This window comes from Salvia splendens, chromosome 6 (assembly GCF_004379255.2).
Source record: "Salvia splendens isolate huo1 chromosome 6, SspV2, whole genome shotgun sequence".
Taxonomy (NCBI): Eukaryota; Viridiplantae; Streptophyta; class Magnoliopsida; order Lamiales; family Lamiaceae; genus Salvia; species Salvia splendens.
In genome coordinates, this window is record NC_056037.1 from 2,734,788 (window position 1) to 2,795,735 (window position 60,948).

At 38.2% G+C, this 60,948-nt stretch overlaps 9 protein-coding genes across 14 annotated transcripts in view; 3 read left to right on the forward strand and 6 right to left on the reverse strand.

Moving 5' to 3' along the window:
* LOC121806551 overlaps positions 1–759 on the reverse strand; it is a 4,120-nt gene extending 3,361 nt beyond the window's left edge. The window contains exon 1 of the mRNA XM_042206640.1: positions 608–759. The gene's annotated coding sequence lies outside the window, so the exon portion shown is untranslated. The remainder of the gene's footprint in view (positions 1–607) is intronic.
* Positions 760–4,895: 4,136 nt separating this feature from the next.
* On the forward strand, positions 4,896–9,794 carry LOC121808592 (somatic embryogenesis receptor kinase 2-like). The gene is made up of 11 exons (XM_042209157.1): positions 4,896–5,343; positions 5,979–6,111; positions 6,254–6,325; positions 7,254–7,397; positions 7,543–7,614; positions 7,704–7,775; positions 7,859–7,971; positions 8,079–8,210; positions 8,290–8,631; positions 8,730–9,124; positions 9,220–9,794. The coding sequence occupies exons 1-11, from the start codon at positions 5,244–5,246 to the stop codon at positions 9,535–9,537; spliced, it is 1,893 nt and encodes a 630-aa protein (XP_042065091.1). The 5' UTR covers positions 4,896–5,243; the 3' UTR covers positions 9,538–9,794.
* A 1,971-nt stretch (positions 9,795–11,765) lies between these two features.
* Positions 11,766–12,825, reverse strand: LOC121806825 (heavy metal-associated isoprenylated plant protein 24-like). Its single transcript, XM_042206978.1, has 2 exons — positions 12,419–12,825; positions 11,766–12,151 (listed from the first exon to the last, which is right to left on the reverse strand). The coding sequence occupies exons 1-2, from the start codon at positions 12,570–12,572 to the stop codon at positions 11,856–11,858; spliced, it is 450 nt and encodes a 149-aa protein (XP_042062912.1). The 5' UTR covers positions 12,573–12,825; the 3' UTR covers positions 11,766–11,855.
* Positions 12,826–21,440: 8,615 nt separating this feature from the next.
* LOC121807718 lies at positions 21,441–21,981 on the reverse strand. Its single transcript, XM_042208001.1, has one exon. The coding sequence runs from the start codon at positions 21,955–21,957 to the stop codon at positions 21,451–21,453; it is 507 nt and encodes a 168-aa protein (XP_042063935.1). The 5' UTR covers positions 21,958–21,981; the 3' UTR covers positions 21,441–21,450.
* A 15,803-nt stretch (positions 21,982–37,784) lies between these two features.
* LOC121809568 (membrane-anchored ubiquitin-fold protein 6-like) lies at positions 37,785–39,782 on the forward strand. 4 transcript variants are annotated; one of them, XM_042210277.1, is made up of 3 exons: positions 37,789–38,443; positions 39,272–39,442; positions 39,596–39,782. In XM_042210277.1, the coding sequence occupies exons 1-3, from the start codon at positions 38,314–38,316 to the stop codon at positions 39,649–39,651; spliced, it is 357 nt and encodes a 118-aa protein (XP_042066211.1). In that variant the 5' UTR covers positions 37,789–38,313; the 3' UTR covers positions 39,652–39,782. The 4 variants fall into 4 exon arrangements, with proteins under 4 accessions (XP_042066210.1, XP_042066211.1, XP_042066209.1 ...); XM_042210275.1 differs by having other exon boundaries at positions 38,307–38,443; positions 39,160–39,442; XM_042210276.1 differs by lacking the exon at positions 39,596–39,782 and having other exon boundaries at positions 37,785–38,443; positions 39,272–39,567.
* Positions 39,783–42,152: 2,370 nt separating this feature from the next.
* Positions 42,153–44,759, forward strand: LOC121809518 (dnaJ homolog subfamily C member 1-like). 3 transcript variants are annotated; one of them, XM_042210199.1, is made up of 5 exons: positions 42,153–42,638; positions 42,770–42,844; positions 43,368–43,507; positions 44,127–44,240; positions 44,334–44,759. In XM_042210199.1, the coding sequence occupies exons 1-5, from the start codon at positions 42,359–42,361 to the stop codon at positions 44,535–44,537; spliced, it is 813 nt and encodes a 270-aa protein (XP_042066133.1). In that variant the 5' UTR covers positions 42,153–42,358; the 3' UTR covers positions 44,538–44,759. The 3 variants fall into 3 exon arrangements, with proteins under 3 accessions (XP_042066133.1, XP_042066135.1, XP_042066132.1); XM_042210201.1 differs by having other exon boundaries at positions 44,127–44,264; positions 44,344–44,510; XM_042210198.1 differs by having other exon boundaries at positions 42,155–42,638; positions 44,127–44,264.
* Positions 44,760–44,878: 119 nt separating this feature from the next.
* Positions 44,879–45,509, reverse strand: LOC121809519 (protein EPIDERMAL PATTERNING FACTOR 2-like). Its single transcript, XM_042210202.1, has 2 exons — positions 45,383–45,509; positions 44,879–45,295 (listed from the first exon to the last, which is right to left on the reverse strand). Exons 1-2 carry the CDS (start codon positions 45,468–45,470, stop codon positions 45,060–45,062), a joined length of 324 nt encoding a protein of 107 aa, XP_042066136.1. The 5' UTR covers positions 45,471–45,509; the 3' UTR covers positions 44,879–45,059.
* Positions 45,510–46,529: 1,020 nt separating this feature from the next.
* Positions 46,530–47,553, reverse strand: LOC121806222 (ATP synthase delta chain, chloroplastic-like). Its single transcript, XM_042206190.1, has one exon. The coding sequence runs from the start codon at positions 47,428–47,430 to the stop codon at positions 46,693–46,695; it is 738 nt and encodes a 245-aa protein (XP_042062124.1). The 5' UTR covers positions 47,431–47,553; the 3' UTR covers positions 46,530–46,692.
* A 12,156-nt stretch (positions 47,554–59,709) lies between these two features.
* LOC121806830 (FCS-Like Zinc finger 5-like) lies at positions 59,710–60,738 on the reverse strand. The gene is made up of 2 exons (XM_042206986.1): positions 60,210–60,738; positions 59,710–60,037 (listed from the first exon to the last, which is right to left on the reverse strand). Exons 1-2 carry the CDS (start codon positions 60,491–60,493, stop codon positions 59,884–59,886), a joined length of 438 nt encoding a protein of 145 aa, XP_042062920.1. The 5' UTR covers positions 60,494–60,738; the 3' UTR covers positions 59,710–59,883.
* Between the last annotated feature and the right edge of the window lie 210 nt (positions 60,739–60,948).

The following is a 60,948-nucleotide window of genomic DNA, read 5'->3' on the forward strand; positions in this document are numbered from 1 at the left end:
AGCAGTATCAAGCACAAAGCTTTCAGCAGCAACTACTACATCTGGTAGCTATTTTACACACTGTACCGTTTTGAAGCTGCTAATCGATCAACTAATAACAAATCTATCTCATAAGTTTGCAATGCTTTCACATCATACAATATGTTACTTGACTCCACTCCTCATCCACTTTGCTTTTACCAGACTATTGACTTATCATAATCAGTTTCATCACGAAACAGCAATTAAGATAGTAGTAAAAATCAAATATTTCTCACAAGCTGTAAAATCAAAACACACACACATGAATTTTCAGAAATTTAAGCTTCGAAAAGTAAACACACACAATTGCCCTAAAATGATAAATAGTTGGAATAATCTTGTATACAAAAGTTCGAATATATACCCTCGATTTCAAACGGATCTGCTAAAAAACTAACAATCGCAACTAACAAATAAGTAAAAGAGTATTCTCAATTAGAAACAATACTAACTAAAAGACTGAAATTTGTGCACACAAAGGAAAAAAGGGACACGCCCACTACGAGATGAACTATGAACAATTAAAAACAGCATAATAAAAATCAGAACTTGGAAATGCAACAAAATGGGGTAAATTCAAACAGACCTGAGAATTGGCAAGCCATTGATCTGGGGGAATGGGTTTCTGAAATGGAATTACTAGCTGATAAATTTGATTTTAACCCTTTTTTATGGTTGGGAATGTCAGTGTGAGTGAATAGAATCAGTGAGAATTCAATGTATGGTCCTACAAAATTGATTGTCTATTTCTCTTCCCGTTTTAAATCAAAGATGTTGTGATACTTTTTGAATGGATTAATAATTTATTCGGAGTATTATGAAAATAAGATTTCTCAATCTAAATAATGCAATCGTTTATTTGAAGGAAGTCCAAATATAATAACCACAGTTGGGTAAATCAAATCATCATTAACTCATGTGATTCAAAACCTATATTAAAGGAGATAAATAGCAACTATGTTAAATTTGTCTACATACAAGTCATAGCGGTTCAAAAAAGATCATATCTTTATATGTATGGGGTGTGTTGGATAGGACGGCGTATTTATGGATGCGCGGCAAAAGTGTGAGAATCGACGACATGTGTTGTACGCCTCTCAACCAAGTAGAAACGGCCACGTGATAGTGAGCATTGACCTATGAACAATTAATGTTGAAAACAAAATGGATTCAATGAGTCATAGAAATCAGCGATAACCAGAGGCAAAAGCAAGTTTTGCGAGCCGACTTAGGCGTCGAATAAGTTTTCATTGATTGTAATTATTTTTATTTGCCTAGATCACGTTGTTTCTAGAATTATATTTTTGATTGGATAATATATGCAAATCTAGATAGATTGTATAACAAATTTAAGTTGGCCATCTATGAGGAAGGTCCCCTAGTTTTATGTACCTATAAATTTGATCAAGATAATACTCCTACTTTGGATGAAATAGTAGTTAAAAGATTATCCAATAAATTTGAGTAACAAAAAAAACTAGGACAAGATACGACAAACAAGTATTTGTCCGTTCCGTAATGGTGTTTTCCTCTGTATTAGTAAACGGAATATTGACTAGGATACGTTTTCAATTTGGACACCCCGTCACTTTCCACGCTTCCTATTTTAATTAGGATATCACATTGCATTATCAACATGTGACGTTCCATACACTTTTTTCAGATATACATTTTTGTCTTAACATTGTTTCCCCACATATTTTCTTTACATTTCTTACCTATTTATTAATACTAGTAGTATAATTTTGTTGCACCAATTTTAAGTGAATTTTCGACATTCATTTCAAGTAAATGGAACATTATATAACTAAGTCGATAATTGGTGTGCTAGTTTTCTTTCTTGTCAATGACAACTAGGAGAATCACACATACAATAAGTTTCAGAAATCACTAATCAAAAGATAAATATGAGTCATGACATTATTTTACATTTGAATGATTTGTAAATAATACTCCTATTTATAAAAATTACAAATGAGTAATATATTCTCGATTCGAGCAAGAAAAAAATGAGTAAATTTTGGAATTTGAGATAATTAAGAGATTGGTGAAAAGCATATTTTTAAACAGTGCATGTGACAACAATTGAAGTAAAACCGCTCATCTAAACAGAGCTTTTAGAGAAAGTACAATTTGACTATATGATCTATATCAATAGTTCAATATCTTAAATAACTATTTATGCGAAATAAGATATTTATTGCCTTAAAACGCATGGATGCCTTCAATAGTTCAATATCTTAAACAACTATTTATATTTATTTATTCCCTTATCGGAACAAGAGAGAAGGATAGGAACTACCCATGTAAAATATAGTGACTAAAATCTAAAATTTAATTTATTCAAAATAATTGATTATTTAGTTGAAAAGCACACTCTATTTTTACTCACTATTTACTTTCGATGTGATACTTTCTACGCTAATAAATATTAAATTGATCATTTAGCACTACTCATGGGACTCATCATATAATTCATAAAATTTTAGTTATGTATCTAATAAAATTGATTGGAATTGAAAACGAAAATTCATCTCTCAAAAATTCATTTCTATATACTCCTTTCTAGCTCCCGTGACTTGAACTTTCTCAGTAGGCAGGTGGCATAAACTTTAAATAATGTGTAGACAAATAATTGGGTGGAAAAGTTTATACCAATAAAGAGGTAACATTACTAGTTTTGACTGATTATATCGAGTTCTATATACTACTCCTAGTATATTTCGATATGTCTTACTACATCTTCAATTTAGTCATTCGGTACATAACATAAAATACGAAATTGAATATCTAAAATAGTAATGTAAATTAATTTAAGTGACAAAATTTAGGTACCACAAAAAATCGAATTCTTTCTACATTTAGTATAATGTTAATTAATAATCAGATAAATATGATGCATGATAGTTTAATATGTTATCTTTGTAGTAATTGATTTGTGGTTCTAGGATTCCAATCTATCTTTTCAATTATTATGATGAAGCATGCCGGAATGACTTTACTGCCCATATGAGTAATAATTAGACGTTAATTTCAAACTTTATTCGCCAATAGAAGCTTGAAAACAATTGTAGTATAGTCAAAGATGACATTATTACTCCTAAATATAAACATACATATATAAAAGAGAGGTAAATTATAAAAAAATTATAAATTCTGTTAAATTCTGGTCCATAAATTAAAATTTTAGTCGAACATTATGAAGTTTGGATAGAAATTACCCAATCACAAAAAAAAATCCAGTCATCTACATGTTATTTATTGTTGATATTTTTCAGTTCAAGACATCATTTTCCTTATGAGTAGACAACATCTATCTCACTAACAAACATCGAGCGGCGGTCGTACCATAAGAATTGCAAGTGCCCTTCACAAAGAGCGCGGCCACTGCAGCCACGCCTCTCGCCACAACTCGATCTTCTATCCGATCCGAAGGACGTGGAGCGAGGGCTGCTTGGCGCTGATGAATCTCTCTTCTCCGATCACCGGCGCCGCCTCTCCGTGCCACAATTCGCCCTCCTTCGTTGCCGCCGCGGCGCAAGGAGATATGACGAGGACGCAGACGCATTTGGTCCTGTACAAGGAGGAGGACGAAGAGGAAGAGGTCAATTATGTTTTTTTAAAAAATTTTTTTATCCTTTTGTTCTTATTAACATTGATTCGTGGCATATTTTGGGGAAATTCTTTCAATTGTCAGAGACTAAGAAATTATATATTTTCATATTTTTAGAAGAAAAAAAACCTTCTGCATAATTTATTGAACTCGCAAATTATAGTCTTCTAATTTTGAATTAGGCAAATTTTATTTTCTGAAATTCAGTAAATTATTACTAATAAATTTAATATTAAACGTTCGTTGAATATTAAGGAATAAAATTCACGGGCTCGTCATATTCTATTTGTTCACTACCCATAATTTTGAATCTTATGACAGTTGGTAAAAAACAACATTAAATACTAAACATTAACAATATCAAATAATTAATTTAATAGAATAATATAACTACTCCATTAATTATGAATGGAATAAGAATAAAGTATATTACCTTAGAAAAACACTATTTCACTATTTTAAATTTTAAATTTTACGTGTAGATTTTTTTAATTGGGTAAACACTAATTAATTAAACAGTTACGACTTACAAATCCAAATCATATGGAGTATTGTTTTATTTTAATTTTCGTTGCTATTATTAAGTGATATGTCAAGAATCATGACTAACAAGAAAGTGGTGAAATTTTAAGAAATAATATTTGAATAATTATGCACTCCATAAAGAAGGCTGCCTTTATTTCGACAAGTGTAACATATATATTGAATTATACAGATATTATTAACTAATTAATAAAAATTAGCAGCATATATTGTGAAATTTTTGAAATGTATTTGTTAAATCACGAATAGAGTATGGTATGCGTGGCGTGTATATGTGGTGTCTCTGTACACAGACCGCCACTGACGCACATCCATCATAACTGACGGCTGATGCACAGACGTCAAATCGCGTCAGGTTGCATGCCGCCACTGCAGAACTCCATGTGATATGCCCATAATGCCCTTTTAGGGCTGAAGGGCCTTTTAGTCTGAAAAAATATGATATGTGATTATGTTAAAGCCCAGAAAGTTATGACTATATTTTTTTTAATCAGAGATCTAGAGTGAAACAAATGGAAACGTTAAAGTTTGACATTTTTTGTAGTTCAAATAGAGAAAAATCAGTAAATAGTAGGGTGACAGACAACAGTAAATCGCAGTTAATAGCTTGAAGCCTTTTTGATGTTTGGTCGACGGGCAGCTCGGGCAGGTCCCCACCTTTCGGGCAGCTGTTGAAATTACTGGTCACAGGTCATAAGCTCGCACACACGCCCAAAAAGAAAATAATGATAGTTTATCATCCCACTCTCACTCCCTAGAGAGAGAAAGAGAGAAAGGGAAAGGAGAGATAGAGATACAGGGAGAGGGGCAACTCCAGAAGTTTTTGAATAGAATGTTTAGAGAGCCAATTAGTTGCAACGGAAGATATACACTAGAGAAGTATTCCAAATTAGTCCAGCATCGATTTCTCCTTTATTGCTCTTGTTGTGTTTTGTGATTATTGATCTCTAAGCAATGTTGGGCTAAATTAGGGATATTGTCATCTGGGATCTTTTTTTTTTCTTCTTTGGATCTGAGGCATTATTATCTCATGAGCTGGTGAAGCTGTCACATTTATCATAAAAAAATGTGTTCTTTGTTTGAGGGAGTGATGGAGAGAGCAAGGAGGGTGTTCTTGGTGATGCTGCTGCTGCCTCATTTGAAGTGCATTTATGCTAATATGGAAGGTTTGTGTTTTTCAAACCTCAATTTTCTGATGTTGATTTGTGATTTGTTCTTTTTCAAATTGATTTTGTGATTTTTTTTGTTTTGATCCTTGGATGGTGTGTTCAGATTTTGACTTTTGTGTTTGTCTGCTTCATAAAGTTTGAATCTTTATGTGGTTGGTGGTTGTGGCGCTCTTAAATGTGGAGTGTTTTGTTTTGTATAGTTGGCTACCTTTAGGTATAAGCAGGCTTTTTAGAATAGTTTTTAGGAATTATTGTTCTTCTACTATTTTCATCATGGTTCTTTCTGTGTGCAATTGTCTCTTTCTGTTAGCTTGATATGAGCAGTAGTAATTGATATTGTTTTGAAGCTGACATTTAGATTCCACAGATATGCATATTGATGACTGATATTTTAATCAAATTCTTGGTTAAGTTAGCAGTAAGGAATTTGGACTTTTCTTGATATTAGTGAGGCATTCTCATTATAGCATTGCTTATCAAGGAATTCGATCATTCGTGGGAAATATGCACATATTTTCGCTGAGCTTTATATCTTAACTTAGTTAAATTCTGATTACTCCTTGTTGTAACGTGATTTGGTCCGATGTCTTTGAGAACTGATGGGGATTAGTTAAAAAAATGTTACTATACAGGTGATGCTTTGCATAGTCTTAGAACAAACTTGGAGGATCCTAACAATGTGCTACAAAGCTGGGACCCCACGCTCGTCAACCCTTGCACATGGTTCCATGTTACCTGCAACAACGATAACAGTGTAATAAGAGTGTAAGATTACGGTTCATTGTTTATCTCCTCATTTTCAGTCATTTCCAGTGCCAGTTTTAGTTCCTTAGATAGGAATAGGATCACATTTAGTTTTTTAATTGAACTTCTACTCTAACGCTCTTTAATCAATTTCTGGTGTCAGTGATCTCGGGAATGCTGCTTTATCTGGTCAATTGGTTACACAGCTTGGCTTGTTGAAGAATCTGCAGTATCTGTATGCCTATTTTTTATTATTCGCAGAAATTTACAGAACTGAATTCGAGGACTAGTTTACTGTGATTAGTTATGCATGAAACTCAGAAAATATATCACGGACTAATCTAGTGAGTAGTGAAATGCATTACTGTTTCTTGAAGTAATTTTGGTGTTAAAGGTTTTTCGTTTTGTTACAATATCTATATTTTGATTTCCTATGATGACTTCTACATGTGTGACTGCAATAAATTTATGTGACTTTTATTTGACCATCCAATTTATTCCCCATGGATGCTAAGACCTTCTTAGAGAAGTGAACTAGGTAGAATCACAATAAAACTTTCGTTGACAAAAGTAAAGGGTTTTCTTCCCCTTGAAATTCATTGGCATCCAGAATATGTATTTATTTGAAGTATTCCTTAACTTGTTTCCTTATTCAGGAACAAGGGCGGATTTGAACCTTGATATAGCATTTAGGGGTACTCTTAGATGTAGAAAATAGTGAAATAAGTATAGCTCCACAAGGCATCCTAGTTGAAGTTGATCAGATTGTCCGGAAATTTGAACCATTAAAAGCCTGTTTGGGTTTCAATGATTAAAAGTCAACAAGTGGAAGATGAATAATCCTGTTTCGGTTAAAATGCTCGAAAACATGGTCGTTGGCTGTTTTGTAGATCTGATACTAGGTAATGTTGGCCTATATTAAATATCTTCAATTTTATAATATTTCTTTTTCAGCATCGCTGCCAGAATGAACTTATCAATCATAGATATGCAACATGTATCAGCACATGCTCACGTCTTGCAAAACTGCTGTATGAATATGTAGACATATGCAAGCTAATAGTAAAACAATTGCCAAAATGGTTTTCTTTTTTTTGTCATTTCGTTTTGCCTCATGTTTAAATGGCATGCTATGACTTTTTTTTCCCTTTTTGTGGTGCTAGGGAGTTGTACAGTAACAACATAACTGGGCCGATACCAAGCGATCTTGGAAATCTTACTAATTTGGTGAGCTTGGATCTGTACTTGAACAGTTTCACTGGTCCCATTCCAGCCACGTTGGGCAAGCTGTCAAAATTACGATTCCTGTGCGTTAAGTTATCCTGGACTAGAAGAATTGTGATTTGATGCCATGTATTCTTTGAAACAAATAAGTTTCTGGACTAGTATGATGGCTTCTACAGATAAAAAAAATTCTTATTGTCAACTGGTTTTGTGTTTTGGTAAGGGTAGGCGGTTGAATAATAACAGCTTGACGGGTCCCATCCCCATGCAACTGACCAATATCTCGTCGCTTCAAGTTCTGTGAGTATCCAAGTTTGATTGTTTTAACGTGCAGACTATTTTTAGGAGTGCCGTAACAACAATTGTTTCGTTTTTTTGTTCTTATGCAGGGATCTATCAAACAATCGTCTCTCAGGGGCAGTTCCAGATAATGGTTCCTTTTCTTTGTTTACACCCATAAGGTACTTAGATATATGTAATGGCACAAACTCCTATCAAAACCTCATCCGTATTCATTTAAATCTAATGTAGTTACTCTTCACAGTTTTGCAAATAACGTTGATCTCTGCGGCCCAGTTACTGGACGACCATGCCCTGGATCTCCCCCATTCTCTCCGCCCCCTCCGTTTGTTCCACCATCCCCAATTTCTTATCCAGGTTGTTCCCAGTTTGATTTTTGAATATCTTGACTGGAAAATGTGTCAAAAATTTAATGGAAAATTAGGCTGTAATATTGTTATTTCTAATTCTGTATGTAACTGCAGGAGGGAATACTGCAATGGGAGCCATTGCTGGAGGAGTTGCTGCAGGTGCGGCTCTCCTATTTGCTGCCCCTGCCATTGCCTTTGCATGGTGGCGTCGGAGAAAGCCAAAGGAGTACTTCTTTGATGTTCCAGGTATTTATTTCAACGACCTAGTTTGCTTCACGTCAGAGTTTGTTTAGCTCCTGAATGAATTGCTTACTCAACTTTGCAGCTGAGGAGGATCCCGAAGTCCATCTTGGACAGCTTAAACGATTCTCTCTACGAGAGTTGCAAGTTGCAACCGATAGTTTCAGCAACAAAAACATTTTGGGAAGAGGTGGCTTTGGCAAGGTATATAAAGGACGACTGGCAGACGGCACACTTGTTGCCGTCAAGCGGCTTAAAGAGGAGCGAACGCCCGGTGGAGAACTCCAATTCCAAACAGAGGTCGAGATGATTAGTATGGCAGTGCACCGTAATCTTCTTAGATTGCGTGGGTTTTGCATGACCCCTACTGAGCGTTTGCTCGTTTATCCGTATATGGCTAATGGAAGCGTCGCATCTTGCTTAAGAGGTGATGCTTTTCAAGAATGTAGGGTTTAGCCTCTTTTTTCAAATGAATTTACATATCGACCAATGAATACATGACTAAACGAAGTGCTTAAATTGCAGAACGGCCACCAAATGAGCCACCACTCGTTTGGTCCGCAAGGAAGTGCATTGCTCTGGGATCTGCAAGAGGATTGTCTTACTTGCACGATCACTGCGACCCCAAGATTATTCATCGCGATGTCAAGGCTGCGAATATATTACTAGATGAAGAGTTTGAGGCAGTTGTCGGAGATTTTGGTTTGGCGAAACTCATGGATTACAAAGATACACACGTGACAACCGCTGTTCGTGGAACTATAGGACACATAGCTCCCGAGTACCTCTCCACTGGAAAATCCTCAGAGAAAACCGATGTTTTTGGATACGGAATCATGCTTCTTGAGCTGATCACGGGGCAGAGGGCATTTGATCTCGCTCGCCTTGCAAATGACGATGATGTCATGCTGCTCGATTGGGTATATATATATATCTATACATCATCCCTCCCTCTCTCTCTCGTTCTTTCCGTGGCGTTAAATGTGATGGTTTTGGCGTTGTGGTTCGTTTGCAGGTGAAAGGGCTTCTAAAAGAGAAGAAAGTCGAAATGCTGGTCGATCCCGATTTGCAGAAGAACTACGTGGAAGCAGAGGTGGAGCAGCTAATACAGGTGGCTCTGCTGTGCACCCAGAGTTCACCGATGGAGCGGCCCAAGATGTCGGATGTGGTGAGAATGCTGGAAGGCGATGGGCTGGCTGAGAAGTGGGACGAGTGGCAGAAGGTGGAAGTGCTCCGGCAGGAGCTGGACCTTGCGCCTCCTCACTCGACCTCCGATTGGATCCTCGATTCGACCGAGAATTTGCATGCCGTTGAGTTATCAGGTCCAAGATGACCATCATCCAAACAAACTGCTATCAGGCTTGTTTTTTTGTACTATAATTTTATTAGGAATATTGAAAAAGAAAAGAAAAAGAGTTGACAGATTAGGAGTTGTGGTGAGAACATATTGTGAACTGTATTCTTTGTATTTGTGCATAGAACTATGTAGTGCCCAACTATCTCATCTTGGTGTTTCACAATTTTTTTTGACATTGCATTTTACATTGTGCTAAAACTCTTTCCACTAGAGTTAACTTTCTAATCTTGAAATATCTGTTACATTACGCTTGAAATTTGCAAATAATTTTATAGTTGCATTGATAGTTAAAAGCTTCCACTTTTTTTAGTGCATAAGAAAACATATTGGAGTCAAAAAATTACCTATAAACATGCAATGCAAAATTAATATGAATGATTATATGCCATAAAATATAATCTTTTACTAATTGACAGACCCAATTTGAAGTATAGATCAATGTGAAATTTTAGTACTATTAATTTATTTAAATAAATAAAGTTTTGAGTTGTATAATGTCAAAAACTAGGCCCATTTCCTAAGTTTAGCCCATTTATATACTATGTTTTTTAATAGGGCAAACTGCCTTAAAAGTCACAAACTTTTTTCCATTTTCCGGGTTTTCTCACGAACTAAAAAATTGGCATATAATGTCATGAACTTTACCGGGTTATTAGAATTTCCCATTTGACCCGACCCTAGAGTTTTCCGGTCGAAATCTTGCGCACGCGGCAAGCCTGAAATCTGACGTGAAAAACACCGGAAATTCATTTGCCCTAAAAGTCACAACCTTTTCCTATTTTTCGGTTTTTCCCACGAACTTTTCCCATTCTCCCGTCGCGATTTCTTCTCACGGGAATTCTGTCGTAATCCAATTTCAGTTTTTTCCATTTCAAACAATCGATTTTTGGTCAATTTTGATTGAATGTGCGATTTTTTGATTTGTTCGAAATTAGTCAATTTTCTGGTTTGAATGTATGGTTTCAATCTCAATTTTGTTTTTTTTAGAATAATCACTCTAGCTCCCAAATGTCGACCAATTCAACGTATCTTTCAACAAATTAAACGACCTCATTCCAAAAGGCCTTGTAGGAAAATCAAAGGAATAACTTCTCGACACTTCTCTTTGTGGGAAGCCTCTTGACACCATGTGCCCCAAAACTCTGGCTATTGCCACGAGTGGCGGCGGCGAAGGGAAGAAGAAGCACTCTAGCGGCGCCATTGGGGGAAATGCAATTAGATCTGTTTTAGGGCGGTTTGTCTTGCTGTTACTACTCCCTCCGTCCCAAGATAAACGACTCGTATTCATTTTTGGGATGTCCCACTATAAGTGAGTCATTTTTCCCTTTTTAGCAAAAAATTCTCTCTCTTACTTTATTCTCCACCTATTTTATTCTCTCTTCACTCCTCTACTTTTCTCTACCTCATACTTTACTCTCTCCACTTTAACTATTTAAATATGAATTCCTTAAATCTCGTGCCAAAAAGAAGTGCTTCACTTATCTTGGGACGGAGGGAGTATTATTTATCCTGTGTAGGAAGCAGAGCAGGAAGAAGTCGCGGTCAGTCGACGTGGTGGCTTTAAAAAAATAGGAAAGTGACTCCTCCGCCAGCGCGCAGAAGCCCCTCGCCGCCGCCATCGTGCTCTTTGTCGTCGGCACCGATTTGAGAGTGAAGTGAAAGGAATTTGGGGATGAATTTGGGGTAAAAAATGGAGGTGAATTAGGCTAAATTTGGGGATTTTGTGGGCTAAAATACGAGTAAGCTTAATTTTAACACATCAGTACACACTCATCACGCTCTCAGCAACCACGTTAGCTTAAAAGGACACGTCAGCAGGACAATTTTTTAGTTCGTGGGAAAAACTGGAAAATGAGAATAGTTTGTGACTTTTTGGGCAGTTTGACACGTCAGCAGCCACGTCAACTTAAAAAGACACGTCAACTTGCTTTATGGCCGGAAAACCAGTCATAGGAAAACTGCAACCGAATGTAAAGTTCATGACATTATACACCAATTTTTTAGTTCGTGGAAAAAACCAAAAAATGGAAAAAGTTTATGACTTTTAAGATAGTTTGCCCTTTTTAATATTGGATTTAACTTTAAGTCCATAAGATTTTTTTAAAAAGTTTAATAGTGGAGATATATTTGGTTGTAATTATATTTATATCGTGACATTTTTATCAAAAACAACTGTATTGTTTTTGTTGCTTATGACATTTTTATACATAAACACGAAGATGCTCATATATCACATAATTCACAATTAATACAAAAAGTAGCACTGAATTTTCATACTCTTTGGACAAAAGCTACTACATAATAAAGCAAGCATTAGGATTCTCATCACTAAACATGAGAGTATACTGCTCCTCGACCGGGTTCAAGCCGGCCACCTCCGGGTCAGTGGTCGCCCTGACGAAATTCGGGGGAGCCTTCTTGTCATAGACGCCGGCAACGTACGGATGCGCCACCATCGTGTAGGGCACATACGGCCACGGCTCCGCCTTCTTTCCGGTCGACTTAGCCGCCGCTAGAACCTTCTTAGCATCCACGTAACCGTACACCGTGGCCTTCTGCTGCTTCAGGTCCACATCCACCGATTTCGCACCTGCATGTTACACTTATATCAGTGACAGAGACAGACATTTTACAACTTATCGTCAAATTAAACTCAATTTAACAAATTGTCAAATTCCATAATAATAATGATATTGTTATAAATTATAATCTTAACATAAAATTACTATAATGCCCCTAAGAATTTAAAATTTAATGGGAGCCCTATGGCTGGCTGCCACGTGGTGCATCGGGATTGTATAGGGGAATATACACGTGACATGTAGTGACGAGAGAAGAGAGGTTCGATTGCAATTACCTTTAACGCCGGAGAGTGCTTTCTTGACTTTGAGAGCACAGCCATCGCAATCCATTCTGATCTTCACAGCTACTGTGGCTAACTGCTTCTTTTTCTTCTTCTTCTTGCTGTTTAGCAGATCAGACAAGTATTCCATGGTTCCTGAAACTCCCATCTTCAATTACTGTGTGTTTATGTGTGTGTGGAAAGGAGAGATATTTGTATATACTAAGAAGGAGTGCTGTTTAATTGAGTTTGAGTGTAAGTTAATAGGTGAGAATTGTGATGGTCACACTAGACAAAAGTGTAGAGAGATGGCTTTACTATTATTTTTGTGTAAGGATAGGTAGGGAAACTGATGTTTTTATATGTGTAAGTGTGTGTGTGTGTGTGTGTGTGTGGTGAGGGTTGCATGGATTGTGTGAAGGGAAAAATATGAGAAAGAGGCAGAATAGTGGAAAATAATGGAGTGGGGTTGAGTGCTGGAAACTTCTCAAATTATCGGATTTTTTTCAATTAGTTGCTAAGAGAGACATAACATGACTTGAGAGATTTTTTCCAATTATCAAGATTTTTATAATAATTCTTTATTTTTTGATGTGGCGTGTAACGTTCAAATTAAAAAGACGACAACCAGTAAAATACTAGTACTAAAGAAGCAGTTCATAATATAAATAATTGTGAAAATAATGAAATCAAAGTATAGATAAAAATAAATGATCTGTTCGAAATCATTATAGAAGAAAAATAGTGGAAGAAATCAAGAAATTGTTTATATGGAGCGGTAACTATATGCCTTATATGCCTTAGTACTTATTTAACTATTGTGGTTTTTCTTTATTTTTTTCGTGACTTGTTAGTGTTTCAATAACGTCATACTTTGGATTATTTGACACGGAAAGGATAAATAAAAGTAGTTTAAGAAAGGGTAATTATCTTATCATTCTTAATTGAGACAACAACCTCCTAATTTTGCTCCTTAATATTCTCGCGCCTTAAATAATTAAGTTGTCAATTTTTACGTAGTAGGGAATAATAGTAATCTCAAATATAACAACAAACATAAGATTTTTGGATACAGTTTATAAAGAAAAAATATAATCCATATATTATCAAAATGGTATACCCTGCAGGTCTTAATAACAATAGGAATAAAATTGAGCCTAAATATATATTTGTAGTCAACACTATATTTATGCATCTTAGTCTTAGCGATGCATAGATATGCAATAGTAACCTACATATATAGTAGCACTAGTCAATAAATACATTTAACAACGTTTGATCAAGGGTAGACCAAGCTTCAACTCCTTTAACAATTCCTTTTCAAACATTTTTTACTTTAATTATATGTATTCTTTTGTCGGTTTTTTACTTAATTTAACTCGCCCCAAAATCTATTTTCGATCATGCCCAACGTGCAGGCAAAAACTGTCTTTTCATGAAAATAGAACAATTATTTTTTAACTTTTTAAAGCTAAAATTTATTATCAATGAAGATGATGGAATAATTCTGATTCAATCAAACTGAAGATATACTTAATTTGATCAAGAGAATTTTTTAAGAAGATGGAATCTCTGCGTTATTCAATCAATCTGTATCCGAAAAGTTAGGATTAGTATTAATCAAACAATAAAATAAATTTGCTTCGTAGTTAAGACAAGAAGAGGAAAAAAAACGGTCACTGTTGTTGGTATTAACTACGATGCGACGGTTTTGGCGCCACGTTGTCGCGAGATCGTTAGGACACGTGGCAGTGTAAGAAATCTAGGGTTTCGAAGGTGACCATCTGCAAATAAAAAAAGTTTGAAATGGAGGAGTTGGTAGTGACTTGTGCACCTGAAATTGGCTGATGTTTACGAGTAACTTTGTCCATTTCTAACTTTGATTAAAATGGTTGATTTGGGCGGTGGGAGGATAATTTTTTATTTTATTTTATTTTATTTTATTTTATTTTATTTTATTTTATTTTATTTATTGTACTATTTTTTTTGTGGGTGGAAAATAGTGAGAGGGGGGTTGGATATTGGCATCAATTGATAAAGGTAATGTTTTCAATTACTTGAAGCACTTTATTAAAATTATTCAGTTTATTTAACTTTTTTTGGGTGCTATATACAAATCCACACTTCAAGACAAGACTTTCTAGTTTTTTCCTTCTTTCACTATGCCAACCGAACTTTTTTCTTTTGCATTTTATCACTAAAAAACTAATTAGTCTTCAGAGAAACTGATTTTGCGGGCATATTTATTTGTTTTAGGGGCAAATTTCTCTCTAAATCCATTGATACTGCAAAATTGAGGTACATATATATGCCTATTTTTTTCACACACAAAATTTATCTTGAGAATTCAGCAAATCAGCTTGGAAAATGATTTCTTACAACTAACTGAAATTCATAATATACCTTCTTCACCCCAAAGTTAAGTGAGATGTCATTTCTTCTTTTATAAAAAATCACAATTTTAATCTCTTCTAATTTAACTTATCTTCACACATCTATATTTACCCTCATAAACTTTATTCTTATTCACTTAACTCATTAAACAACACATTTTTAATTCTCAAGCTAAAAAACACATAATTTTACCCAAGACATATGGAGTTTATATAAGTATCTATTCTATATTGGACCCTTGACTAGTCATAATATGATTATGTTATTGCATATATAAAAAAGATTTCCTTTAACATGAAATAGTTAAGGATAATTAATAAATAATTTTACATGTATCCATGATAACTAAAATCTCAAACTTATTAGATGAAGAAGAAACACTTTACTAACTAATTAAGCCGTGTTTCATTGGCGCACTAATTGGGTTAAATCGAGATTCATTGGTAGCCGACCACCTCCTTGAACAAGATTCAAAGTGATGAGAGAGTCTTAATCTATTTCTAGAGATTTGACTAATTTTGGCCATGATATTGCTGCATGTTGACGCTATCCAACTATTTTAATATTTCATGTAAGAAGATGATTCATTTGTTTCCCTATATATTTCCCCACCGACCACGACAAATGCCTATATGAACAAGTCTACATTTACATTGAATTGCCACTGTCCACTAGAATGCAGCAACGTATTTATCCCAAATAATTGGTTAAGACTTTTTTTGCCGCTAATTAAATTCCGAGGAGACTTGTAAAGGCTTCGAATTCGATTAGATTATTAGACGATTTTGCATATTTCTTTTCAAATTTATGAACTTACGCCACACGTTATTATTATTGATCAAATTATGTTAATGAGTAGTATTAAAAACAGATATTGATCATCTCTAAATGTACTATGTTGTTATGCGCCAACTTTATTAATCTGACTTTAGGGCTTAATTATTCACATTTGAAATTATTTTGCATAGACAGATCTAAAAGTTACTTTTTCCACATCATCAATTTCAATTCCCGAATATATTGCTAAAGATTTTGTTACAAATATCATCCATGTTTGGAATGAACTCAAAGTTTTGATTATTTTTTATCTGAATTCAAGAGAAAATGTTTCTGTTAATAGAATAAGTGCAAGGCTGAACTTAACTAAAATATCTAATCGGACATGCACACACATATGTACACACAAATTTTCATCATTTGGATAGTAATATTAAAGGAAAAATAACCAATTAATCATCATAAAATACAAGCATGATGTAGCCTGTAAAGGGACATATCATCATAAAGAATAATAAAATTGTGTAGGGGTCCCTGATAAATTTATACACTAACGTGTGTCTGATTTTCAAAGGTGAATCTCTTATGGGCCATAAACAATAGCAAATAATTGATCATCTTTGAATCATACAACTATTATACTAATAGTAAATAAATTCCTCCAACTACCTAGATTTCTAAGGTTTTCTTTTGGCTAAGGGACATTCTTGGCGTCTCGAATCATCCCACATTAATATCCCAACATCACATTTATTACATACTAACATGTAGTAATAAATTAAATATATAGTAGTACTAAATAAAACTAAGAAATAAAACTGATATTGAAATTGAAGCTAGGGATCGGAGAAAGTAGAGGCACTGTATATATTGTCCCTTTCCATAATTCCACAAATAGCGTTAGTTCAACAGTTTGATTGAAAATTTGAAACCAGTACTCATTCAAATGAGGACATGTGTTATCAATCAAAATAATCCCATCGCTTTCATTATCTTCATCACATACTCCACAAAATATTTCCATGCATTAGCACCTCATGATTTCATAATCATGATTTTATTAGTTAAGTGCGGGATTAAGTCTAATTATCATTTCAATCACATTATATTATAAATAAACTAACATATGAAAGTGAGACTGATTTTGCAGTAACATTTTCCATCAATATTAATTCATATTTTTTCTAAAATAGATTTTGACGGACAAAGAAATTAGCAAATCGATCTAAATTATAAATTAGTCAATCTACAATCACACATAGCTAATTTTATGATGCCAAGCAAAAAATAGACTTCCGAGATTATTGATATGATTGATGATTAATACCACGTACAATTGAAAGGATTGAATGCTACGAATTATTTTCCTGTCATATCATTACAGTTTTTCCGTCTTTTTCTTTATAATAAATCATCTAATACATGTTCAATTGAACATCACACAGATGTCATTACAAAAATGACTCCTAAGAAGATATGCTTAGACTTTTCAATAATCAGGGGAGAAAATTAAAATTAGTTACTTGTATCCGTCCATATAAAATTTACCACAATTATCTTTTCATTCTGCCTAACATTTTTTGGGACCCTCCATTTAATTTTATTTATTATTCATATAACATCATCAATTTTTGGTGACTCGTGATAACATGTCAAATATTTTTATGGACAAGAGGGAGAAAAATATGTGGTGTTCAAATAATAGTAGGCTTGATGTTGAAAATGGAAGTGATGATAATACTTCTTAAATACAACTTCTTAAACACTATAAAGATGCGAATCTTCTAGGCCCAATAATATGAAATATAGCCCATAAAACCAACGAGTCTCAATTTGGGCTTTTTATACAGAGTCCATAAACATGCACGTGTTCAACCAACTTACTTGCTATCTAGTGATCACCCTAGAAAGTACTCCTTTATAATAGTAGTACATTTTATAATAATTATAACAGTTTTCAAATGAAGCAGATTCTTATGCAGCCTATTTGCTATATAGCAAAGTATGGAGCATAGAGATGTCAAATGGGCCGGGCCGGGTATTCTTATGCAGCCTATTTGCTATATAGCAAAGTATGGAGCATAGAGATGTCAAATGGGCCGGGCCGACCCAGCCCGGCCCAGGTCCGGTATGGGCTGGCCCACTAATGAAATGAAGCGGGATTGGGCTGGGCTGAGTAGATTAATTGGGCTCCAATTGGGCCTTTTTAAAAACCCAGGACCAGCCCGAGCCCATGCCCGGCAGAATCCAACTTATGTACAGTGTAGTTTTATGCTACTTAGGGCATGTTTGATATGGTAGAAATGCCAAGATATGGATGTGTATATGTGTATTTCGATTTGTTTGGTAGCAAAGATACTCCTATCTCATAGCCCGCATTAAAGCACAAAGCCCATCTAGGCTTGACAAAATCCCCCTATTTCATACGTTTATGTATCTCACCAAATTGGTGAGATATGGAACTATTCAACCTTGTTTTCAACTATGCCCTTTTTAGTTCTTTCAATTCACTTATTTATGCATAACATAAGTAATGTACTAATAACATATCCATATCTCCTAGCATTAACTTATTACGTATTAGACACATGGTTATATTATAGTAGTATTTGTATATTTCAAAGATATGTGCAGATGCATTAATGATATTATGCAAAAATATTCACTTAATTCAATTATTTTTTAACTTAAATCAAAATTTATACTAGATTACTTATTGACTATTTTTTTTTTCAAAAATAGAGGATCCTAGAATTGATTGTGCTATAAAAATTTTGATTAGCACAATTGTAGAGACTGGTTGTTAATAATTTATCTCTACCAAATATAGTTCCATATAAATATAGTAGGACTTGATTAGTTATCTATATATAATTTACGTGTGTATATATGTGTGTATACACTCCCTTAATAATTTATCTCTACCAAATATTATTCCATACATATGCATTTTATTAATATATTATTACATGCATGATTATTTTATATTTCTATGTTTACAAGATAATCATAAATTTTATTAATGATATTATGTAAAAATAATCAATACTTATATCAAAATTTATAACAAAGTTATACTCAGTATACTATGGTTCCTAATTTTGTAGGATTATATAACATTTGTGCTTGTGTAATCTATAACTATAATACACAAATCAATTAATGCATATTCCGAAATAAAACTCATGTCTACAAAATCTTTCCTATTTTGTGGGGACATATATTTATACATCATTATACTATACTATTTAAATATAGATTAATTAATGGTTAATTAGCAAAATAAAATTTTGAACTTGGCCCAGCCAGAACCGACCCTGCCCGGGCTTGGGCTGGGCCCCATTATATATACCAAAACTGAGGCCCGGTCTGGACCGCCACAGAAATGGGCCTGGGCTGGGCCAGGCTAAAATGTCGCCGAGCCTCGTCGGGCCCGGCCCGGCCCACTTGACACCTTTAGTGGAGCACCACTGGGAAAACCAACAAAAAAAGCAAAATTCAGTTAAAAAAGAAGGGTTCTATCATCTACATAATCTAATTTCTACTAGGATAGTACTTTCTTTCTCCGTCCATATAAAAATAGCATTAGTAATGAGCGAAACTAAATTTAATACTCGTCCTTGAAAAGTATGTACTCCCTCCATTTCTTCATAGTTGGGGCAAAACTTTTCGGCACTGAGTTTAAGAAAGGGAGGTTGAATGTGTTAAATAAATAGATAAAAAAGTAAGAGAAGGAAAAATGTAGAGAGAACAAAATAGAAAGTGAATAACGTAGAGAGAATAAAGTAAGAGAGAAAAAAGTAAGAAAGAGAAAAAAGTTACTATATAGAGAAATGACTCAACTATGAGTAAACTTCTCAAAATGGAAAAATGATTCAACTATGGAGAAACGGAGGGAGTATCATTTCCTTATTAGCCCATCCCTAAAAAGTATGAAATTTTAAATTTGGAAAAGTGAAAAAACACAGTACCCTACATATCATTTTATTTACAACTTATACCATTATCCCACACTACAAATGATGTGGAGCTCACTATCCATTTACACTATTTACAGTTTTACACTACTCAATATTTTTATCTCTCTTATTTTACTAATTATATATTAAAACTCGTGCCGAATCAAATATTCAAACTTTCAAAGAACGGGATAGTACAAAATTAGTTAAATATGAAAAAGATAGAGAGATAATGGATAAAATATTGCCAATAAATAAAATGGAACATACTTTGTTAATGAAATAGAAATTAAGATAAATAAATAGATATTATTTTAGTAGATGAATAAAAATAGAAAAATAAGACTAATTTTCTTGAAATGAACGAATCTTCATGCATATTAAGGAACGCTATGTCACTAACTTTGAAAGCCTATATTATAAGTAATTTAGATCTGAACCATTATAGACGAGACAATGCAAAATAAACTTTTATCTATGCAAAATGGAACAAAGGAATTATACTAAATATTCTATCGGATAATTTACAATGTTTAAATAACCCAAAACATCTTTTGCAGTAGATGATGTAAGTTACAAGATACAATACTATGTTCATTGCTGATTATGATTAAAAATTCAAAATTAAGTAGTACTACTACAGTATAAAAGAATAGTCCAAATTTAAAATTACGATTGCATGAAATAGCCAAACAAAACCGACATTTGAAAATCGAAGAGAGGGAGAGAGACGCGAGGACTCGTCGTTGCCGCTTGAATTATACGTCACTGCAGCAGAAATGACGCTAGATTCCCCTTAACCTGAGCGGCTGACACGTGCACACCTGAAATGTACACGTGTACGGTGCGGTTACAAGATTCCGCCTTTTCACACTGCCACTAATTATTGTAGGCATCTCCGTGATCAACAGCTTTTAAACTCAACAATTTTGACCAGAATCAAATGAAAAAAAGGTAAATAATTTTATCATTTCATATGTAACTGAAAGTTGAATTTATGGATCCTGACAATTATTTATTTCTTAGTCAATTGTGAGATTTATTTTACAATTCCTTTAATTGTGCTCATATCCGTAAAAAGTAACAATTCACAGATTTCGCCTACCAAAATAATAGTGGTGTGTGTTACTCTATTTTTCTTATTACATGCAATTATAAACACCGAAGTTATTTATCCCTATTTTAATGTGGATACGATGAGTTAAGTTTATATATATCCACCTTTATCATATTTAGATTTCAAAGGCACCGCGAAAATTGGGACTCGTTTCCGAGTTGAATCAACAATGTTTGATTAAATGGCAAAAATCAACAAATAATGTGATCTCTCGAGATTACCAAATCCCTATTTCTAAAAAAAGAGATAATTTTATCAAGTTTAGGAGCGGTTAGATTTAAAATATTGGAGTTCATCAAATGGATAATCAAACATAATTTTAGATATATAATCAAAAGATAAGAGTCATAACACATAACCCTCCCACATCAACAAAAATAAATTAATTTAGCTTCAAATTGTTGGAAAAGAGAAAATAAGATATATGTTGAATATATGATTCAATCTTTACGTTCATGTAAAAATACCACAGTATGCTTCTTAATCTATATTAGTATTATTATTAAATTATAAAAATACCATAAAATACTCCTTATTTTCCACCCTAATTGATCATATCATATTAACTTAGCAATTCTGTATTCAACCATTTTAGCTCTAAATGTAACTTTGTCATATTATAATACACTAGCTAACTAAAATATTAAAGTTAATTAAATTTTCCGAGAAACTCATTAATTTCCTAGTTTAACCTTCGAGTTGAAATCAATAAAAGAATATCAAACATTATTTGCAAAAAAAAATTGAAAAAATGCATTCATTTAATGAGAGAGAGAGAGAGAGAGAGAAACTGTATGTATTCATGTGTGAACCGGCGGAGTAAACACCGGCACCGTCGCAACAAAACCACCGCAGGGCTTCAACCCCAATCCATTATACTTATATCGCTCCGCCGCGGCTTCGTCCACACTCAAATCACAATCGATCGCCTCATTAACGATTTCAGGACGCCGGACCTCCTCCTCCACCACATCGCCACCGCTCTCCTCAACGCCGTCGTCGTCGTCAACGTGGACGAGGTTGAGAACGAGGCGTCCATCCGATCGATCGGCGACGAAATAGTCATGGCACCTCACTCTCTCCTCTCTGATTATCAATCTCCCGTCGCTCGTGTAGTACTTCCTCATCACCCACGGCATTGGCGACCCGTGACTGTCCGCGCGCACCAGCCACGAGATCGGCGGCGGAAGCTCCTTTTTCTCCGGCGCCGAGGGGCGCCTGTGCCTGCTGCGGACTGCGGCGACGTCCGATCCGAGATCTAGGCAGCTCTCGGCACCGATGCGGTCTCTGAATTCCGGATCTGGCATGGCGATCGATCGGTAAGGCTAGGGATTTTGTGATTGTGAATTTGGGGGTTTTGCATGAGCGGTTGAGTTAAATATACAGGAATTGGGTGACAGCTAATCATAAAAAATCCGGGGATTGGGTGAAATTATGATTCGGATTACGATACCTGAATTAATATTAATTTTGAATGATGAAAGAATTAATTAGGAAAATTTGTTCTTTTTATTTTTTTCTGATTTGGTAAATCTTGATATTACCGGTTGGATTTCCCTTTCCATGCCGTGATAATATGAAAATCTCTTTAATGCATTACCAAAACTAACCTTTATATGTGTGTATATTCGTTTTAGATGAGAAAATGACTATAGTCAGAATTGTAATTGATGGGGTACGTACTAAACAAGCCCAATAGCAGTGACAGCTCGGCCAGCCCAATAACAGTGACAGCTCGGCCAGCCCAATAGCAGTGACAGCTCGGCCAGCCCAAAGCCCAAGAGTTCAGTTCGGCATTACCAAAGAGTTCGGCCTCAGCCTACAGCTCGGTAAAAGCCAACCAATCAAGCTCTGCTCTCAGGTCGGCATCAAGCTCTACTCTCAGATCGGCAACCAAAGCAGTTCGGTCTCGGTATTCGGCCGAACAAGGAGTTAGTGGACCCATACAGGATGTCCAACACACCCACTACCACGTGATGTCAGTTCAGGCCACGATCGTAGGCCATGACCTACGCTTCACCCACGATCTTAGGCCATAACCTACACGACATCCACGACTTAGGGTGGTGATGCAAGCCATGATCTGAATTCATTATATAAATAGAACTTAGATCTGATAGAAGAGGTTAGAATCTCTCTAGAGAAACAATCATATAGCAAGTCTGTGTTGTAAGCTGTATTTTCGCAGATCAAGCAATACAAACCTGTCCCCATTTCTCTCCGTGGACGTAGATTTACCTCAGTAAATCGAACCACGTAAAATTCTCTGTGTCGTAATTTATTTTTACGAGCATTCATCATCGAAAATTCGCCGATTCATCACTGGCGCCGTCTGTGGGAAACAGAGAACAAAATTTGTGATAAAGCGAATTTTTGATCCATTTTTTCCACCCAAAAAATGCATACCAGATCGCAGAGTACCCGCATTCCTGCCCGGGAGAACCAGGAGGAAGCCAATCCATCCCATAGGTCTGGAAAACAGCCTAGGGATAAATCCACCACCAGTTCTCATGGCGAAGGAACAGGCCGCTCCAAAAATCGTCCCACTGAGTCTTCCCAGCAGCCTGATTTGAATGAGGCTGTCAAGCTGTTCTTGGCTGAGAAGCAGGATGAGTTCTTAGCCTTCCTGCAAAAGAGCCAAGAGCCGAAGACGAAAACGGAGGATTCTCCTTCCTCATCCAGACATGAAAGTCACTACCGCAGTAGTGCCGTGTCTTCCAGGAAGAAGAATCCTCAACCCCGACATATTCCTGTTCTTCCTCGGTACCGGAATCACAGGAGAACTCAATCTCCTCCATACCGACGAGATATCGGATTCGCCTTGTACGGAGCACTGAAGACTCCGTTCTCGGACGACATCACCCGAACTCCCCTACCACAGAACTACCGAACTCCGTCGATGACTTACGACGGGCTCGTGGACCCTCACGATTTCTTGGGGCGCTATCAATATAACATGGCGAACCAGGGTCTCAACGAGGTCCACATGTGCAAGCTGTTTCCCGAGCTGCTCATCGGGAACGCGAGAAGGTGGTTCGATAGCCTCCCCCAGGGCAGCATCAGATCTTACCGAGATCTAATGGATGCCTTCCACAGGAGGTTCTTTCAGAAAGCGGAAGCCCGAATCACTTCGGCTCAGCTGCTTTCCATTCGTCAAGGTCGCGACGAAAAAATCAGCGACTTTATGACAAGATTCCACAAGGAATGCCTGCAAGTGGACGATCTCAACGATCTGCTTGTCATCTCGGCATTCCAAAATGGAATCCTGCCCGGAGCTCTCTACAGGAAGCTCGTTGAGTGCGGTCCGCAGACAGCTCAGGAAATGTGGGACATTGCGGACCAGTACTCCCGGGCCGATGAGGCAGACCGTCGCAAACGGTCGTTAGACAGCTCATCGTCCCGAGGAGACAGGAGGAAGCCCGATCATAGCGATCAGGGACATCCTCGCCGGACTCCTTTTGGCGATCAGGGACATCCTCGCCGAACTCCTTTTGAAAGGATTCAAAGGACTCCGGTGCAAGACAGATTGGGACCCCGTCTCAATCCCGAGAAGCCGCCCGCTCAGTTCGTACCGCTGAACAAGCCGAGAGCGGAAATTTTCGAACTACACTCTGACCTGTTCGAAAAGCCGAAGCGGATGACAAAGTCTGCCGCGCGCCGACCCCAGGATAACTACTGCTCCTACCATCAAGACCACGGTCACGATACCGAGGAGTGCAGAAACTTGGCTGCAGGTATCGATGTTCTTGTGAGGGCAGGGACATTGAAAAAATACCAAAGCAAGCAGTCAAAGAAGAATATGAAGCAGAGAGGTGCGAACTGCGCTCCTCAGGATCCGAAAAGGCAGCCGGATCCCGAAGACGATGACGAGCCGCAATACGATGGAGTAATCCTGACTATTGACGCTCTCCCTGCCGGGAAGACCAAGTCGTCCCTGAAGTCAGAGCGCAGGGGCTCCAATCGAGAGGAGCCAACGCATAAAAGGCTGAAGCAGGACGAAGTGATTACGTTCTCGGATGCTGATCCCGTCCCGGCCATCTCTCCTCACCAAGACGCCATTGTCATCCAAGCCGGAGTGGCAAACAAACTGATCCACAGGGTGTTTGTGGATACAGGAGCGTCAGTCAGCATTCTTTTTAAAGAATGCTTCGACAAACTAGAAGTGGACCCAGCTCGGCTCAGCCCGGCTCCGCTTCCCCTGAAGAGCTTCGCCCAGGAGGACACCCGCCCTGAAGGTATTATCAGCCTTCCGATCACGGTGGGGAAAGCGCCTACTAGCTCCAGTACGATGATTGAGTTTTTCGTGGTGAAAGCTCGGTCCCCGTACAACGTCATCCTGGGAAGAGACTGGCTCAACACAGTTCGGGCCATTTGCTCCACTTATCACCTCACCATCAAGATCCCTACTAAGGGAGGGATAGCGGTCATCCGAGGTGACCAAAAGAGAGCAAAGGAATGTCTGCAAATTGCGCTTAGAAGTGCCGAGCAGTCAGATCGGCACCACCAAGCATAGCAATCACAGCAGCCGGAGTCAGAGGCAATGACCGAAGTCATACCGGAGCCGAATTCGATGACAGTTCAGCTGTACGAAGACGATCCATCCAGAACAGTTAAGATCGGCTTCGCGGGAACGCCTCTACTTCGGGAAAAAAACCATCCAGCTCCTCAAGGAGTACAAAGACGTCTTTGCATGGTCTCCGTTGGACATGACCGGAGTGCCCCCCGAGGTAATCACTCATCGTTTAAATATTGATCCTTCGGTCCGGCCGATAAAACAGAAGCAAAGACTCTTTGCGGCAGAACGAAGTCAAGTCATCCATGACGAAGTCCGTCAATTATTGAAGGCGGATGTGTTATTCGAAGTGAAGTATCCTTCGTGGGTGGCCAATCCTGTCATGATCAAGAAAAAGGAAGGAGGATGGCGGATGTGCATAGATTTCACCGATCTAAATAAGCACTGTCCCAAAGATTGCTATCCCCTTCCGAACATAGATAAAAAAGTAGAAGCTCTGATAGGCTTTGAAATTTTTTGTTTTCTTGATCTATACAAAGGATACCATCAGGTTTTAATGGATGAGATTGACGCTTCAAAAACGGCCTTCATTACTGATTTCGGCATTTTCGCTTATAAAAAGATGCCATTCGGTTTAAAGAATGCCGGAGCCACTTATCAAAGGATGGTAGACAAGCTTTTTCGGCACCTGATTGGAAAGGAGGTCGAAGTGTATGTTGACGATATAGTCGTCAAGAGCAAAAGCACCTCGGAGTACGAGCACAACCTCAAGTCCACTCTCAACGTGCTCAAGAAAGCCAACCTCAAACTTAATCCCCAAAAGTGTACCTTTTTGGTAGATTCGGGAAAGTTTCTGGGTTGTTGGGTTTCAAAGACGGACTCAAGGCAAACCCCTCAAAAGTTCAAGTCGTTCAGAACATGGCAATGCCGAAGTCCATACATGACGTGCAAAGGCTAACCGGATGTCTAGCCGCACTGAGTCGATTCCTTTCCCAAGCAGCCGAAAAGCAACTGCCGTTCTTCAAGGTGTTGAAAAAGGCACCAAAGTTCGAGTGGGGAGCCGAGCAGAAAAGGGCCTTTGACGAGCTCAAAAGTTATCTAGCCGAGCTTCCTATTCTCTCTGCTCCAGCCGAAGCCGAAGTACTATTCTTATACTTAGCGGCATCGGATCAAACCATCAGCGCGGTGCTTGTACGAGAAGAAGGCCTAAAGCAGCTTCCCATCTATTTTACAAGCCGAGCATTAAGAGGTCCAGAAACCAGGTATCAACCTCTGGAAAAGATTGCTCTAGCATTAGTAAATGCAGCAAGGAGACTGCGGCCATACTTCTATGCTCACAAGGTATGCGTCTTAACTGATCTGCCACTTCGGCAAGTGTTGACCAAACCAGAAGCATCAGGCAGAATCGCCAAGTGGGCTATAGAGTTGGGAGAGCACACAATTGAATATCTACCTCGGAAAGCCATCAAGGGACAAGCCTTGGCGGATTTTCTTGCAGAAGCGAAGTTCGATCAAGCAATTCCTGTTATTGCCGAACAGAAGAATTCTGCCAATGCCGAACTAGCACAGCCCTTGGAATCCGAAGTAGAACCGCCGGACTGCTGGAGCGGATTCGTAGATGGAGCTTCAAACAAGATGGGAAGTGGAGCTGGTATTTTACTTGTCGCTCCCGACGGACACGAGGTAACCTACTCACTTCGTTTCCTATTCCCCACTACTAATAATGAAGCCGAGTACGAAGCCCTCCTGGCCGGACTCCAGTTAGCGCAAAGTCTGCTCGTCAAATCTCTCAAAGTCCATTGTGATTCACAAGTCATAGTAAATCACATGTTGGGTACAAGTGAAGCTCGTGACGAGAGAATGAAGAAATATTTGGACAAAGCGCGAAGCATCAGCCGAAGTTTCTCCTATTTTCGGATAATCCGCATTCCCAGAGCGGAAAATAGCCGAGCAGATGCCTTAAGTAAGTTGGCCTCAGATCCGAGCTCAAAGGCGGAAGAATTAATGCATCGAAGCATTGATGAAGCCGAGGTACATTCAGTATCCAGCTCGCCGAACTGGATGACGCCGATCTTGCAGTATCTGGATCAAGGACAATTGCCCGAGGATAAGAGAGAAGCTCGGAAGATCACGTGCCGAGCTCTTCGGTACGAACTTCATGAAGGAGTCCTCTTTAGAAAGTCTTACCTCCGGCCGTTATTGCGGTGCGTAGGACCAGAAGAGACGGACTACATCCTCAGAGAAGTTCATGAAGGATCGTGCGGTAGCCACATCGGAGCCAGAGCTTTAGCAAAAAAAGTTCTGAGATGGGGATATTATTGGCCAACCATGGTACAAGAGGCAGTGCAGCTCGTCAAGAAGTGTACGAAGTGCCAAATTCATGCAAATGTCCCAAGGATGCCGCAGACCGATCTATACACTATGCAAAGCCCTTGGCCTTTCATGCAATGGGGCATAGACATAGTGGGACCACTTCCTCAAGCTCCTCGGCAAATGAAATTCCTTATCGTTGCCGTGGACTACTTCACGAAGTGGGTGGAGGCTGAACCATTAGCTACGATAACGAGCTCAAAGGCATTGGACTTCGTCTGGAAGAACATAGTGTGCCGATTTGGCATACCCCACATCCTCATCTCGGATAATGGGACTCAGTTCACCGACAAGACGTTCAAGAATTGGTGCCAAGAGCTGAACATTCAACAGCGGTTCACTTCGGTCTCCCATCCCCAAGCAAACGGACAAACGGAAGTAACGAACCGGATTCTGGTGAAAGGGTTAAAAGCTCGGTTAGAACAAGCCAAAGGACAATGGGTAGAAAATCTCCCTCAAGTCCTATGGTCCTACCGAACTACACCCAAATCCTCCAACGGTGAAACTCCGTATAGTCTGGTGTACGGCACTGAAGCCGTAATTCCGGTGGAGATCGGCGTACCCAGTCCCCGAACTCTAAATTTCTCCTCAGAAATGAATGACGACGGACTGAGAGCAGAACTAGATCTCGCCGAAGAAAGAAGAGAATTGGCGTGCATAAAAGCAGCCAAGTATAAGGAGCAAGTAGCCCGGTATTATAACCAAAGGGTGAAAAAGCTTCAATTTCAAGTGGGAGATCTCGTCTTGAGAAACAACGAAGTAAGCCGAGCAGAAAAGCTGGGCAAACTCGAACCCACATGGGAGGGTCCGTATCGGGCGTCAGAAGTCCTCGGCAAAGGGTCTTATAAATTGACTCACATGTCAGGAGAACAAGTACCCCGAACATGGCACGTCTCCAACCTCAAGAAGTTCCACTTGTAAGAGACAAAGTCCGGTCAGTCTGTCTTGTGTCTAGTTCGGTCATAGGGGTACATGTTTTTATTTGTTTGTTTTTTACTTGTGCTTTTTACTTGTCGTTTTATAAAAAGTTTAAAGTTTTTTTTCTTTCGTCTTTTTCATTTTTTCTCTATGTGTTTTGTCTCTATGTGCTTGTCCTCTTACAAATGGTACCGAGGTATATCGTTCTTTAAAGACTGATCCCCTTTTTAGATCGATTATTAAAGACTATTGTGAGTCCAAGCTTCTAAGGAGGATATAAGACCACAATTCAGCTTAACAAGCAGTCCGTCTGAAACGAACTGCAATAAGCCAACGATTGTGAGTCCAAGCTTCCAAGGAGGATACAAGACCGCAATTCAGCTTAATAAGCACTTCGTCTGAAACGAACTGCAATAAGGGAAAGTCCGATCCACGCGATAAACCTCGCCGAATTAGGACGACCGAGTTCGGTCAAAGAAGTTTACCTCATAAGACCGAGGACGACCATGTCTAGTCAAAGAGGTTTACTGCATAAGACCACTTCGGTTAACTGGGAAAGTCCGATCCACGCGATAAAACTCGCCGAATTAGGACAAGGGAAAGTTCGATCCCGGCGACAAAAATCGCCAAATTAGAACACAAACCAAGTTCGGTCAAAGATGTTTATTTCATCAGACCAAAGACGAGTCCGGTCAAAGATGTTTATTTCATCAGACCGAAGACGAGTCCGGTCAAAGATGTTTATTTCATCAGACCAAAGACGAGTCCGGTCAAAGATGTTTATTTCATCAGACCAAGGACCAAGTCCGGTCAAAGAAGTTTACTTCATAAGACCGAGGACAAGTACGATGAAATTTTTTCGCTAAGCTGTAAATACAGTGTTAGAAGCGAAAACAAAATTTCATTTTTCAAATCTTGTTCGGCATACAACTCCGCTACCCTATAAAATGGCGTTACGCTATTACAAAGGACTATTCTACTGTCCAGGGTTGCTGAAGTTAAGCCACCTATCTGCAAAATCCTCTGGAAGCCGAGTTCGGTTGTTCCGAGCAGATGAAGAATAAGCAGGTCGACGAGATGCTATCCTCGACCCAACGCCTCTTCCCCGAGCCCGAGAAGTCCTAACACCTCGGCGATGAAGAGTCTCTGCAATAAGCATCTGCTGATCTTGCTCGCTCATAGTCACAACTCCTCGGCGAATTTCAGTCCGTCCCTGTCTTGACGATTCCGGTTGCTCCTGAGCCCGTTCTCGTCTTGACATTTCCGGCTGTTCCGGAGTTCGTTGTTGACTTGGAGTAGGATTTTGAACAAGGGAACCAGAGGTTTGATCTGGAGTGCGAGCATCTGTTGGCACGATATGCCGAAGGAATCTTTCTATGGAGGGGCGCCGAGAAAGAACAATGTTGTACCGAGAAGCCCAACGCCGTAGTGATTTCACAACTTGTTGGCAAGCCGAGCTCTCCAGCGCATTGTTCCTCCGGAGTACAAGATATTCCTCCCACAGTTCGTCAACTCGACTCTGAACATCTGATATGGTCAATCCCCCGCGCACACGGATGTAATCCTCGTACGCAGTCCTCTCAGCAATGGTCGTGTTCAGCTCGGCCTCCAGATCCTTCTTATCGGACTCCAAGTCCTTATTATCGCCCTCCAGCTTCACTAAACGAGCCAGAAGCTCGTCATTCTTCGTCTGATCGGCTATAGCTCTTCTCTCAGCTTCGTCTAAAGCCGAAGAGTACAGCCGTTTCCAGTGAAGTATCTCCATCTCCTTGAGTACAAAGCAGCTATATTAGTTCGGCAGCTGTACCGAGCAGATAGTAAAATACAACAGGAGTAAAGGCGAGTACGAAAAGCTATACGAAGACAAGTGTAGAGAATTTTTCATTCACAAGGAAAATTTTTTACACTAGGGCTTCAAGGCCATTTTACAAGGAAGAAACTAGACTAAGAGAAGGGAGACGAAATCATACTCCGCCAGCTTCGTCTCCGGCTCCTCGGTCTGGTACAGCTTCTTTCTCTTGGGCTACCTCAGCCTCGGCCTCGCCTCCTGCCGGCCTCGCCTCCGCCTCCTGATCGGCTTCCTCCTCCGGATGCCCGGCCCGCTCGACTTCGGCCTCCGGCTCCAGCGGCTCGGCCTCACCCTCTCCGTTGTAAGTCGAAGAGGGTGAAACGGGTCCCACGGAGGCAAAGATAGCCTCCAGGTTCTCGTCCCGATCAGCTCGACAACTCCGGACTCGGTCTGCAGAAAGCAGGACCGAGGATGAAGCGAGCTCCTCAAGGAGCGGCAGATTCTGAAGCCGAGCAGCTATCTCTCGGCTGTACAGAGGCAGCACGACGTCGGGCCCCTGCTCGCCCTTATCGGCAATTAGCCTTACCAGACTACCGACAAAGGCCGAGAACTGGCTGCTCAAAAAGAGTCTCTCCGTGTAGGCACGGAGACCCTCTCCTTGGGCAACCACGGCGGCAGCATCCCTCCGTTTCGTCTGCTCTCGCTGGATGACGAGCTGGTTTTTGGCAAACTGAGCTTCATCCTGGGCCGAAATCCTAGCAGCCCTGGCTTTCTCAAAGTTTGCCTCAGCCTGCTCGGCCCGGTGACAAGCAGCCGCCAATTTCCTCTGCATCTCGGCATAGTCGTTGGACGCTTTGGAGAGTTCGACGGCGACGAGCTTGGAGAGCATATCATTCCTCTGAAAATGGATAAGGAAAAAAGTTAACAGAGGGCACCAAAAATACAAGACAGAAGCCAAGCCAAGGAATCAAGAAGACAATTCACCTCGGCGAAGTCCGTGGGCCATAAAAATGGCTCACAGATATGCTCCGAAGGAGGCGCCAAGACCACGTCTTTCTCTGGCGCCCTTGGGGGCTTCTGGGTCTTCCCCTTCTTGCTTGCCGAAGTCGACTCCGGCTTCTTTGGACCCGAAGAGGTCTTTTGCCTCTTCGGATTCTTCTCGGCATCAGGCGCCGAGCTGGTAGCCTTCTCTCTCTCCGGCTCCACAAGCTCGGAGGACTTTCTGATAGCCTTATTCAACATGAACACTGCCAAAAAGCAAGAAAGCAAAGTCAGATTTTCTTCGTTAAAGCAGTAGAGCATAAAGATAAAGAGAAATCCTCACCCTCGGCCTCTTCGTCCGAAGACGAGATGTCGAACACGACGTCGCCCTTGACGAGCTCAGACTCCGTGTATTGTTTCCTAACTATGGGAATCTTGTTGAGCTCGCCATCGAGCTCGTCCAACGGTTCAGGCCGAGGGTGACGGATAACGGACTCCGGCCCTCTCCAGGGAAAACTAGGAGCCGCGGTCCTATCATAGTAGAAGAAGCGATTTTGCCACTTCGGCCACTTCGTTTTACAAAAGGCCCTAAAGGGCTGTAAAGGGATCAAGTAAAACCAAGACCCCTTCCTCTTAAATTGAAAGAATTTAAGGATCGCCTTCAAAGACAAATCCCTTCCTAACCTACGGAGTTCGGCAGCGAAGGCCGACAAGTGCCTCCAAGAGTTCGGAGTCACCTGGCCTAAAGGAAGCTGAAAAAAATCTAGTAAATCTATAAAGGCAGAAGGGAGGGGGAAACGAAGCCCGCATTCTAAGCAGGCCTCGTACACGGTGACGTAACCCTCCGGCGGGGAGTCAGCCCTGTGATCACCGTCAGGTACCACCGCCTTCCCCCCAGGAAAAGAGTATTTTTCGTAAAGGGATATCACAGTATCCTTACTCAAGATACTGTGAAAATACTCTACGGTCTTCTCCCCGGATTCTTTCCGGCTAGAAGACCCCTTACCCCCTTTCCTAACGCTACCCGACTCCGAAGAAGAAGAAGAAGACATTTTTCTTACTTTTTGAAGGTGAAGATAGTCTGAAGAAATTTTTGAAAGCGGAAGGAAATTTTTCACGCAGAAGATAGAGAGTGCAGAAGAAGCCAATAGCAAAGGTGTTCAAATGATGAAGAAAGACGGTATTTATCAGATTTGGAAAAGATTTCAAATCATCGCACCGTTTCATATCCCACCTTTTCAGGATTCAACGGCCGGATTTTACTGTCGCATTTAATGCCGCATTTAATGCAGTCACGCGCAGGGCACGTCCCCTGACTTCAGCCTCCCCCGTACCCTTTTCCAGAATGCCGAAGTGACTCGCTTCGCCGAAGTGAATCACTTCGCTTTTCGGGGGGGGTAGTGATGGGGTACGTACTAAACAAGCCCAATAGCAGTGACAGCTCGGCCAGCCCAATAACAGTGACAGCTCGGCCAGCCCAATAGCAGTGACAGCTCGGCCAGCCCAAAGCCCAAGAGTTCAGTTCGGCATTACCAAAGAGTTCGGCCTCAGCCTACAGCTCGGTAAAAGCCAACCAATCAAGCTCTGCTCTCAGGTCGGCATCAAGCTCTACTCTCAGATCGGCAACCAAAGCAGTTCGGTCTCGGTATTCGGCCGAACAAGGAGTTAGTGGACCCATACAGGATGTCCAACACACCCACTACCACGTGATGTCAGTTCAGGCCACGATCGTAGGCCATGACCTACGCTTCACCCACGATCTTAGGCCATAACCTACACGACATCCACGACTTAGGGTGGTGATGCAAGCCATGATCTGAATTCATTATATAAATAGAACTTAGATCTGATAGAAGAGGTTAGAATCTCTCTAGAGAAACAATCATATAGCAAGTCTGTGTTGTAAGCTGTATTTTCGCAGATCAAGCAATACAAACCTGTCCCCATTTCTCTCCGTGGACGTAGATTTACCTCAGTAAATCGAACCACGTAAAATTCTCTGTGTCGTAATTTATTTTTACGAGCATTCATCATCGAAAATTCGCCGATTCATCAGTAATATAAATGTGCGATGTGTCTAATTAATTCAAATTACTGGATATAAACTGTTGAATTTGATATTTATACATTCGATGCCTTATTTAACGAAATTAGTAGTATTACTCATTCATTACTACGTCTTCGCCAGCTATTAAAATTGGATTAATTTATGTTTTTGTTATATATACTGTATTTAAGAAAAATATAATCTTCTTTCTCAATTTCATTGTTTGCGCTTTGAGTTATGTTAATTAATTTCAAAGTATGAATTAGTAGCATTTTACGAACGCAACATGTGTCATTATATAACAAATTCATTTAATTTACTATAAAAAAAATTTGTTAATCAGTGTGCCGAGTTAATGATACTATTATGATCGGTCCAATTAAAGGAATGGGCCGTTAATTTTTTTTGCCTTAAGATATAAATTATTCATAAATAAATAAATGTACATATAAATAGTTGTATATTTGTTATTATTGTTGTTGTTAATTTAAATAGAGAATAAAATAAAGGACCGTTTTGGATGCATTCACATAAATTAATGTGGAAGAGGATTTCAATGAACCTGGTAGCCAGAATTTGAATAAATGAGGGTGTCCACAATGGGGGAGCCGCGGTCCGCGGCTCGGCGCGCGGCCCCCCATTGCAAAGGCCGAGAGCCGGGGCGGAGAGGCGAGAAGCGTGGCTGAGCCGCGGCCGCGGCCTTCACGCGGCTGAGCCGTGTGAGCCGCGGCCCTCCCATTGCAAGCGCCGAGAATCGCGGCTGGGCCGCGGAAATTATTATTAATTTTTTTTTAAATTTTCGAAATTTTGTGCATAAATATACTACATTTCCACTCCATTTTCCAACTCCATTTTACTCCCATTTTCCTCCAATCTTCCCTTCCAACTTCAATTTAACCTTGCAATTATGGATTCCGACGATGAACAATTCCAACAAGCGGTAGATCTAGAGTTCCAAAACCTTGTTGCGGCGGTGCAACGTGAAGCGGAAGAGGCAGAAGAGGCGGCGGTGGCAGTCGGCCGGCCATTCCATCATCGGCGATTTTTCGATCGTGATCATGTCGGGGCAGACCGCAGGTTGATGGAGGACTACTTCAACGACAACGCCCGTTATCCGCCAGAAGTTTTCCGTCGGCGATTCAGAATGACGAAAAATCTCTTCGTCCATATAGCGACGTGTTTGGCGCAGCGGTTCAGGTGCTTCAACTTGCGATATGATGCCACCGGCCGACCCGGTTTGTCGACTTTCCAGAAGTGTACGATGGCAATTAGACAGCTTGCCTATGCCGGGCCCGCTGACATGTTCGATGAATAGTACGAAGTGTACGAAGGATTTGCTGCAGAGCGATGGACACCCGAAGAAGGTGCTAGTACGAGCTCGGGTATTGCCATGGAGCCCATACAGATGGGTGTACCACGTAGTAATGAATACTTGATCAAGAGGTACACCGATATGCGGAGCCAAATATCGCATGATTCACTGCAGGTTGATATGGTTGAAGAGGTCTGGAACCGTAGAAGGGGCGCTGCAGAGTGATTTGGGTTTCCGGCTTGTTGTTTTTAAATTATGTCACTTTCGTTGTATAATTTTCCTATTTCAATATAATACAACGAAGTTATTGTTACATTTTTTCTAGGTTGTGAATTTTCTAATTTACAATCCACATTATTTTACTTTAATTAAATTTATAAATATCATAAATTTAAAACTAATAAAATTTATTAGACTTAAATTAAAAAATAATATTAAAAAAATAAACAAATTAATTTTTTTAAAGAGGGCCACATTTGGTGGCCCTTGTTATTTTTGATAGTTTTGTTGACTTTACCATTACGGAAGCCACATGAGAGCCACGAATAGTGGCCGGGCCACAAATGGTGGCCTTCAAGGGCCACCATTGTGGACACTCTGAGAACTTACCAAATTCTGATTCTGACTATCATTTATCGCTGACCTCCACTTTTATTCATACTTTATTAAAAGGAAATAAACCATGTCTTAAAAATATTGTAATTAAATTATCATAATTGCACATATCATCTCATTTTTAAAAAAAATAATGTTGACGTCACTTATGATAAGCTAGTGAAACAATATTGTATTTTCAAAAATATTATCGCCGGAATTTTCGGACTGATTTATGAGACAAAAAATTGATATAATTTCATATATTTCCCGGTAATTAATTAACCTTAATTTAATTTCCACAATGATTATTAACTTAACTGTAAGCAAAAGTGGACAAAAAAAAAGGGGTATGTTGGTAGAGCATCTCCCGAGGAACAGAAGAAGAATCAGAAACGGTGACAGTATTTGGACCAATTTCCAACCATTTTGTATATCAGTATATGTGTACAAATATTTCTTGCATGCCATCCTATTTTTTTAAAAAAATAAACGTTAATTAATTGCATGGCATATGGCGACGTGCACTACAGGTACGTAATCTATAAATTTTTCCATTTTCAGTTTTGTTGTGACTGAATTTAAATCCTTTAAATTCTAGTTATCGTTATCAGACTTTATCAGGATTGTGTAAACATAAGTTTAAACCACGAGCATTATACTTATAAATCCAACTAATATGTTGGTTCTCTCTCATTTTCCACTTTCTTCTCTCTCGTGTTTATTTAACTAATTTTTTCTCATCCCTCCATTTTCTCCATATATTCTCAATTTTATTTCATTTCTTCTCTTTTTCCTCAGTTTTCTCCATATTTATTCATCCCTCTATTTTCTTATCCCTTCAGTTAAATTTAAAAATGTCCAATACACAACAAAGTAAAGATAACTTTAATTTGATGAAAATATTATTTCAAAAACAAATTTAATTAAAATAATATTTTTTTTCTAAATTTTCTTCACAAGAGTATATTTTTGGACAAAATTGAAGCCATGTGTTTGAAATAATATCATACAAAGCACTACAAAAAACTTAATCTTTTAAGTACACAAAAAATTGAGACACAATTTCTTGCGTAGGAAAATTTTTAGAAATAACAACAATTTAGGACGCAAAAGAAAACGTCCCTAAATTATAAACCAATTAACTTAATATTTTACTTTTTTATGACGCTTTCATTTGCTTCCTTTAATTTTAGTAGAGATAGCAACAATAAGGATACTTTTTAAAGTGTTGGTGATATATTTAGAAACATAAATTAGCGTCTTTAATTGTATTAAAAAATGTCCTTAATAGTTTTATTTGTATCGAAGGAAATCTAAGATGCGTCCTAAAAGTTGTGTCCGTCTTACTCTTGCTATTATAAATCTATTTAATATTGTTAAACATTGCTACTCTTAATGTATTCGGAATTACTAATTTCAATGTTGTTATTGTACCGTCCTTCGGTATGTTGCATCGAAATTCGGTATATCGGATTTTTATAGCATATCGGATTTCGGTTTGATATACCACAATAGTGTATATAATAGAAGTATTATATTAAAAATATATTTAATATATAAAAAAACATTCGGTATTCACAATTTTATCGTTATTGCGGTCGGTATTAATGTTACTGTACCGAAATCACGGCATTCCAAAATTTTGATATTCAATATTTTTTTCCACACCTAAATGTAATTGCATATAATATTATGACATTTTTCCTGTGGAATAATCTCTCTGTCTAATATAAATGTTTTATAATGTAATTTGGAACGTTCCAAATGGATTGTATACATCAGTCACATTTTATTATTACTCTAACTATAAAAGTATAGTTACTTACACTACATTAACATTTTTCACCCATTTTGCTTTACGTTTATTAGAACTCATGTCAAGTAAATCAAGGTATTTTATTCAAAATGGAAGGCGTAGTACATAATCCAACTAATTAATAAAAATATTACTAGTATTAACTAGTGCACATACGCAATCATATAATGATTATTTAAAATATATTTTATTACTAATATTATACATGCACTTACAAAATCACACAAAGATTATTTATATAGTAAACAGATTTTATTACTAGTATTAGTTGTTAAAATAAGTTGAATTATGTATGCTCCCTATTCCATAGAATGAAGACATAATAGTGTACGCAGTTAGTTATATAGTACAATTTTGATTTCTTATCTGAGAAACTGTAATGATATTTATTATATATTTAGATTATTAGATATACTTAATATATTAGTATTTATTAGGGGTTTGAAAATGTATATAAATGTGCATAAATACCTTCATCGATAAAGCTAGAAAAGTGCAAATTATATCAAACGTGTAAGGTGCGAAGCTCAAGATTTTTCCTGGTATTTCTTTACTATAAAATGTGTAAATTAGTTTATACTCCTATACCATAAATATAATTTACTTTTAAAGATCACTAAATTTAAAAGTAAATTCGGATTTTGCCAATTCCAATTATTCAATTATATTACGTCAAACCTCAGAATCACTAAATTTTCACTGAAATTCGTGAAAAAACCTATCTTCCCTAAACTAATTTGGCCTGCAAAAAAAGAAATCTGTCCATTAATATACCAATATTCAGATTGATTCATAGTTGACCGCTAATTCAGCCTTTGAATTCAAAGCATAATGAAGTTTCTTCTCTTTCGTTTAAAAAGAAAATATTTATCCATTTTATTGCACCCATAAATCTTTTAGTCATCGATTCAACTCCGCTACCGTTTCTTCCTCTCAATCTCCCAACTTCAAAAATTCCCCAAAATTTTATCTTTTCTGCCCCCATCACCCGTAGATCTCTCAATTCTTCACAAATCACAACCAATTCTGATTCAGTCATTCAGGGTCATTTTGCTTAACGAATTCGTAAAATTTTGATGAGATTCTTGAAGATTTTACCGCTGAAAAGTGGTCAGTTGTGGTCCAAAAGCCGAGCTCTTGACATTTCTTTTTGACATTTTCAGACAATCCCTGAAAAGTTTTGATCTAGATGTTGTTTTACTTTCGTTGAGCTACAGGAGATGTATAATAAAGTTGGTGATTTTCATATTTGTTTGATTGAATTTGAATAGTTGGCTCTGGGAAATTGAGGGTTTTGCACAGTTTTGAAGGCTTATTTTGATGGCTGTGGATGGATTAGTTGAGCTTAAATTCAGGCTTGCTGATGGCAGTGATATTGGGCCGAGCAAGTATAGCTCTACCACAACTGTCACTTCTCTCAAAGAAACAATCATTTCAGAATGGCCCCAAGGTTTATATATTCGAAATCTCTTCTTGTGTTTTCCCCCTGTTTTATGTGTGTTTTGGGTTGCTGAAGTGTTAATTGTGGTATTTGTTCAGTGCTGAATAGTTGTGTTAGATTTTGTTTGAATCTGTTGCATCTTGTTATGTTTAGTTCTTCTATATGTTTATAACTTATGTACGTATTGCTATTCATTTGCTTGTTTGAAAACTGATAAATGATGGTGAGGAGATTATTTAGGAGAAAGGGTCATGCTAGTGTTAAGGTTATGTGGTCGAACTTTAGTTTTCAATCGAGACAGGTTTTTTTAGCTACAGGTTGGCTGGATCTGTACCACGGTGGACTGAAGTTCGAACGAGCTAGACATGGTTGGAACTCGTATCGATTAAGTTCACAGTAGAACCTTGATTTTGTCTCCCATACAACTGTTATTAGCTGCGATAGGGGAAATCTTCTTACTCGTGAAATATAACGTGTTAGGCCTGTGAAGTTGATTAGTTCACATAGGGGTTTTCGCGTGCCTCTCAGGGTTTTAAAAGTAGGTTGACCCTTTCGGTTACAGTTTTATAGTCCTAGTGATATATAATCCATCCTTCATAAGAGTTGGAGCAGAGAAATGCTATAGAGTACTGTATTTCTCATTGAGTTATGTCTTGATGCTCGATCCTGTCCTTCCGTGCTGAACAGTAGCAACTGATACGTAACAAACTGTATGATCAATTTAGACTCTCCCGTTCGTGTTCTTTTGCTGGTGTGGTTATCTGGAGAAAGATGGGATATCGCGTATAACTATATGTGCTGTGTCGTGGTATCCATCAACCTCCTTTGATGTTGCAGATAAAGAAAACGGACCTAAGTCCATAAACGATATAAAGCTCATTAATGCTGGGAAGATACTAGAAAACGACCGAACACTTGATCAGTCACGAACTCCTCTAAGTGAAGTTCCAGGAGACGTCATCACAATGCTCGTCGTAGTGCAATCTCCTCTTCCAGACAAACACAGTGGTAATAAACTACTTGAGTATGATGCATTGATTTCTATCGTAAACTTGCTGTATGAGATTTAGCCGTTGTTTGTTTTAGCGCACATAGAAAAATAATTAAGCAAAGCAAAACCTGGCTTCGATACTGATGTATGTGTGTACATTATTGTCTCAGATAAATTGCAGGATGAATCCCAGAATAAGACTGGATGCTCATGCTCGATCATGTAACGTATTTGGCAGAGCCAAAGCAATGTCGTTTACAAACATTTTACATGAGTTCAGTTTCCGGCAATGATGTGAATTTTAGAGCACTTTATTTATATATTTTATAAACACAACAAATTCAAATATTGTCCCTATAACCAATCTTCAATTTTTCTCACAACATTGGTAGGGATCTTTGGTTCAAATTGGACCGTCGGTTAAAATACGAACAACGTCACTAGATATATAAATAATTTGATTTGAAAATTGAAACCATCTTGAATTGATCTCACATCATTATATAAAAAATGTTTCAATAATGTTTTAAATTGTTATAAAAAATTTTAAGTTTGCATAAATAGTAGTAGTATAAAAAAAAAGTTACATTAGTATTTTAAGTTTATACATTATTATTCAAAAAGTTAATACAATAAACAAGAAGGAAAAACACTTATGAACCAATTTGCAAACCGAAAACTTTTTGTACAAATTTAAAATATTGGTAAAATATAATCTATAGTGTAATTATCCCACACCCTTGGCAATAAGGATGTTTGGTTCGCACAGATTAAAATCTGAACTACGTTAATAATTTCTGTTAGTTAAATTCTGATTGTTTTTTGAACCATAATTGACATTAATAGGCAATTTTGACCTAAAACAAATTATTTTGATCTTGAACTAGAGGAAGTATCAACCTAAGCAATTGATGAATAGATAAGTGCAGCTGAATATAACATAAACGTTTTTCCTAAAGATTAGTAGAAGTTAAAAATACTCTCAAACACAAATCAGAATAGATAAGTGCAGATGAATATAAAATAAACGTTTTCCCTAAAGATTAGTAGAAGTTAAAAATACTCTCAAACACAAATCAAATTAGAGTGAACTACACTATAGTCCCTGATCTTGTCAAAAATTACACCAATAGTTCCTACAAATTTTTTATATCATTTTTAGTACAATAAAACTAAAGTAACCCTAGGCACCGCTAGTGTGAATATTTAATATTCTGGGCATTTTAGACCTTTCTACTCTTTAATTTTTTTAATTTTTTCTTTCATCATCATTTTCTTTTATAAACTCAGTTATACTTTCATTTAAATAATATTTGATGCTTTATGATTTTAAAATTTTAAATAAGAAATCAAATGTTTTAATTATGCTTTATTTATTTTAAAATTAAATATTATTTATTATACAACTTAATCTGTATGTTTGAGAAGAAGAAAAATTATATTTAATAGTAACATTTTTCAATATAAATATTAAAGTGAATTATGGAAAATTCTTCATGGGATTTATATTTACTTAAATTTTTACTTAAATTTTTTGAATTTAAGAAGAAAAAATATTATAGTGAATTATAGTACTTTTTATTTAAAAAATGTTACTTAAATATTTAAATGTAACTATACTTAAATGAAAAATAAATATTTTAATTACGTTAATTAAAATATAGTATAGTGAAAAATATTTTTTAAATATAATAAATAAAATTTAAGTGAAGTATATCTAACGTAAAATAAAGGTAACTCTTGCAAGTAACATTTTTTACTAAAAATATTAAAGCGAACTATAATAATTTTTCATTCTATAGCTTAATCTATACGTTATTCAAGTAATTATTTAAAAAATTTAAGTGAATTAATTCAAAAGAAAATATTTTTTGTTGTAAAAGGTACTTTTATGTATGTCCAAAATAATTGCATGATTGAAGATGTACCAAAACTGTAATTTCCAGATACCGAAAATGCCCTCAATGGCATTTAGGAGATATTTTTAATGCAAAGGAGTATAAAAGACCGATAGGTACCAAAAATGTATTTTTTAAGAACCAAATAGGCTATAAAATTTTTTTATGGACCATTGGTATATTTTTCGACACGATCAGAGACTATCAATGTAATTCACTCATCAAATTAAACCTATTTTTTGACACTTAATTCTAAATTTTAATTGGCAAAAAAATAGAAGAGAGAAGGGAAGAGAAACTAAGAGCATCTCCAATGCACGGATGTCCCACTCGGACATCCACTAGGACTTCCCAAAAACACATCCTGCCACTTCACTAGGACTTCCCATCCCACTGCCACGTCACTAGGACTTCCCCTGCACAATCTGCCTTTCCCATCGCCCTTCCCACTAAGACTTCCTGCAATAAAAAAAATCACAATTATTTAATTACGTAACGGAATTATAATTTTGACACGAAATACGGGAAAATTGCGAATGAAATGAAGTTCAACGAGCCGTGTATATAGAGTTTAAAAAAAAAATTAACTCGGACGTCCGACATGCCACAATGGCGGACGTCCGCCCGCCCGTCGCCCGGATATTCGAGGACATCCAACGTCCATACGGGACATCCGTATCCGAGTTGCTTTGTTACAATGGCGGACGTCCCGGTCGCCCGTCGCGGATGTCCGACTGGACGTCCGCCATTGGAGATGCTCTCATGCTCTAACCACATAAAATAAATGAAAAACATTAAAAATGAGAAAATTACAAAATTACAAAAAAAAAAGTATAGATTCCAATTGTGATTCACATGAACTCAGAGAACGATTCAGATTTTACATCAAAACATCAGCCAATCTAATTTTTCCAAATCAGGACTTCTTCGTCAATTTGCCTTCACCAATTTCTCAATTCATTTCTAGAATTCCGTCGAAAATCATAGCTAAAAACGTGATAAACCGACTAAATCAGGTGGTGTTAGCTAGAGACGATGAGCAATCTGAGGGCTATATGCAGGCCCCACGCCGTGTTCGCTTCCATGGCGTGTTGCTACAGATCGATGGGAAGGGTTTCATCGCTTGAAAAGCACAGCCGCAGCTTGGGACGGCCGCCGCCGCCGCCGCCACCGCCGCGTTATATCGCGGTTTGGTTCGATAGCTTGGGGGAACAGAGACCGTATGAACCGCGGGTGAGGCAGAATCGGCAGAGGAGAATGGTTGCTACCAAGGCTTCCAATTGGACTGATTCCAAATCTCCCTATGAAACCCTTGGTAACCTTTTTTCTTTTTCAATTTCGCTCTGTTTGTGTTAGTGTGCGATCGAAATATTTTGGGGATTGTGTTGTGCAAATTTCTGCAATTTTATCGCGATTGATTTACAATATCTGCAATTTTTCACTCAGAATTGGAGAAGGATGCAAATGAAGAGCAGATTAAGGTGGCATATAGACGATTGGCTAAGTTCTATCACCCTGATGGTTTGTCCCTAATCTGCTGTACCTTATTCTGTTTAACTTCTTTCTTTATGTCCTATGTTGTGATGAATGAAATGTGAAGACATAAGAAAATTGGACTTGCTCTCAGTTAAGAAAATTAAAAATGTTCTGGTTTGGTGACCTTAAATTAGCTGTATGAAGCGTATCTTTGACGAAATAGCGGTCAATGTCTAACCAGCAAATATACGCTGGTGACATTCTGTTGTTCTTGATCATATACTGGTAAAAGATCACCAACAGTTGTATACTCTGATGTGTCATAAATTTAATGTTAATATGGATGTTGTAGTTTATATATAGTTCTATCAAATATGAAGTGAAAAATTCTGCTTAATTCTGAAGTTTTTTTGCATTAGTCATTAATGCAAGTTCCTTGAGGAGCATAGATCAGACTATCAGAGAGAAAGATCTTTAAGAAATTTGATTCAGTCACTAAATTTCAGATAACAGGTTCATTGCGAACTAAACTTATCATTTTATGACCTCTACTATTCATGTGTTTCAGTTTACAATGGGAGAGGAACCTTAGAAGAAGATGAAACAGCAGAGACTCGGTTCATTAAGATTCAGGCTGCATATGAGCTTCTTATAGATGAGGAGAAACGGAGACAATATGACACAGACAATCGTGTGAATCCAATGAAGGTGATATTTGTTATGTGCCCCTCTAACTCTCAACTTGTCAATAGATCTTCATAATGCTACAGTTCCTTGCTTCTCTATGTTAGCAGCTTCCTGTGTCCAACCTTTAATCCCATTCAACTTCTGTGAGATATTTAAATTTTAAAATATAAAAAAATTATGTCATGCTGTGCAGAAAAAAATTAGGCTGCTTAAAAGCATAAAAAATGTACTATGAAGGTTGAAAGTTAATCCATAATTTTATAATTAGTATTGTGAGTGGTATCCATTGTGAAGGATGATAAATACACAATAAATAATATATAGATTGGAAAAGGATCGGGCGAGAATGACGATTGCAGGAGAGAAATGTTAATCATTTTCAGCTCTTTGAACACAGAGATCTACGGTGGATGCATCTCCTTACTAATGTTATGCCTCCTCTCTGTCCCGTTATTTCTAGGTTTAAAGAAATCGGGACTCTTTTTAGTAGCTCATGTTAAAATTCATTGCATTAGTCTGTCAGATATAATTCTGGCTGTTGAGATTGTTCAGAAATTTTAGCTAGTCAAGTTCTTTAGCAGCTCATGTTTTTTGTTTTCCTTTTCACTTCCCATTTTCCTCACCCACTGGAATTTTATAGGCATCTGAAGCATGGATTGAATGGATTCTGAAGAAGCGAAAAGCATTCGACCAAAGAGGTGATATGGCAATTGCAGCATGGGCCGAACAACAGCAACTTGAACTCCATCTCCGCGTACGCCGTCTTGCTCGTTCAAAGGTGTGTCTCTGATATTAAACTAAAGTATTGGTGTTGCTTAGAAACTGTGCTGTTTGATTCGATATTCAGATTGATCCAGAAGAAGAAAGGAAGATACTGGTGAGAGAGAAGAAGGCTTCAATAGAGCAGTTCAACAACACTTTAAGAAGACACACACTCATCCTGAAAAAAAGGGATCTCAATCGCAGGAAGGCCGAAGAAGAAAAGAAGAGGATAATCGGACAGCTTCTAGCAGAAGAGGGCCTTGAACTTGACAATGATGAAGATAAGTAATCCTACCTAGTTATTCTTAACTTGCATTTACCTAGATATACGTATGTTTAGACGATGAAGCACAACTTAGTTTGTAAGACGCTTCCCTCCAGCCATGAGGTAAATGAGGAACCATTATTGATCATCTTTACCAAAAAGATGCATGTATATGATTTACTGTTCAAAGCTATGTAACATACTTGTATATTTAAATCAAAACATATGTATATGATTTACTGTTTAGTGCTTTGTTAGCTCATTCATAGTTCAAATATTTTTATACTAGGAGTAGTACTTATCAGTGATTATCATCAACATTTTTGCTAGACCAAACATGCAAAAAAATCCATAAAAAGGGGGCATAAAACAACCGAATATTTGTTCTGGTATTTACATCTGTCTAAGTAGACTCAAAACTTGTCTCATTTGGCAACATTTCTTCCGCTTGAATTGCCTAGGATTCCATGACTAGTACTACAAAACTGGCTAGGCTAGGCTAAAGGCAAAAGCAGCAGCGACAACAACAACGAGAGAAACGAACTGTCAATTAGATGGGACGTGGTAGTATTTTCCTTTGCACATGCAGCGGTAGACGATGGGGCATGACTCCACGGCGCACTTGTTGAAGCTCACCATCACCCTACGGCAAGGGCTGCACGCTCCACATGCGTGCGAGCAGTCGGGTAGGCTCGACCCTGTCGGGTAGAGCTCCATACCTAACTCTCCTTCCTGCCCATTCTTTTCACCCTTGTAGTTGGCATCTCTACTGCGGTGGGCAACTGTGAAATAAACCAACAATAAGTTAAATGTGACAATGTATAACTAATTTAACATAAAGAAGAAATAATATATCTACAGGTATTTACAATGATATGGCCTGAGAGCTTGACCACAGGGAAGCAACAAGAAAAGAATCAAAACGATCGACAAGGCATTACTATAAGTTGGCCTCATTTTTATAGAAAATTTCTTTCTAATATCACAAGATTTTGATGGGAAATGAAGAAGGTGTTGAGCATATATGAGAAGGAATTCATTTATAAGATATATTGGGGTGGAGAATTTAATGTTGGAAGGATGTACATTACAATCTGATCAACTTCACATGAAAAGGGTGGGAGTTTTCCAAAGTCACGAGTTTTGTTCATGTCTTATAAAATGGTCTAAAAATTCAAAAATAAATGACTATTTTACTTTTGCTTTGAATAAAACCATAAGCATACAGTATTAGTAGGATATTAGAGGAGATGAGTATTTCGCGTTTAATTTGAAATATATGGATAACGCAAAGTACATTAATGGTGAGGACTGAGGAGAGAGAGAGATGAGGAGATTCACGTGGATGTGTTCACTGTAACATTGTGGATTCAAACTCTTAACTGAGGATAAAACGTTATATGATAAGTACACTTATATGCGACATCAACACCTTCTCCGCCTGTCCCCTCTTAACGGGCATATGGTCGACGATTTGAGTGACATTAGAAAATGGAAGAGATCCGAGTTTTTGCGAGGAGGCACGGCACATTGATATCTTTGTAGTACTAAACTTGGTATGTGGAGTGATGCGGGCGTCTTTGCTTTTGCGAGGGGACTTCGGTTTACTTGCTTCTTCTTTTTTGTGGATAGTGTGATATCATATTCTCTCATGTTCTTGGACTCGAGTTGGTTGTTGTTTTTCTATAGTTGCTGAATTGTTTGTTTATTTTAAGATGCAGTTTTGCTTGGTTGATTGTTTTGGACGAACTCTCTTGCTTGGTCTTCGACTTTGAACCTATTTTTGAATGCGGCGTAATCACTTTGTGATAACACAAAATTAACTTTAGTGGTTACAGGAAAATAAATTGGGTACCACAACACGATATTCCTAAAATTGAGTGTTAGTAGTAGTAATGGTGTGATGAAAGAAATGAAAATAATGAATGATACGAAAGCTCCTCTTAAGTGTTTCCAATTGAGCATAAGTTCCCACAAACTCAACACCCCACCATTTCAAATAAAGTGAGACGCATATTGCCGACGACAGAAGTGGAGGAGTACTATTATTTATTGTCAATTATTTGGCAAATTACATTCATTGAATCTTCAAATAGGAGTATATATATTTCCCCCAAAAAATTCATAAATCCATACAAAACTATAGCGTTGGAGATTAATTACACACAAAAAAAGTCAATCATCCGACTAACTGAATGTCGCCGAGATCAAGCTGCGCGGCGATCTCCTCCAGCTGCTTCTTCACGCTCAAATCGATCAATTTGGAGCCGGAATTCCCATACCGGATGGTGATTCCGGCGAGCAGCGACTTGTCGATCACAGTCTTCAGCTTCACATTCTTCGCCCCGGTCAGCTTCTGCACGCGCTTCGCGATCTCCGCTAGATGCTGCGGCTCCAGCTCCACCACCGACGCCACCGTCGCAACCTCCGTCTCCGACAGCCGGTTCGCGATCAGCTCGAACTCCGCCGCGATCTCCTTGATCAGATCCACGCGCTTCATGTCCACCAAGATGTTCACGAAGTTCGCCACGTGCGGCTGCAGCCCCAGCGAGCGGGAGATCTCGTCCGCGATCTCCCGCTTCGCCTCGTCGCGGACGGTCGGGTTCGTGAAGTAGCTCAGGACCGCCTCGTCCGAGAACACCTCGGACGCCAGCTTCTCCACGTCCGCGGCCGTCGCGGCCAGGGTGCCGTTGGCGACCGCCACGTCCGCGAGCGCGCTGGCGTAGCTCCCGGACGCGGTGTTCGCCATCCTGGCCCCACCGCGGCTGCGGCCGCGGAGGAGGGGCTTGAGGGTGAGGCTTGTGAGCTTGAAGTTTGAGGAGAGGGAGAGTTTGGTTGTTGGCTTGGATTGGAGTTGAGCCGACGGTGGAGAGCGGGAGCGGAATGTGATCGGAGTTTGCTGTAGGGCGGCGGCCATTTTAGCGGCAGCGTGATGAGAGGTGCGGTGCGAGCAGAGAGGGAGTTTTGAATGTGTGGATATTGAAAACTTGAAATGGGGTGGTTTAGGCGGAGAATGAAGGGATGGGATTTGATGTCGGAAGAAACGGACGGTTGATATCGGAGTAAGCATCTAGTGATTGTGGAGAAGATTGTATCTTATCTCAATTAGACGAAGGAATATGTGACACGTGGATGATGTTTTGCACTGGATGAGTGATAATTTTCATGTGCGTTAGGAAATAAAATCTATGGATTGACTATTGAATAATACAATTCTCTTTTATATTTTGGCTATTTTTACCCCACATATTACATGTATTATATATTTTTTAATTTTGAATACATTTTAATTTAATTAATGAGTTAAATATAGATCAATACATAACTTTTGATGTAAAAATTTTAATACATAATTAGTGAGGTAAGAAGGGAATAGAAAGAATAAGTGATTAAAATATTGTTAGGGTATAATGGATTCACCTCATTAGCTAGAAAAATTTACTAAAATAAAAAATTTCTACTTTTAAATGACGGATTGAAATGAAAAATAATTTTCATTTTTAAGGAACAAACTAAAATGAAAAGAGTTTCTTTATTATAGGATGGGGGATATTTGTTACCAAAATACTTCCTTCGTTTCACAGTAGTGGAGACGTTTTTTTTGGCACGTGATTTAAGACAAATTGTGTTAAGTGACTTAAGTAAAGAAAAAATAAAGTAGTAAATGAAAAAGGTGGAGAGATGAAGAGAAAATAAAGTAAGAGAGAATAAAGTAAGTGAGAAGAAATGTGTTACTAAAAATAGAATGACTCCACTATTATGAAACGTACCAAAATGACAAAATGACTTCATCATAATAGAATGGAGTGAATAGGTTTTTGTGCGATTGCACGAAACCAATTTTGAACATTAAACGCGGTTGAATGTTAATTTTTTACAGAACTGTTAAATAGGGACCAAATATATTGTTTACGGGGAAAAAAGTAACACACTACTAAATTTTTTTAATGAGAAAACGTAAGTACCGATTTTAAACTTTATTCATAATAAAGTATCAAGTGGTTGTGGTTTGTAGTTTTGGAATTAGAACGTGGAGAAAAAAAGGAAAATGAAATTCAGTTTAATTAATACTAATAGGCTTCTCTTTAATCTAATAAATTAGAGTATGGAAGGGGTAAATAGATAACAAGAAGGCCTAATTAATAGTAGGGGGTTGAGCTCAATGAGAGACGGCCCAATACACATTTTCCATTTTACTACAGTACATTCTATAATAAGCAAGTGTACCTTAGTAATGCTTAATTTTTCCAAAAAAAAATAATTACTAATGCTTAATTTTTTCCCAAAAACGATTATCTTTGATATTGAAAATTTGAAAGGAAGACGCAGATAATGTCTGCAAATAAATATTTATTGATTTAAGATACTTTTAATGGCGCTGAAGTTAAGTGCCTAGGAGCATATAACGGGCCACTTTTTTGCATTACAAAGGGCCCATAACTGTCCAAAGGCCCAAAATAATTTGGGCGAGGTATCAAAGTGTATTGAATAATTAACTGGTTATGATAGCAATTTTTGGTCAGAAAAATGATCAATTGCATTAAAGAAACGAAAGAAACTGTTTCCAAACCAATTGAATATTTGAATTTAATCATGACAGTGAAAGAAAACAGAAAAGATAAATAAAATTAGGTGGAAATATTATAAAAAAAAGATAGGAAGATAGAAAGAAAGGAGTTATACAGATTTAAAAATTAAATAATGAGAGAGAAATTTGTGTGACGCTGAGAAAAAAAAGAGCTCTTTGAATATATGGGGTTTGGGGAATAGGAGATGTCCAAACAAGTGGGAGCCTCAAAGTCTTGATTATTAATTGAATGTCTTACCAAAACTTGACTATAATATGAACTTTCCTCTTACTAACTAATAGTTGTACATATGTGTGTGTGCTCACACGTGTGTATGATACATACATTTGTTTGCAAGTTTAATATATAAAAATATACAATATTTGCCATACATGGTGATGGAGTACGGACTAAACAAGCCCAATAGCAGTGACAGCCCATCAGCCCAAAGCCCAAGGAAGAGTATCAGTTCGGCATTACCAAAGAGTTCGGCCCCAGCCTACAGCTCGGTACAAGCCGACCAATCAGTTCGGCATTACCAAAGAGTTCGGCCCCAGCCTACAGCTCGGTAAAAGCCGACCATTCAAGCTCTACTCTCAGATCGGCAAAAGCTGCTCGGCAATAGTTCAGCAGTTCGGTCTCAGTATTCGACCGAACTGGGAGATAGTGGACTCATGCAGAACCTCCACGACCTCCACTACACCCACGATCTATTTAGTGGTGTCAAGCAGTCATTAACTCATGCAGGATAGTGGACCCATGCAAGATCGCCACGATCTCCACGACATCCACTACCTAGTAAATGGTGCTGCATGCCACGATCTTGGTTCAATGTATAAATAGAACCTAGATCAGATAGATAGGGTTAGACTCTCTCGCTCTCTAGAGATCAAATATAAAATAGCAAGTCTGTATTGTAAGCTGCAAAAAACAGATCAAGCAATACAACTCTGCCCTCTTTTCTTCCCGTGGACGTAGATTTACCTCAGTAAATCGAACCACGTAAATTCTCTGTGTCGTGATCCGTATTTTTACTTGCATTTATCACCATCAAAGGCGGAAGAATTAATGCATCGAAGCATTGATGAAGCCGAGGTACATTCAGTATCCAGCTCGCCGAACTGGATGACGCCGATCTTGCAGTATCTGGATCAAGGACAATTGCCCGAGGATAAGAGAGAAGCTCGGAAGATCACGTGCCGAGCACTTCGGTACGAACGTCATGAAGGAGTCCTCTTTAGAAAGTCTTACCTCCAGCCGTTATTGCGGTGCGTAGGACCAGAAGAGACGGACTACATCCTCAGAGAAGTTCATGAAGGATCGTGCGGTAGCCACATCGGAGCCAGAGCTTTAGCTAAAAAAGTTCTAAGATGAGGATATTATTGGCCAACCTTGGTACAAGAAGCAGTGCAGCTCGTCAAGACATGCCCGAAGTGCCAAATCCATGCAAATATCCCAAAGATGCCGCAGACCGATCTATCCACTATGCAAAGCCCTTGGCCTTTCATGCAATGGGGCATAGACATAGTGGGACCACTTCCTCAAGCTCCTCGGCAAATGAAATTCCTAATCGTTGCCGTGGACTACTTTACGAAGTGGGTGGAAGCTGAACCAGTAGCTACGATAACGAGCTCGAAGGCATTGGATTTCGTCTGGAAGAACATAGTGTGCCGATTTGGCATACCCCACATCCTCATTTCGGATAACGGGACTCAGTTCACCGACAAGACGTTCAAGAATTGGTGCCAAGAGCTGAATATTCAACAGCGGTTCACTTCGGTCTCTCATCCACAAGCAAACGGACAAACGGAGGTAACAAATCGTATCCTGGTGAAAGGGTTAAAAGCTCGGTTAGAACAAGCCAAAGGACAATGGGTAGAAAATCTCCCTCAAGTCCTATGGTCCTACCGAACTACACCCACAACCTCCAACGGTGAAACTCCGTACAGTCTTGTGTACGGCACTGAAGCCGTGATTCCGGTGGAGATCGGCATACCCAGTCCCCGAACTCTAAATTTCTCAGCAGAAATGAATGACGACGGACTGAGAGCCGAGCTAGATCTTGCCGAAGAAAGAAGAGAATTGGCATGCATAAAAGCAGCCAAGTACATGGAGCAAGTAGCCCGGTATTACAACCAAAGGGTGAAGAAGCTGCAATTTCAAGTGGGAGATCTCGTCTTGAGAAACAGCGAAGTAAGCCGAGCAGAAAAGCTGGGCAAGCTCGAACCCACATGGGAAGGTCCGTATCGGGTGTCAGAAGTCCTCGGCAAAGGGTCTTGCAAATTAACTCACATGTCAGGAGAACAGGTACCCCGAACATGGCACATTCCCAACCCTCAAAAAGTTCCATTTGTAAGAGACAGTCCGGTCAGTCAGTCTTTGTGCTTGTCTTTTTTATTTGTCTATGTGCGTTTTGTCTGTGTGCGTTTTGTCTGTCTATGTGCGTGTCGTCTCTTACAAATGTTACTGAGGTATCTTGTTCTTCGAAGGCTGATCCCCTTCTTAGAACATATACAAGCTAACGATTGTGAGTCCAAGCTTCTAAAGAGGATACAAGACCACAATTCAGCTTAAACAAGCAGTCCGTCTGAAACGAGCTGCAAGCTAACGATTGTGAGTCCAAGCTTCTAAAGAGGATACAAGACCACAATTCAGCTTAAACAAGCAGTTCGTCTGAAACGAGCTGCAAGCTAACGATTGTGAGTCCAAGCTTCTAAAGAGGATACAAGACCACAATTCAGCTTAAACAAGCAGTTCGTCCGAAACGAGCTGCAAGCTAACGATTGTGAAGTCCAAGCTTCTAAAGAGGATACAAGACCACAATTCAGCTTAAGAATCAAGCACTCCGTCTGAAACGAACTGCAACAAAAGTCCGATTCACGCGATAAAACTTGCCTGAATTAGGACAAGGGAAAGTCCGATCCACGCGATAAAACTCGCCTAATTAGGACAAGGGAAAGTCCGATCCCCAAATTAGGACAACGGAAAGTCCGATCCGAGCGACAAAACTCGCCAAATTAGGACACAAACCAAGTCTGGTCAAAGATGTTTATTTCATCAGACCAAAGACGAGTCCGGTCAAAGATGTTTATTTCATCAGACCAAAGACGAGTCCGGACAAAGATGTTTATTTCATCAGACCAAAGACGATTCCGGTCAAAGATGTTTATTTCATCAGACCAAAGACGAGTCCGGTCAAAGATGTTTATTTCATCAGACCAAAGACGAGTCCGGACAAAGATGTTTATTTCATCAAACCAAAGACGAGTCCGGTCAAAGATGTTTATTTCATCAGACCAAAGACGAGTCCGGTCAAATATGTTTATTTCATCAGACTAAAGACGATTCCGGTCAAAGATGTTTATTTCATCAGACCAAGGACCAAGTCCGGTCAAAGAAGTTTACTTCATAAGACCAAGGACCAAGTCCGGTCAAAGAAGAGTTTACTTCATAAGACCGAGGACAAACATCAACTTACCCCGCACCTTTATCCAGAATGCCGAAGTGACTCGCTTCGCCGAAGTGATTCACTTCGCTTTTCGGGGGGGGGTAGTGATGGAGTACGGACTAAACAAGCCCAATAGCAGTGACAGCCCATCAGCCCAAAGCCCAAGGAAGAGTATCAGTTCGGCATTACCAAAGAGTTCGGCCCCAGCCTACAGCTCGGTACAAGCCGACCAATCAGTTCGGCATTACCAAAGAGTTCGGCCCCAGCCTACAGCTCGGTAAAAGCCGACCATTCAAGCTCTACTCTCAGATCGGCAAAAGCTGCTCGGCAATAGTTCAGCAGTTCGGTCTCAGTATTCGACCGAACTGGGAGATAGTGGACTCATGCAGAACCTCCACGACCTCCACTACACCCACGATCTATTTAGTGGTGTCAAGCAGTCATTAACTCATGCAGGATAGTGGACCCATGCAAGATCGCCACGATCTCCACGACATCCACTACCTAGTAAATGGTGCTGCATGCCACGATCTTGGTTCAATGTATAAATAGAACCTAGATCAGATAGATAGGGTTAGACTCTCTCGCTCTCTAGAGATCAAATATAAAATAGCAAGTCTGTATTGTAAGCTGCAAAAAACAGATCAAGCAATACAACTCTGCCCTCTTTTCTTCCCGTGGACGTAGATTTACCTCAGTAAATCGAACCACGTAAATTCTCTGTGTCGTGATCCGTATTTTTACTTGCATTTATCACCATCAAAAATTCGCCGACTCATCACGTGGGAATATGGGATGTCCTCCACAAATTTGAGTAGTATATTTCTTTTTAGGACATGACCCTACATTCTTCTTCATATTTCAACCAAAAATGCATCAGTGGAAGTCAAGTTGTGGATTTGACTTAAGCTACAATATATAAACACAAATAAAACAAATTAATAGATTAGAAGTTCAATTCATATGTGCAAATACAAGTGCAAGAGTGTATGAATTGTATTGTATCTTAATGGAGTACAAAAATTAAACAGAGCAAACTTATTTCCCATGATAAACCGTTTCCTTTCCTTCAATTTAGAAAGGAAAATTTGGAACATAATATTCTAAGTCCTAAGAGCATCCGCTACGCGTCCAGCGCGCGGCTCGCGTTCCGTCCCGGAGGGACGGTTCCGCCGCGGGACGCGTTGCAACGTTCGTCTCGTATCGAGCCCGTCCCCAGCCCGTCCCGTAGCCCGTGGCCGCGAGACAAGGGGCGCGCCCCGATGCATGCGTGATTCCCACTCGCTGGCCCGTGAGTGGGCGTCGTCACGGATGACGCAATAATTCATTTTTTTAAAAAAAATCAAATTTTAATAAAAAAAATTTATTTTTCAAACGGTAACGTTACCGTTAATTTTTTATTTTCTTTTTTTTAAAATTTTTTTTTATTTATTTACTCTATAAATAATCCTATTTCATACTCATTTCACACACAAACACACATCTACTCCTCTCAAATCCTCTCTATAACCACTCCAATTTCATCTTAAATCAACTCAAACAAATGGATCCTTTTGAGCAAATGCGTCAACTAATGGAACAATCACTTGAAGAAGATCGACGCCGAGAGGCGGAGGAAGCCGCGCCGCCTCCACGACGCTCCCGGACATACATCCATCGCAACCGGGAGGAAGCCGCCGCAAGGTTAGTACGCGACTACTTCTGCGATAACCCGATTTGGGGAGAAACCTACTTCCGTCGCCGTTTCCGCATGAGTAAACCGCTATTTCTCCACATCGCGAGTACTTTGGCGGCCCGGGAAGAGTTCTTCCGAGAAGGGTTCGACGCGGTCGGGCGTCCCAGCCACACGACGCTGCAGAAATGTACTGCAGCAGTCCGTCAGCTTGCGACTGGACAAACGGCCGACATGTTCGACGAATACCTCCACATCGGATACACCACTGGGCGCATGTGCTTGCTCAAATTCTGCAAAGGCGTCCGGGCAGCCTTTACCGACGAATTTCTCCGGAGGGCTAGCACGACCGATTGTCAGTTCCTCCTCGACCTGCACGAACAAGTGCACGGATTCCCCGGGATGCTTGGCAGTGTCGATTGCATGCACTGACAATGGAAGAATTACCCGGTGGCTTGGAGGGGTCCTACACGAGCGGCCACAAAGGCACCCACCCAACCGTTGTACTCGAGGCCGTTGCCGACTACCGGCTTTGGATCTGGCACGTACTTCGGGGTCCCTGGCTCGAACAACGACATAAACATGCTCCACCAGTCCGACCTCTTTACCGAAGTGTTGGATGGTAAAGCGCCGGCCATCAACTTCGTCGCCAACAACCGGCTGTATAAAATGGGGTACTATCTCGCCGACGGCATCTACCCGAAGTGGCCGACCTTCGTGAAGACGTGCAACAGGCCTGCGAACCCAAAGCAGACTCTTTTTGCGCAGAAGCAGGAGGCTGCTTGTAAGGTGTAGAGAGGGCGTTCGGGGTTCTCCAAGCGCGCTTCAACATCATCAAAGCCCCGGCTCGTTCGTGGTTCATGGAGAGCATGGTCGACATCATGTATACGTGCATAATCTTGCACAACATGATTGTCCAAGACGAAGGACCCGAGGCGGGAAATTGGTTCGACCCCGAATCCCCGGAAGCTCAACCGCAAGTAGTCCGCCGCGAAGTGGAGCACATCCGTCAATATAAGAACTGTTGTCTATTCGGGCAAGGACACGCGACTCTAGCGCCCACGCCCAACTCCAAGAGGATCTAATTGAGCACATTTGGGAAAACTTTGGCAGATAAAATTAAATTATGTCATTTTTATTTTTTTAGGATTTTAATTATGTCCATTTTCTATTTTTTTGAATTTTTATGTTGTTTTAATTTTAATAAAGTGTGTTTGTTTTAATTGAATTAGGTTGGAAAAAAATAAAAAATGAAATTTAATGAATAGTAATTTAAGGGACGGAATAAGGGACGTTTAAGGGACGGAGCGTTGCAGGTTCCGTCCCTTAGTTAAAGGATGGATGAATAAAGTACAGTGAGACCCTCAAATAGTAGTTTAAGGGACGGTGGGTGGACGGTGGAGGGATAGCGTAGTGGATGCTCTAATCCAGGCGGTATGGAATATCTACAATAAGATAACTTTTTAGTATTTCAAGGCCAATTGAGAGACACATAAGAAATGTTATTCGGGCACTTATAAGAATGGATAAGAGGATGATGTCCAAAATTTCCGTTCTATCAGTACTAATACTAGTATTTTCTTCATTCCATTCGGTATGATCATATTCTTTAAATGACATGAGATTTTAAAGAGTATGGTTGAAATTTTAAAGTAGAGAGTAAAAATATAGAGTGAGGAGAGAGAAAGAAATATGTTTTATTAAAAAAAAATGAGTGTAGTACTTTAATATTTTAGTTAAGTACTAGTACTTCATAATGTTTTCAAATAGCAATTTAGAATTTCATAATTGTTAGATTTTTATATATTAATTTCAGTTACGGTGATATTGCTTTCCGTGACAAATCATAGAATATACAAAGATTACTAGGGGATCTCATAATCTTGATTCTTGTTTCCTCCCTAAATAACAGGGACTAGTTTAAGCAGTTGAGCTTGAGGCACGCCAAATATTATTTTTCAATTTAATACTAATAAATGTATAATAAACATGACGACTGGTCAGACTGAATATAACAGCCCCATTGAGAAATAAAGTTCTACTATTAAAGAGGGTCTTATCTTCTGTTCTCCACTATATCAAAAACTTTACTTTTTTATATTCACATGTATTGCCACATATAAAAAAAATAGTATGAAGTAAAAATAATTGATTTTTGAAAAGGAATTTGACTGAATTTTGATTGAGAAAATTTACCTTGATATATATTCTTAATTCTTAAAATTAGTTAGGAATCGTAGGCGTGATTGACAAGTGCACAAGGCATACACCGTGATATATTCCACGTCGATGAACCTATTTTTCGATTTAGGTAATTCATAAAAACTTTCTACTTTTTATTTTTAATAGATATATTTTATTAATATAAATTTTATTCTCAACTAATAATATATTTGTTTTTTCTCTTTGTTTTTTTATTAATTTATTATTTTTACATTAAAACTTGTGTGATTAATTACTACTAGCACTTAAAATTTTGGTAGTAGACGAAGATGGTATCTAATTAATAAACGCAAACCAATAATTAATTATATTGTGGACTAAGTGATTATATGGAAACCACATGCCCACTAGCGCAAGTTGCCATTTTCTAAATTTGTTAATTCACAACCAATCCTATTATATCTATATGTATATAATTTGCATTCATCGATCTTCTATTATATATGTACGTTGCCTCTGCATTGCATCGAGTCACGAGTAACATTTTATTTTTGAGTTTTCAAGTTTGAAAATTTTAAAAGTATTAACAAATTTCCGGTTAAATCTATATAAATTATTCGTTTGTTCTATGTAAAATCTTAAACTATTAGGAAATAAAATAATATATATATCTTTCACCATAAAAAATTTTTACATCAGGATTTCTAAAATAAACTATTCGCGCGCTTGTTCTACACACACTTCTACGTGACATATTGATAATGCAAAAGTAGCCCGCAGGGGCGTAGCGCAGTTGGCAAAGGAGGGGCAGATCTTGATGCAATGAGTCTGGGTTCGAATCCCACTGCTGTCGTGTAGTTGCTTCCATTTCTCAGGCACAAGTGTGAGGCCTTGGGAGATGGGCTTCTGGCTCAGGCACAAGTGTGAAGCCTTGGGAGATGGGCTTCTGGCAGCCAGTGGGTTAGGGCCTCCTCCTTAACGGGCTACTGCATACCCTGATTGAACCCTCTCACATGATGTCGGGCAGGAGTGTGGGGGCCGCTAAGGCGACGGAATCGCTTTTTTGCTGCAACGATAATGCAAAAGTATATGTTGGGATTTCCAGTTGGATTTAGCATAACTAAAGTAATGGAGTAAATAAAATTGAGAAGAAAGCAACTTTTGATTAAAGTTATTCTATTTATTTAATATTCCATGTTGTTTCCCAATCTACTGCACAGAGTATAATGCAAATCGCCACAAGACCAATCAAAAGAGCATAAATTAAATAGAAAAGAAAACATATTCATTTCCCAAGGTCCAATTAAAAAGTAAAGATGCTTTATTAATCAATAATAATAATAATAATACATGATGCTTCTTCCTTTTGATCTAATTAAAGAACATCGAAAGCGAACATGATAGTAATACTTAATAATTAGTGTTTGCTTAAGTTCAAATAGTACAGTTTGAGGCATTCTAGATTTTAAATTCTTTGTTAAATTCTCTGTCATTTTTGTATTTACAGTACAATTATGTACACAAGGACGAATTCATCAACATATGATGTCTCGATATGTTGAATAAATTAGAAATATTTTTATGAACCTGTAATGTTACATAACATGAATAAGTACATATTATGTTTATGATACTTTGACCAAAACAGCCACCCAAATTAAAAATCATTTGAATTTTGAACCTTGTTATCCCCACTCGAGCGTGTATTATAGTTTGATAGTTTGTATGGCTTAAATTTGCTTAGTACTATGATATAAATATATATTATTCCATATTGTAAGTAGAGAATTAAGAGCTCTTATTTTATTAATTAGGGTTGGTTTGAGTTTTATACACTTTAGATATTTTGGTTCGAATTCATGTGTATTAAAACCTCAGAAAACCAAAATTCGAATTATGTTCAGTTCTGACTTTTCAGATTTTCTTACTTTTCGGATTGTATTTCATTCAAAATATTTTAGCTTTTTTTCATTAAAATTAGAAAATTTTAATTGGTTCAAAGAATTCAATCGAAATTCTAATATCCATTCCTAGAAGAAGTGAATGTGTATATGGGTTGAATAAAAATATATTCCATATATTATAAATTGAGGAAAACAAGGGAGTAATGTAAAGTAGGATGCCTTTTTGCAAGAAAAATACTAGTAAATCGGAAAAGAAAAGAAAAATAAAATTATGTGGTGTTACATTTGGTGAACCCTACTGATGCCATAGTGGGTATAAATTAAATGGTCCCACAGCCCAAATTCATTTTCGTTGGCCCCAAACTTCACATTCACATTCACCTTCTCAACTCTCAACCAATCAGTTACTAATTTTTAGAGAGAGAAAGATAAATTATTCGAAACTTTAGGAGCAAAATGAATAAATGAAAACTAACGTCATCTAGTTAATAGCACCGATCCAAAATCTCTTTTAGAAACTAATATGATATGAGCATATTTTAAAATTGAATTGGAATTCTCAATGAAATAATTAATTGTATTTGATTTACTCTTACACTTCAATATTAATATTTCAACATCGCTTTTACAGTGAAATTGTTAGAAACTTACGTCACAATCCAATGATATTCGACATGGGCTCTCAATGATGTAAAACACTTTAGGTAGCTATCAATACAACTATTCATACATCTATTATTTGTTGAAAAATGATTGCATGTTGGCCCACATTAAATTACTACTCTAGTAGTGGCCAATTTATTATTATTATTATTATTATTATTATTATTATTATTATTATTATTATTATTATTATTATTATTATTATTATATGTTGATTTTGTCAAAAAATAGTTATGTTTCTATTTTGATCTATTCATAAAAATCAGTCCATATTTAATTATGAGTTTTTTTTACAGAATGGGTTTATTTTTAATTAATAGTAATTGTATTAAATATTTTTTCTATCTCTCTTATGTATTTTAGCCATTTTATATTAAAACTTATATCGTGCTATTAATTGCAGAGAGCCCGAGATTATTTTTATAAACAAGGAGAATATTAATTGTATAGTAGAATTATATACTAGCTAGTGTGAACCATATGTTTTTCTTTCCATTGTTACATATTCCTCGATCCATAAATGGGAATATCATTTCTTGAAAACATAGATTTCAAATACTAAGATAAAGCAAAGTGAATAAAAAAAGATAGTCTCATTATAATGCTAGTAATATTACTTTTAGAATGGATGTAGTTAGAGAAAAGTGAGACACATTTATCATTTAGGATTTCTAAATTCTACAATAAAATAAATTTATTTGTGATCTTGTTAGTTAGAAGTTAATGTGTACCTTCAAGTCTTCAAGTGCGCAGCTAAGCCATACATGCAAGATTTGGATTTTCTAAATTGATTTTAATTAATTGGAAGCATGAAAAAGCTTTACACCAAAACTTTTCCCATCAACTTCAGAGGTGAAAACTGAAAACACAAACACAGCCCCAATTTACATGCATTTTCATATACCCAACCAATATGGATACATACATACATACATACATATAGATGCTAGTTTTAGCCTATCTGCGCCGCCGTCACCTTATCGCCGCCGCCACCGCCACCGGCGGCGGCTTCCTTCTTCGACGCTGTAAATGAACACTTATCTTTTCTCTCATCCTGATTAATTTGCTGCTGTCTACACTCTAGACTGCAGAAAGCACTATCACCTCTGCAAAAACAAGGATAAATTAACACAAACATTAAAATAAAAATACGAAGAAATATTTGGAAAAAATTAAGATGATCAATTGAATATAGATATATGCGATTCAGATTAGTAGATCGCGAATTAAAAAAAGTGATTGTCTAATTTGATTAATTAAAAGTGATGTAAATTGTACCTGTACATGAAGATATCGTGGCCAGGGACGAGGCGGCGGTTGCAGAAGGAGCAAACCCTCAGAAAACTAGCAGTTTGAGCGTAATCCGCCGAATTGCGCCGCTGGAGCCTCGGAGCAGCCGCGGCGGCGGCCAAGTAGTGTTGATTTAGGTCTCCGTTGAACGGATTCTGAGGATCCGTCGGCTGATAGAGCTGCGCCACAGCGCCGCCGTTGAGATCCAAGGTGAATTCCGTCATGCTCGTAGTCCTCTTCATCGGCGGCCGACCTCTCTTCCCCACCATCATGTCTGCTCTAGAAGCTTCCTCTCACGGATTTACGATTCAATCGAGGCGATTTGAGAGAGAGAGGGAGAGTGCAGAGGAGGGGAAGGTTGGGGAAGATAACGAAGAGCCAGAAACGGGGGAGAAGATCTGAGCCGTTGATTTTGTTTCTGATTTGAGAGAGGATGAATTATTGTTGTGGGAGGCCACGTCAGCGCTCGTTTTATTTTATTCCTATTTTGGAGATGGATCAGAATTTGGAATCTTTGGTGATTCTAGACAATTAGATATCGCCTTGGCCTCAATAAAACATTATGTGTATACACAATATATAAATCTACTCAATAATTTTATTCATTAAATATTCGTAATAAAGTCAAATTAGTTTTGTATTTTATACATAATTTATGAATAGATGATGTTGATAGATCGTCTAAAATAAAAAGAAGTTATGGGAATATTGGTGGATCTGCTCTAAG

Bases quoted from the DNA above. Each gene is read 5' to 3' on its own strand.
- LOC121808592 (XM_042209157.1), top strand. From the start codon at position 5,244: ATGTGTTCTTTGTTTGAGGGAGTGATGGAGAGAGCAAGGAGGGTGTTC. The intron at 6,326-7,253 runs GTATGCCTATTT...TTGTGGTGCTAG, and splicing joins TTGAAGAATCTGCAGTATCT to GGAGTTGTACAGTAACAACA. The intron at 7,972-8,078 runs GTTGTTCCCAGT...ATGTAACTGCAG, and splicing joins ATCCCCAATTTCTTATCCAG to GAGGGAATACTGCAATGGGA.
- LOC121806825 (XM_042206978.1), bottom strand. From the start codon at position 12,572: ATGGGAGTTTCAGGAACCATGGAATACTTGTCTGATCTGCTAAACAGC. The intron at 12,152-12,418 runs GTAATTGCAATC...TGTAACATGCAG, and splicing joins AGCACTCTCCGGCGTTAAAG to GTGCGAAATCGGTGGATGTG.
- LOC121807718 (XM_042208001.1), bottom strand. From the start codon at position 21,957: ATGCCAGATCCGGAATTCAGAGACCGCATCGGTGCCGAGAGCTGCCTA.
- LOC121809568 (XM_042210274.1), top strand. From the start codon at position 38,357: ATGGCAGTGATATTGGGCCGAGCAAGTATAGCTCTACCACAACTGTCA. The intron at 38,444-39,159 runs GTTTATATATTC...TGATCAATTTAG, and splicing joins CATTTCAGAATGGCCCCAAG to ACTCTCCCGTTCGTGTTCTT.
- LOC121809518 (XM_042210198.1), top strand. From the start codon at position 42,359: ATGAGCAATCTGAGGGCTATATGCAGGCCCCACGCCGTGTTCGCTTCC. The intron at 43,508-44,126 runs GTGATATTTGTT...GGAATTTTATAG, and splicing joins ATCGTGTGAATCCAATGAAG to GCATCTGAAGCATGGATTGA. The intron at 44,265-44,333 runs GTGTGTCTCTGA...TTCGATATTCAG, and splicing joins GCCGTCTTGCTCGTTCAAAG to ATTGATCCAGAAGAAGAAAG.
- LOC121809519 (XM_042210202.1), bottom strand. From the start codon at position 45,470: ATGAGGCCAACTTATAGTAATGCCTTGTCGATCGTTTTGATTCTTTTC. The intron at 45,296-45,382 runs GTAAATACCTGT...TTTATTTCACAG, and splicing joins AGCTCTCAGGCCATATCATT to TTGCCCACCGCAGTAGAGAT.
- LOC121806222 (XM_042206190.1), bottom strand. From the start codon at position 47,430: ATGGCCGCCGCCCTACAGCAAACTCCGATCACATTCCGCTCCCGCTCT.
- LOC121806830 (XM_042206986.1), bottom strand. From the start codon at position 60,493: ATGATGGTGGGGAAGAGAGGTCGGCCGCCGATGAAGAGGACTACGAGC. The intron at 60,038-60,209 runs GTACAATTTACA...TTGTTTTTGCAG, and splicing joins CACGATATCTTCATGTACAG to AGGTGATAGTGCTTTCTGCA.